This window comes from Nelumbo lutea, chromosome 6 (genome assembly GCF_056320005.1).
Source record: "Nelumbo lutea isolate HS-2025 chromosome 6, American lotus-T2T, whole genome shotgun sequence".
In the NCBI taxonomy this organism is placed as follows: Eukaryota; Viridiplantae; Streptophyta; class Magnoliopsida; order Proteales; family Nelumbonaceae; genus Nelumbo; species Nelumbo lutea.
Window position 1 is genome coordinate 47,043,472 of NC_142689.1, and position 72,089 is coordinate 47,115,560.

At 40.9% G+C, this 72,089-nt stretch overlaps 1 long non-coding RNA gene across 1 annotated transcript; it reads left to right on the forward strand.

Annotated features, from left to right (window-relative positions):
- Window positions 1–55,278: 55,278 nt before the first annotated feature.
- Window positions 55,279–59,740, forward strand: LOC148848827 (uncharacterized). Its single transcript, XR_016101440.1, has 2 exons — window positions 55,279–55,856; window positions 59,535–59,740. It is a non-coding gene; the product is annotated as an uncharacterized LOC148848827 (long non-coding RNA).
- Window positions 59,741–72,089: the final 12,349 nt, after the last annotated feature.

Below are 72,089 nucleotides of genomic sequence, written 5' to 3' on the forward strand. Positions count from 1 at the left end.
TTTAGGGTCTTACACAGAAGTATACCACACAACATGAATCAAACATGTACTTTATTTATTTACATTAAATATCAAAAGTATATCAAAACTGATTGGAACTAAGGGCATACAAAACTGTCTAACAAATTCATGAAAATTTTCTATGAAAATCATTCATTGTAGTCAACATTCCTACATCATTCCCAATGTGTAGAATGGCAGCTATATTCTGAGTCATAAAAGTAACATTTTCTCTCACTGTCTTTTTGTAAACATAGGGTTCATTTGAATTCTACTCCAAATCAAATTGTTTGACTGTTGAGTCAAATGGGATGCTCAAGCTTCTAGAAGCATGGTCTCATGTGAGAATGTCTCAATTTTTCCATCAGGCCCTTCTTCCTCTTGTAGATCCTCTTGTAACCGATTACTTTCACCCCAAGGGTGGGTCTATGAGAGTCCAGACTCCATTGGTTTTCATCAAGTCCATCTCAACTATCATGGCATATACCCATTTTAAGGAGTCTATGTCCAACATATTTTCCATATAAGTTACGGGATCTTCCTCACTACTTGTGGCTTCCATCAAGTAACATTTTTGATCATAGCCATAGCGAACTATAGGTCTAGAAACCCGGGTAAATCTTCCAAGCTAGGTATTATTATCTGGAATATGTAGGTCATCCCCTACAACTCCTAAGCTCTCTTCATCAAGAACAACTTCCTGATGGTGATTGTTTAGAATTTAGTCCTCCTACAAGAAGTAGGAATTTCTAATAACAAACAATTTTTGTTCTCGTAGGTTATAGAAAAGATACCCTACGGAGCATTTGGGGTAGCCTAATACTAGGCAACAACTAGTTTTGGGTTCCAATTTGCCTGCACTTGTCCTTTTGATGTGTGCTGGACAACTTCATATCTTTAAGTGTCTTAACACTTCTTTTCTTTCTGGTCCAAAGCTCATAATGAGTTTTAGGAACCGATTTGGTTGGAACCCGGTTCAACACGTATATTATTGATGTAGCACGATCTGGGCACTCCTAGCTAACCGCTGATTGGCTCCTTGCTGTTAATGAGCGGGACCTGAGGAGATGAAAGGAAGGATTCCTAGGGATTTACCTGGTGGGAATACTCCGATGCTTAAGTTAGTACTGTGTATGGGAAGTAAAGGGAAAAACGAAGGCTAAGAGTAGAGGTCGTGCAGTTTTCCTGTACTCAAGAGATTTTTTTTTGGTTTTCCAACCAAAGTTTCTCCTCTGCCCTAAGGGCTTTTATAGGGGCGCTCCTTGGGGGATCGGACATAACTGCCACTGGACCCCTTACCATAGCCATTACCTGCGCAGGTGGCCGTTGTGACGTACTCCTTACCTGGGTGAGTGACACGTCTCCAAAGTGACAGGCACGCCTCCGCCTACTGAGAGACGTGGGCGCAGACTATCAAAAGGACAGGGACTGCACCATCAGTGAGGGATATGGTGCAGTTTGATTGGCACGACCTGTCAGATAGAAGCTTCCTGTGGAATGCTCGTGCGACCCACTCCCGAGCTACTTTGAGTGAGCTCGGAATACTTTGGGAGTACCCTTAGTAGAATTAGTCCTCGGGATGATTTGTATGCTTGGGAGTTCGGGCGACCTCATTTTCTTAGCTTGCGAGCTGAAATTGCCTCGGAATATCCCTTTGGGGGTAGCTCAGGGAACCCGAAGCTTGCGTCGTGGCGAGCTGCTTTATGGGCCTGTTACTTAGCTATACTGGGCCACAATGCTGAGTTGTCGCATGCATCAGGTCAGTGTCCACGTGTCGCCGTTTCATAGATCGGGTCAAATCACCCTTCATCAATTGCCCCCCACTCCTCGGGCTAAGGGTGTTGCCTTAGAACGGGGAGTTTATGAAGCGCAATGGGCTGATTTGAACGAAATTCAAACTTGATTGACTACCCTCAATAAATGCATTCGCGGGAACCAAGAGATCTTCTGTCTTCCCTGACTTTTTGGATTCCGAAAATGTGCTGAGGTTGCCTTTAATTCCGAACGTCGTGCGGCTATGACTACCTCAATCGTGGAAGATGTGCCACCATTTGCCATCGGTTTTCAGAAGGTGTGCGGTCAGGAAATCTGCAGACCGTTGGATCTGCTTTGATCCGGGCCTTCAGTTTGAAAGGGTGGGGGCTATAAATAGGGGCCCCCGTCGGTCCCTACCTTCCTCCATGCCATCCTTTGGATTCTGAGGTCACATACTTCGCCTAGCTTACTCGAGTTCCTCAGTCTGCTTCATTCCATCCTACTCTGGTGAGTCCCAATCACCATCAGCCATGTCTGGGTACCCACGTCATGCCTATCACAAGGGCGATAGCCAGGATGATGAGGCTCCCTCGAGCTTGGGGGGAGCCTGGGAGCGTACCCCGGAGGCTCGGGAAGCCTTTGGCTACCTTTGGACCTTTCTTAATGATAGCAGAGAGACTCAGGTCTCTGATCCACTACTTTTGTCTCCCTGGGGACCTGGTTTACAGCCTCCCTTCTAGCAATTTCCCTTGGGAGCATGGTCCCAATGACATAGTAATCTTCCAGGAGCAGCTCGAGGCTGGCTTGCGTCTCCCTCTGCACCCCTTGATAGTGGAGGTGCTAAATCAATTTAAAGTCACCATTGACCAACTTCATCCCAACGTAATTTGAAACATGGTTGGGACTATATCTTTGTGTTACGAGTATTGTCTTCCTTTAAATCTTGATATTTTTGCTTCTATCCTTTGTATAAAGAATGCTACTCCTGGGGTTCCTCCAGAGAGGCGCTTTTATTACCTCTCCCCCCGTCGTGGCTATAAACTCTTATACGAGCTGCCGAATAAGATTTCCACCTGGAAGCGGGACTACTTTGTGGTCTGTAACCCCGAGGGGTGACCCTTTCCCACTGCTTAGAGGGAGGGGAGCTATCCAGGACCCCGGGGTTGAGCTGGACCCTGAGACTCAAAAAATGATGCTGTCCTGGGTGACGGTAGGCTTCCATTGCTCGGACTACTTAGCCGAGGAGAAGCTCGTGCAGGCAGGCTTGAGCCTGGGTAGGTCGGTCTTTTAGGTCGTGTAGTGCCTTGTGACTTGTGTACACATGCATTTTGTTTATTGTTGGACTAATACCTTGTGGTCTTGTGGCAGCTATCATGTCTAGTGCTGACTTGTGCCGCCTTCTCTCGGGCAGCTAGAGATGCCAAGTGAAGAGGGCGCGCCCCAACTGACCAGGCGGAGTATGGTTCAGGTTCATATCGCTTAGGGTTTAAGCTCTGCTGGTGGCTGGTTCAGATGAAATTCTCTGGGCTCAACCTGGATGACATTACTATGAACGGTCTGTCTCCTGAGACAGCGGACCAGGCGGATGAAGAGGAGCCCGATTCTCTGGAGGATAAGGAGGCGGATTTTTGAGGTGGCGTTTCTCTAGGCTTTTGTGGCTTCCGGGTGCCGTAAACCCGATCTTTCACAAGTTTTCAGTTGGGCGGTTGTGCCTATGATGATGGAACCTTTCCTGAGCTGTTTAGCTCGGTTATTGCACTTGTCATTTTCATTTTTTTTTAATTTTTTTTCAATGAAAGTTTCTTCCTTCTTCTAAGTGTGATGGGCTCCCTTTATTTTTACTAAAGCAATCTCATCACTTGAGTTGTTAAAGTTACATACTTGAAGTAGGGCTCTTTGGTAGGCGTTATCTCGATTTGTCACGTTTAAGGCCTCTGCGTTATATCATGGAGTGATTACAATGTATGCCCGAGCTAAGCATTGGTTGGCTATTTCTCAGTTTGACCAACGTATCAGGATGAACTATGCTTTGTGGGGTTTAAACCCGAGCTACTTACGCTTTTAATGTTTCATACCTTGCCTTTGCCACTAAAGTGTCTTTTCTTCATGCCAAAGTCTTTGTTAGCTCAGCGTTTTGGCCCTTAGGCTTTGGGAGGGACCCATAGTCTGCTCCTAGATTTCTCCCAGGCCGAAGTAGCAACTAGGATCTTCTTGTACCCGAGGTCATGTTAGCTCGGTATTCTGGCCCTTAGGCTTTGGGAGGGACCCGTAGTCCGCTCCTGGATTTTTCCCAGGTCGACGTGGCAACTGGGGTCTTCTTGTGCCGAGGTCATGTTAGCTTGGTATTTTGGCCCTTAGGCTTTGGAAGGGACACGTGGTCCACTTGATTTTTATAGGTAATATTGCCTCAGGTTGACAATATTCCATGCTCGAGGTACTTGTTTCCCTTCAAGGGTCTCGAGCTCATATGTTCCTTCCCCGAGCACTCGTTTCACTCGGTAAGGACCTTCCCAATTGGACCCGAGCTTGCCAGCATCGGGCTCAGGCACCATAACTTTACGAAGGGCCAGGTCGCCAACATGGAGGTTTCTCCTCTTGACCCTGGCGTTATAGTACTAGGCAACCCTCTACTGGTAAGCTGCAGTCCTAATGTACATGAGGTCCCTCACTTCGTCGAATAGGTCGAGGTTGGTACGTAGCTCATTTTCGTTTGTTTGATCGCTGTAAGCTTCCAGGCGCAATGTAGGTACTTCGATCTCTATGGGAATCACTGCTTCAGTGTCGTAGGTGAGATTGAAGGGTGTTTCTCCCATGGTGGTCTTCTCTATGGTTTGGTAGGCCCATAAGACACTAGGTAGTTCATCTGCCCACAATCCTTTAGCTCGGTCCAGCAGTGCCTTTAGTCCATGGAGGATGGCTCTGTTCGTGACTTCTGCCTGACCGTTTGCTTGAGGGTGCACGACTGAAGTAAAGTTCTATTGGATCCTCATGTCTCGGCACCAATCTTGAAATTTGATGTCCTCGAACTATTTGCCATTGTCGGAAATCAATACCCGAGGTAGTCCGAAGTGGCATACGATGCTCTTCCAAAAGAAGTTTTGGATATTTCAGGCTGTGATCGTCATGACGGGCTCGACTTCTACCCACTTGGTAAAATAGTCCACCGCCACTACTAAGAACTTTCTTCCACCCGTTGCTGGCGGGAATGGCCCGAGTAGATCGATGCCCCACTGCGCAAAGGGCCACGGGCTCGTAAGATACTTGAGGTCGGTAGCATGTTGGTTGTGAATATTGGCATGTCTCTGACATTTATCACATTTTCTGACGAGTTCAATGGCGTTTGCCTTCATTGTTGGCCAATAATACCCTTGCCGAAGTGCTTTCTGAGCAAGGGCCCTGCCCCCCAAGTGTCCGCTGCACAGACCCTCATGAATGTCGCAGAGTACGAGCTCGGCTTCGGTAGGTTGCAAGCAATGCAGGTAGGGGAGTGTATAGGATCTCCTGTATAGCCGCTCATCTATCATAACATATTTAGCTACCTGGCGTTGCACCCTTCTGGCTGCATTGCGATCTGTAGGGAGGGTCCCATGTAACAAGAAGCTCATGAGTGGGTCAATCCAGCTTGGCTCTACTCGAACGATAGGAGTGACCTCCTCTGCCCCCCCGAGAATGCTAGGCCGAGACAGGTCCTCTATATACACTGTTCTCATGGTGATGTCACTAGTGCTGGCTAACTTGGAGAGGGCATTGGCCTCGGCGTTCTTTGACCTAGGGGTCCGTTTGATGAAGTGTGATTGGAAGTCGAGCAAAGCCTCTCTGACTTTGGCTTAGTAGGCGACCATGGTTGGCTCACGAGCTTCATATTCGTCCGTGACCTGGTTGACTACGAGCTGGGAGTCACTGCAGATAACGATGTGCTTGGCTTTTACTTCTCTGGCTAAGGTTAGTTCGGCTATCAGCGCCTTGTATTCTGCTTCATTGTTGGATGCCTCGAACTCGAAGCGTAGCGCGTACTCCAGTTTCATGCCGCTTGGGCCGTGCAGAACTATTCTGGCACCGCTGCCCTGTTGGTTCGAGGAGCCATCTACATGAAGGATCCAGGGCTCCTCATCCTAGCTCGCGGTTGGCTGAGCTAGGAGAGGTGCCACACTAGCTACTACTTCACGGGGTTCAGGCTCGACCGATCCGGGATCTTCGGGCTCACCTGAGGTAGGAGCCTCGCGCTCAACCGGACTGGGAGCTTTGGAGCTGAATGTGTATTCGGCTATGAAATCTGCTAAGGCTTGTGGCCTTAATGGCAGTTTGTGGCGTGTACTGGAGGTCATACTCGCTGAGCTCGATGGCCCACTTCATTAACTAGTCGGAGACCTCGGGCTTAAGCAATACTTGCCTCAGAGGCTTGTCGGTAAGGACAATAATAGTATGAGCTTGGAAGTACAGACGGATCTTCTGAGCTGCAATTATTAGTGCGTATGCTAGCTTTTCCGTCTCCATCTCCGGGTATCTCGTTTCTGCTCCCTGCAATACTTTACTAACATAATAGATGGGTCGTTGGACCTGATCTACTTCCTTTATTAGTACCGAACTAACCACCTCGTCGCTCGCCGAGAGGTAGAGTTCTAAAACATCGCCCTCATCGGGCCGGGTTAAGGTTGGCACACTAGTGAGGTATTCTTTGAGTTCGTCGAATGCGAGCTGGCAATCTTGGGTCCATTCAAACCCTTTGCTTTTTATTACCTTAAAGAGTGGCAGACAGTGGTCCCCTGATTTAGACATGAAGCGACTTAGGGCGGCTATGCGGCCATTCAACCTCTGAACTTCTTTCAGCTTTCGAGGTGGTTTCCTGTCCAAGATGGCCTTAACCTTATCTGAGTTGGCTTCAATGCCATGCCAGTTAATGATGTATCCTAGGAACTTACCCGAGGTTACACCGAACACACACTTGTTTAGATTCAATCTCATATTAAACTTACACAAAATTTCAAAAACGGAATGCAAGTCTTGTATTAATTCATGTGAGAGTTGAGCTTTGATGACCATGTCATCTACATAGCACTCTACTTTTCTGTCGATTAATGGCGTAAACAATTTATTTACAAGTCTCTGAAAGGTCGGCCCTGCAATTTTCAACCCGAAGGGCATAAACTTGTAACAGTAGAGGCCGGACTGTGATGAAGGCAATCTTTTCTTCATCTGCCAGGTCCATCTTGATCTGGTTATAGCCCAAATAGGCATCCAAGAAACTGAGCAACTCATGCCCTGAGGTTGCATCCACCAGACGGTCGATTCAGGGGAGTGGGAAGTAGTCTCTCGGGCAAGCCCGGTTCAAGTCAGTGTAGTCGATGCACATGTGCCACTTAACATTGGCCTTCTTTACCAGGACGAGGTTGGCTACCTAGCACGGGTATTGGACTTCTCTTATGAAGTCCACTGTGAGGAGCTTCTCGACTTCCTCATCGATCGCTTTCCACCATTCCGGGGCTAGGTTGCGTTTCTTCTGTCTAACGGCTCTAACTATAGGATCAGTGTCCATCTTGTGAGTTATGAGTCTGGGGTCTATACAGGGCATTTCTGTTGTGGACCATGCAAATATATCTAAATTTTGAAGTAGAAAACTTACCAGTTCGGATCGTAGGGGCTCTTGGATGGAAGCACCAATATGGAGCATCTGAGCTGGGTCTGCTATCGAGGTCGGGACCGCGACCATTTCTTCCGTGGGCGTGGCTCGCTCTTCGCCTTGCTCCATGGGTCGCTCCAGTTCAAGGTCATCGGTTACCTTGGTTTTCCTCTTTAGGGCGGCAAGGTAGCACTTAAGGGACTCAAGTTGATCGCCCCATGCTACTCCCACCCCGAAGTGGGTTGGGAACTTCATAGCTAAATGGTAAGTAGAGACCACCGCCCGCAGGATATGGGTGATCGGTCAACCTACTATGGCATTGTGGGACGAGGGGGTCGCTACCACCAGGAAGTTGTGCTCGAACTTGGCCACACAAGGCCACGTGCCGACCTCTACTAGGACTGTTATTTTCCCAAGGGGTCGGACTTCTTCTCCGCTGAAGCCTACCAAAGGAGTGTGTGGGTTTTAAGTTGCTTCTTTGCAACTAGGGCTGGTCAAACACAGCTTTGAAAAGTATGTCGGCCGAGCTGCTCGAGTCGACAAGTATGCGCCTGACCTCGAAGTCATCGATTCTCAGCTTTATCATGAGTGCATCATCGTGGAGATAATGGACCCCTCGCGCATCGTCTTCTATGAAGAAAATTGGCTCTTCTGTTCTTGGCCGCTTTGGGGGGTTCTGCTCCTCCCGGGTGACCTCACGAACTGACGTCTGAGCTGCCACTGAAGTGCAACTCGCAACGATTGAGCCTCCCACTATCATGTGGATAGTCCCCCCAAACTGGCCTCTCCTCCGGAGGCTGTCTCTGTGATTGTTCGGCCGGCCTGCTGCTGGACTCAGGAACGTTTCTACTGTGCTCCCCTTGCCAACCTATTCTATTACTATTATTATTATTACTATTATTATTTTGTACAAAGTTCCTCAAATATCTGTGATAGATGAGCTCCTCTATCTCGTCGCGGAGGTTTTTACAACTCTCGGTACTGTGACCGTGGTCTTTATGAAAGTTGCAATACAAATTCTTATTTCTATCACTGGGATTCCCCCTTAGACGGGGTGGCCACTTCACATATGGGGCATCCTTGATCGCCATCAGAATTTTGGCCTGCTTCGCATTCAGTGGAGTGTAATCAGCTCAGTCCAGAGCAGGAACTCGGAATAGCTAACCCGGCTTTGCACCCTGGGTTGTTTCCTTTTTTCTTTGGTTTTCCTCTTGACTGGGAGGTTCTTCTCTCTTTCTTTTTTCGGGTGTGCCCTCACCCTTCTGGTTGATCTCCTCTTCGGTGGCTATGAACTTATCCACAAGTTTCAGAAACTCGGTTATGGTCGCGGGTTGGTTGACGACCATGTGCCACTTGAACTCTTTGTGCTTCATTCCCTTCTTGGCCGCTGCAAGGTGTACGGCAGGATCCAGGCGCGGTATCTGCATACAAGCGACATTGAACCGCTTGATATAACTCCTGATGGACTCTCCCTCCCTTTCTGCTATGTTGAAGATGCTTTCTTCAGTTCGCGGACACCGCTTGCTTGTGACAAAGTGGGACGTGAAGGCTTGTGTGAACTGTACCTCAACTTCTTACTGACTCGGGTGCCAAGTTCCGGTACCATGTGCAGGCTGCTCCCCTAAACGTAGTGGAGAAGGCCATGCACATGCACAACTCACTGGCTCACGCCAGGTGCATCTGTGACTAAAAGGCATCTACATGATCACTCGGGTCAAACGACCCGTCATACTTGTCAAGAGGGGGGGAGTTTGAAATCCTTGGGCATCGGGACTGCCAGGAGTTCAGAAGATGGGGGGACGGAACTGAGAGAAGGGGAGCTTTGGCATCAGCCGAGCCTACCTCTTCTTTGCCCATGAGCTTGGGAAAATTGCGGGTGACAGATCGGCGAGCTCGGCATCGGTGCCTCTACTTCCTGATGGGCTCGAAATTCGTGCTGCTCACTTCATGCTATCCAGAACAGTTTGCACCGGGGGTAGCCCGGTCTGCTGGTGATGGCTATCGACAGAAGGGGCCTGCTTGGAGTCTGCTGCTAGGATTTCAAACCGATTCTCAAGGATCAGGGTTCCAAACTTTGACTGTCAGTGTGACGTTGACCGGCCGGGCCGGGGTTCTCCCGACCTGTCTGCCCGCCTTGAGATCGGGGTAGCCGGTCTCTCCCTTCTGTCGTGGGGGGAGGCTTGGTTTTTTGGGAGACTTTGGGGGGCCTCTCCTCGGCCAGAGTGTTCACTCTGGCGGCAAGACTTGGCTTGCTGCGGGACCCGATGCTGAGGCTGGAGCTGAGACTGTTGAAGCTGAGGTTGGGGCAGCTGGGGGAACTGCTGCTGATACTGGTACTGGGAGACCTGGTGCAGCACGTGTTGTTGATAGAGCTGAAGTTGTTGGAACAGTTGCATTTGGGCCTGCATGGCCCTCATGCACTGCACTAGGTCCTCCAGTTGGTTCGGGCTGGCTGCCGGGGGCACGACCGAAGGTTCGGTGAATGTCGTTCTGACTGTAGCAGGAAGTGGGGCGATGACAGGTGCCATTGTGAGAGACATGCTTAAGCTGGGGATTCCGTCCATCGAGAGGGGGAAGGTGAATTGTCCGATACAGACAGTAGGAAGCTGAGGTTGTTCCTTGGAGTTATCCATTTCCATGCTTCGTCCGACATTGCTAAGGGAAGCCATGAATGTTTGATTGTTTCAAGGAAGAAGAAGGAACTGAAAGAGTTTAGAGGGAAAGGCCTTTTGAAGCGACTCCCACAGATTGCGCCAAATGATGTAGCGCGATCCGGGCAATCCTAGTTGACCGATGACTGGCTCCTTGCTGGTAACGAGCGGGACCTGAGGTGATGAAAGGAAGGATTCCCAGGGATTTACCTGGTGGGAATACTCCGATGCTTAAGTTAGTACTGTGTATGGGAAGTAAAGGGAAAAACAAAGGCTAAGAGTGGAGGTCACGCAGTTTTCCTGTACTCAAGAGATTTTTTTTTTGGTTTTCCAACCAAAGTTTCTCCTCTGCCCTGAGGGCTTTTATAGGGGTCCTCCTTGGGGGATCAGACATAACTGCCACTGGACCCCCTGCCACAACCGTTACCTGCCAGGGCTGCATAAGTGGCCGTTGTGATGTACTCCTTACCTGGGCGAGTGACACGTCTCCAAAGTGACAGACACGCCTCTACCTACTGAGAGACATGGACGCAGACTATCAAAAGCACAGGGACTGCGCCATCAGTGAGGAATATGGTGCAGTCTAATTGGTACGGCCTATCAGATAGAAGCTTCCTGTGAAATGCTCGTGCGACCCACTCCCGAGCTACTTTGCAGCGAGCTCGGAATACTTCGGGAGTACCCTTAGTAGAATTAGTCCTCGGGATGACTTGTCTACTTGGGAGTTCGGGCGAGCTGGTTTTCTTAGCTTGCGAGCTGAAGTTGCCTCGGAATATCCCTTTGGGGGTAGCTCATGGAACCCGGAGCTTGCGTCATGGCGAGCTGCTTTATGGGCCCATTACTTACAGTACCGGGCCATTTCATAGATCAGGTCAAATCACCCTTCATCAATTACAGTATCCAATGCATGACCCCAAAAGGATATGTGTAACTTTGAATGGACAAGGAATGATCGAACCATATCTAATAGTGTCTGACTTCTTCTCTTTGACACACTATTTAATTATGGTGTAGGAGAGGAGACAACTATGATATAATCCCATTGTCCTTTAACTAGTCCCTGAATTCATTAGAGAGATATTCACCTCCTCGATCTGATCGAAGGGTTTTGATGTGTCTCCGCAACAGTTTCTTGACTTCCTTGATGTCCCTAAATTCATTAAACTTTTCAAATGATTCAAACTTATGTCTCATTAGGTACACGTAAACATACCGAGAATAACCTACAGTGAAAGTTATGAAATAACAGTGTTGGTTCATGTCCTAACATTCATGTGACAACATAAATCTATATGTATCAAGTCAAGTGTGCCTGTAGATCTTTCAAGCTTACTAGTAAATGGCCTTTTTGCAATCTTGCCTTGGAGGCAAGGCTCACAAGTTGGTAAATGCCATAGTGAGAATCTAGAGGACCATTATTTACCAATCTTGTGATACGTTCTATATTTATATGGCCAAGTGGTAATTTCATAAGCATATGGAATTAACTGTATCACGTATTCTTTTCTTGAGGATGTGCTTCAACGTAGTTTCGGTTATATTTGTTTCTAGGGAAGGATAGAGGACATAAAGTCCATTCTCAAGTACTCAATGAATAAGGAATTTTTTATTCAATTTAAGTGTAATCTTATTACTAAATAAAACAGAATAACCATCCTTACATAGCTTAGAAACTGAAATCAAATTTCTTCCAAGTAGTGGTACATAACGACAATCTCTCAACGTAACAATTCCTTCTCTAAAAATCAAATCTATTGTTCCTATAGTAGTAGCCACAATAGTTGTAGTTGTCCCCAAGTAAAGCACAACCTCATCATCATTCAACCTTCTGCTTTACTAAACCTCATCATCATGCATGAGCGACAGCCCCAGAGTCAATACACCAGGATGCCAAAGTGACCAACATATTGGTCTTTATGACAAGAGATTCGAAATTACTTTCTTTGTTCTTGCGGGATTCTAGATACTGAGGATAATTCTTCCTCTAGTGCCTAACCTGTTGCAAAATTGACATTCATCTAATGACTTGGCTATCTTTTGCTCTTTCAGTTTGCCTCCCTTTTTCTAAGGCCCTTCTTACCCTTTCACTTTTTCTTTCTATATTTTCCACTTTCAATAAGCATGGCTACCAGCTTGTCCTTCATTATCAATTCCTCAGCTATTTGCAACATATTATTGAGCTCGTACAAGCTAACTTTTAGCTTGTCTGTGTTGTAATTCATGACAAATTATTTAAAGGACACAGGCAAAGAGTTCAGGATGACATCAGTCTTGGTGCCATCGTCAAGTTGAGAGCTAAGAGCCTCCAATTCATTTATATAACTATCATACACAAGACATGGCCATGAACTGGTTGGCTTTCAGTCATTCTCATGGTCATCAACAATTTGAGGACCTTTTGTCTTGCAGAATGATTGTGCTCCTCATACATCATCTTCAGACTATCCAGGATATCTTTGTAGATATCAATTTTGTCAAATTATCTCTGGATAGAATTATGCAAAGAGGCTATGACATAACACCGAGCAAGAGAATTTTTCTCTTTCCATTCCTGATATTCCCTCCTTCGTGCTTCAAAATCCTTGTCACCTGGACGTTTTGATGCTGGTTCTTGGCAACCTTGTCCAATTTCTCAGACAATAACACTAGATTCAAGTTATGATACCAATCTGCATAATTAAGTCCTTTCAATTTTTTGTCGTCTAACAATTTAGTGAAATGACCATGTACCATTTCTGATAAAAGGCACGATTAATTAGTCCATTACCTTAATATTGTTTCATATTATCTTTCATAGAATGGACTTTTATATATGTGCCATCTCCATTTGTTCATCTTTGAGATTTCCCTCCTATCTCAGTGATGATAACATAGTTCATGTCCCTGGAAATGTGAGAAATCACATAGGTGCATGGGGCCAATTGTTTCAGTTGTATAATCCTACCACTTTCTTTGAAGGATCACGTATCCACTTATCTAATGAGCTTTCCCTTTGGCCTCTATCAGACAAGGTTTATTGTCATTTTAGGTTAAATCTTTCTATCTGGTAAGTACAAACCCGTCATAGCGTGAGCCCCAAGGTATCGTGGAAGAGTCTTCCATTTTAGGATAGGCCCCTTCCACTAGTCTATGACGCCCCTATCATGTCCTGAAGCAATCCCACTAACTGTCTCAATGAAATGGATAGGCCAATTTTATGGTGCATCTCCACCCATCAATTCAGCCAGTTTTCCTGCTAATGACAAAAGGCCTTTAGAGAAATCATCCTATAATATTCCCTATCTCATTGCACTTATATTAATCATGAGGGAATGTGTATAATAATCCCTAGGTCTGATTTAGGTCATACCATAGTGGCTCGCCCTGACTTTCATAAAGTCATATTCAAATGGGCCCTTAATGGGCTAGGATTCTCGTGGGGTTCCTCTTGGGGAGGAAGCAACTTAGGGGGTCCACTAAAAAATGAAATCATGCAATGATTCATGGACATCATGGCAATGATGTGCATTCAACCATTATGCCCGTAGAGAGTTACATAAGTCAATACATGGGCCAAGCACTTATGTTTCATGAATGAATCACATCCATTTAGCACATCACATACACACACAGAATTGATCCAAATCAATTTAAAACTTGTAAAACCCATATCCATTTGGATTAGCACATGATCAACCCATTAATGGACCAAATTATCTAATAATTTTATCTTGGTATATGGGATAAAATGCAAAAAAGTAGTTCGGCTCATGTAGAAGTTCATGCTGAAATGAGCTAGTCTTGCTTTAATCTAACATAAAATGGGTTTTCAAGTGAGTGCCGAATTGGTCCATGCAATGGGCCATCAAACCCCTGGCCTAAAACCAATTTTGTGTCACTTAAACTATGATCCAAGGGACTGTGTAATCAGACCCCAAAGAACCATATGTTCAGCCCAACAAGATTGGACCAAAACTAGGTCAAATTGGCCTAGGGATTGGTGTCCAAAACATGCATCAATTCACATATGTAATGATGTAAAATTCTCAGTTATGATTCATAATCAAAACAGTAAATAAACAGAAAATAAATAGCTAGGGATAATAATGTGTTGGTCCAAATCCAATCCGGACAAAACTGTAACCCTACAAAAACTACAATTTACAAATCAATCTCCATCTGCAATATTTATCTTCTCCACACACTCCAATGATTTTTTCAATGTAAAAAATAGAAAAACCCTAATTTATATTGATTACATCAGAAGAAACCTAATACATTCTTTCTAGAAAAGAAAATAATTAATTACCAACCACACAATCAAATCAATAAATTCGGTGTGCACAAATCTTGCTGTCAACAAGATTTCGATCTCCATCACACTTTCAGCCCAAGATTTCAAGAATCCATAATAGAACAATTATATAATATATTGGAATATATTTACCAAAATTTTAGATCATTTGCCCATTCTGAGAGCCAATTTCTCAAAATTTTCTACTAACTGCTCAAATCGGCTAGACTAGTTCTTGTCGAATTGGGTTTTGGTTCAAATCTGATTTGGTTCAATCCAAGGCTGAACCTAGTGCTCTGATACCATTGAAGGAAGGGTTAGAATCCATCTGATATATGGTTGAACCATGCTAGATAGCTAGGAAAATTTTCAAAAATTTCCTAATCCTTCCGGGAATCGAATTCTCTATGTTTCAAAAAACTACATTTTTCTAGGATCGGTCATGCACTGAACCAAGCAATATTTGAAACCAAACAAAGAGGTAGAAGTATACCTGATATAGATACTACAAATATAGATCCCAAAGTGGAAGTTCACACCCAAACCAGTCTTAAAACCAGCCTCCACTAAAGATGGTGCAGTGTACTCTTGAAGTCGGTTCAGTAGCGCAGTTTTCAGCAAAACTGCAATCCAACTGCTTGGGTTGAACTAGGGAGGTGAGCACGAAATTTCTCTGAATTTTTCTTGCAAAAATCAAAGAGAAAGAACTAATCTTTATCAGCCCCAAAGCTAAAGTTGAACCAAGGTTTCTTGGAAGACAAAAGAAAAAGAGAGAACAGAATTGAGAGTTGATCTAGTCTAGTTCGCCCTCTTCTTTTTTCTCTTTATGGAGCACTTCTCCTAATCAAATTAGGAGATTATCAAAATCTAATTTGGATCTATACTCTATTAAAAGATAAGCCTTATTCTCTTAAGAGGATAGGTGCTCCATACCCATTTCAAAACCCAGATTCACCCCATGTCACATGTGACATCTTAATTAATCACATTAATTATGGGCTTTAAGCCCATCAGCTATAAGGCTTATGACCCAAGGTTGTTACTTGGCCAAGTTAGGCCTGATTTGTATGGCGTGGGACCCCACAATGACCTCACATAATCCAACATGGGTTCGGCCCAACCTTTGTAAAAAGGCTTGACCGAATTCACTGTGTTTAGCAATGAACCCCTGAGCACATCACTATGGGCTCAAAATGGGCCCAATATTTACACTTAAATGATCCTTGAATTTAGCCATCCTATGAACACCCAAGGATAATGGACTTAAGTAAGATAAAGCCCATCAGATATTCAACCCTTATTGGTCTCTTACACTTAACATCCCAGCCCATAATGATCAAACACTACCCAACAGGGAAGAACCTCTCCCCTAGCTACAAGGTGCAATGTCACACTCTCTGCTCTGAAGGATCCCAGGAATTAAAACCATTTGCAAACATTTTTCATAAAACATAATATATATATATATATATCATATAAATATATTATGCAAAACCAAATCTCAAACACAGTTGAAATCCACTACTGTCATTTTAGGTTTACATCAGAGAGTGTAAACCCTATCATTCACTTTGTCCGACAAATGGGTTAATTCTATCACTATGATCACCCACTTAAGTGAATTCTCAGACTACCTCAACATACCCAGGTTTTGACCCTCAATGGATCTCACTGATTGGCATATCAAAGATAGCGCAATCCAACACCTAGTGCAGTATCATAATCAAATCTACGGGTTATGTGTAACTTTCAAATTGCCCATCAATCTCCAAGGTCCAAGGCATAATTAGAAAATGGTATGGGTTTAGTGTTTCAACTAAACATACATTGCATGTGCTTTGGGTCTAACCCAATGGTTGAGACAAGTTGCTGTAATTTCTTTGGCAGCACATCAGTGTCAGCCTTGGCAAGATAAACTCTCCAAATCTATCTAACGGCTGAGAATATTCTAAACTAACACAAGTCTCATAAGTGTCCAGTTTATGGGGTAAATTCACAAAAACATACCAATATCAACATTGTCTCTGCACATCAATTTGATGTTGTCTTACTACGACAAAGTCTATTTGCCACCCAAACAATTGCAAGACTTTAACAATGTGGTGGAAGAATCACTAGAGGAAATTGACCTATTTGCATAACAAAAGACAAGCATCCCCTATTCATTTTCAACAAGTTATAGGGTGACGATAGGATAGAGCTGATCAAACTATTAAAAGGTACTTTAGGCGGTGTACCCATTCTTTTCTTCAAACAAAACAAAATTCCAAGAAGTTTTTGCCTGGTCGTACGATCAAATGATGGGATTAGATCTAGCCTTGGTTCAGCACTCGTTGTACATTGACCCCAAGCACAAGCCAATCAAACAGCCTCAACGGGTCTTCAATCAAGAGGTAGCGTTAAAAATTGAGGAAGAAATAGAGAGGCTCATAAAAGTGGGCTTCATGAAGGCCATCACATCTCCTAAGTGGTTAGCAAACATCATGCCAATCAAAAAGAAGAACGACCAAGTAAGGTTAGCATATGTCACACATCCTTTGTCACCTTACCACCCTACATACAGGTTGTCCTGTGATTATGTACTTTGTGCTGAAGCCTTAGCAACCTGACTAGCTTGTGAGGAGATTAACAAGCGTAAATGCTCAAGGGTGATTATAGAATCAAACTCCTTACAGGCTATTTCCTTTATTAATGATTTGGAGATAGATGGCAAGATTTTCCCTATTGGCTATTATATGAAATGATATTAATCTTTTAACTTCAAATATGTTTTTTCGTTTTGTCCATGTAAATCTTTTTTTTTTTTTTAAGCCATAAGGCAAAAGCATTCTTCAACTTTCAACTTGAAACATTAGAGTAAAATGGGTTTTGTACTAGAGTAAAATGGGCCAGCCCATGGGCTACTCTCTTACAGGACCGAGGGGTATGATGCCAATAGAAGGATGAGAAAATTCTTGATAAAGATTTGCAATCTAGGGCAATTAACAAAGTTCTCCGAAGAGGTTCCAGATCTGAAGAGAGAACCTGAATAGCAACCCTTGCATCACTACTCTCTATGATAATCGGATCCATGGAGAAGGATTTTGCTAGACGATTACCCTTTAAAATTGCTCTGCATTTAGTTTCATCAGAAGATGAATATAACACTATTAAAGCTTCATCTCGAGCAATAACACCAATTGTAGCTTTTGAGTGAGTCGATGCTCCATCGTATTGATTTTGATGTAAAGGGGAGGAGGCTTAGACAAACTATCAAGGTAGTCCTAAGAGATGGATGAGACAAAGAGCCCATGTTTCTTGATTGGGTTAAGGTCCAACTACCTTTAAAAAGATTTACAATGTTTGCAAGGTGGGCATTATAGGGAATGAGTACAAAAAAATGAGTGAATGGCTTCCATTAAAATATGTTTGACAGGTAACCTTCCAAATATACCACATCAGAATAGTATATTTGGCCCACGACACTGTTATCGATTTGTCCATGTAAATCGTGAGACAAACTCTTTGGCACACGACATTGCTACCTCCCTGAGCCGAGGTATGGGCACTTTGAATCCACACCTCCTCTAATGGATTGATGAGGGTGACTAAGTGAACTACTTGATCATTAGCGATTTATAACTCTTACCTATGAAGAATTGTTTTGCACTAGTGGAATGGGTTTTCCTACAGGCCATTTGCCACGTGCCCAATTGTGGGCCCACCTATCTAGGTATTAGAGAGAGTCCATATTTAAGTCAAGAAATTGAGTTATGTTAAGTAGTTACGTAGAGTTGTTGCATTTAGCAGGCTACATGGGTCATGGGGAAGACCAAGTCTTTTAGAAGTTGGTTATTGTTCAAGAGCCTATTTAAGTTGTAATTCTTTTCTTAATTAAATTATTATGAGAATTATCTTTTACAATTGAGATTTCATTTCTTAGAGGTATTTGTCTCACTCGAAGCAGATGAATCAAAGTTATGCCTTTGACAGGGACTGATTCAAGCCTAAAAAGTCGAACCATGCTACGTTTTCAGGAATAAAAATTAAATCTTTAATCAGCCCAAGAATAGGAAATTTGAAATTCTCATGCAAAAACAATTTTCTCCTAGGGTTAGATAATCAATTTTGATATCCAGATCATCGTTCAACCTTACCTCATGCAAATACCACAATTCCAACTCCTAAAGTGGAGGTTTACACCCAAATTTTTTGTCTAAATTGAGTCCAAGAACTGAAAATAGTGCAGCCGAAAACAAAAATTCGATCTGTTAAGCTTATGAATCAATGTGCACTCCAATGACTTTCTTTGAATGCAACTATTAATGACTTGAGCAAACTATGTAATTTTCTGGAAAAGCTCAAACAGAAAAATAAAAAAATAGCTACCTTTGAGCCATGATTGAACTAGGATTTAAAGGAAGGAGAGTAGATGATGATCTCTTATAAAACTCTCTCCTACTCTAACTGTTAGACAATTTTGTATGCCCTTAGCTTCAATTCAGTTTGATGTACTTTTGACATTTAGTGTAAATAAATCAAGTGCATGTTTGATTCATGTTGTTTGGTATATTTCTGTGTAAGACCCTAAAACTGGACACTTATAGAGACTCGTGTTAGTTTTAAATGTTCACAGCCATTGGATAAGTCTGGGGAGATTTATCCTGCCAAGGCTGATACTAGTGTGCCATCAAGTGTTGGGATGGCTTGTCTCGGCCACCAAGGTAAAACCCAAGGCACATGTAATATGGGATTACTTGAATCCTTGAACCGGACCAAATCTCTAGTATTGCCCTATACCTTGGAGACAGATGGGCAAAACTGGAAAGTTACACCTGACCCCTAGACTCGATTATGACACTTCACTAGGTGTCGGATCGGGCTGTCTTTGATATGTCAATCAGTGAAATCCTTAGCGGGGGTCAAAACATTAGCATGTTGGGGCAGTCTGAGAATTCATCTAAGTGAGTGATTATAGTGATAGGATCAGCCCCTTTGTCGGACAATGGTAATGATCGGGAATGCACTCTCTTTGACGGAAACCAAACTGGCGACAGTTGATTTCAATCATTGGAATTTTTGTTTTCCAAAATTAATAAATATATAAATGTATATGTACGATTTCAAAAGGTTTGCAAATGGTTTTAATTCCCAGGATCCATGTGAGTAGAGAGTGTGGCACTATTCCTTGCAGCCGAGGAAGAGGTCCTCTCTTGTCGGGCAGTGCTTGATGATTAAGGGCTGAGAAGTTAAGTGTAAAACCATTTAGGATAATACCTGATGCGCTAATCTTGCACCTGCCCACAGTCCCTGGGCTTTTATAAGATGGCTTGGCCCAAGGACCACTTAATGTAAATGTTGGGCCCATAGGGTTCATGTGATGGGCTCAAGGGGTCACTGAGCTTTTTAGTGAATTTAGCTGGGCCTTGTAATAAAGGTTGGGCCGAACCCATGTGGCTGGTGTGTAGATCAATGCTTGGGTCCCATGCCATACAAAGAAGCCCAACTGGGCAACAGATCGAAAACTAGTTAAACACTGAATACTTAATGGGCCAAAAGCCCATTACGAGCTGGGCTGATATAATCACCCATCTATGGGGTGAACCTGAGATTAATGTTAGTAAAAGGATTGGGCTTTTGACCTTATTCCCTCTGGGAGACCAAATTCAAATCATATTTGAATCTGGTAGCCTCCTGATAAAATCAGGAGTAAACTAACTTAATCTACAGATAAGATTAAGATAATCCCCTATCCAAATTTGATTTGGATTGGGATAACTCCTAATTAGGAGGTTTTCTTAATCAATAAGAAAGGAGGACAAAACCAATTTGAAAAATCAGATTTCGAACCAAGGGTTTTGCTGTAAGGAAGAAAGCTTTCTGCGTACAGAGATTAGATCTCACAAAACTCCAGAGAGAAGAAAAGCTATTTAGCCATCTTCATCCCAGGAGTTCTCCTACAGCCACCGCCATCCCCTCTTGCAAGATTTGATCTTTGCAGAAGAAAGAAGTCAAGAAATAAGTTCTTGACATCAGTCTTACAGAAAAAGACTGAAAAGAATTCAGTGTTCAGAGTTTCCAGTGGATTCTTGGGAAGGATCCAGTGTGTAGGACGCACCCTGCTGGTTCCGTTCCATCCAGAGCTGTGTCATCTTCAGCAGGAGCGGATCTTGGTGTCTTCTTTGGGTGTAAACACCAACTTTGGGAGATATTGTTTCTCCGGATCAGGTATAATCCTCCCTATTTCTTTTGGTTCAAATCTGGTTCGATTATGGTTCAAGTAGAATCCTTGAATATTGTATTCTAAATTTAGGGAATATGATTCCCAGTTGGGAGAAGGTAGGAAAATTTTTGAAATTCGCCCACCCATTCCGCACTCTTCTTGGCATCCATTAGATGGATCCTACCATTCTTTCTGTGGTATCAGAGCCACAGGTTCGAATCTTGAACCAAAAAGAAAATCAGATCTGAACCTACGCAGACAGACAGAAGATGTTCTGCCAAGATTTGCGCAGATTGTTTTCTTTATTTCAAGAAATTGTTTCTTGTTAATTTTTGTTCAATCCAAATTTTATTTAGAATTGTTCTTTATTTATTTTTTTTTATTTAATGGACTGTTTGAACCTGGAGATCATAGTGCAGATTTGGCGCAGATGATCTACGCACCCTTTTTCCTTTCTATTTTTTTTCAATTCGATCTGTAAATATTTTTTTTCTAGACTGAATGTATTGGATTTGATCAATAATGTAATTAATTAATAGAAATAGGATTTTGGTTTTTTTTTTCTTGATTAAAGAAGAAGGAAGAAGAAGGCGGCATGGAGATTTGCAGATGGAGAAATCGTTCTTTGCGATTTACAGTTTGTGAAACTGCAACCCTAGTGATTAACCTCTGTTTTGCAGGTGGTGTGAACAGTCCATAGTTGATTTGTGTTTGTCTAAAATCAAAATTATTAATTTCAGATATTGGATTGAAAATTAGTTTCGGACCATTTCGAACTAGATTGGACCAAAACTGTTTGGACAGAATCTGGGGTTCGAAAGGGACTGTTTTTCAGTCCATTTTTCCTCATACTTTTGTTCCAAATCTGATGTTAAATTATAGGGATTAATTTAGCCCACCTGTAAAGCCGAGTTTTAAAAGGATTAAAACTGCAAAAGCCCACACTTGTGAGAAAAGCTGTATGGGCTGAACTGCTAACTACGATTCAGCCCATACACCTAGTAGACATTAATTGTTAATTTCTAATGGGTCGTTTAATGAGCTTTACAGCAGTTGGTTGATTGGATCAATTCCTCCCTTTTCATGTGGTGATTGAATGTTTGATGTGCTGCGACCATGGGCCATAAGCACTTGTGCACACCATGGCTGAATGCACATCATTGCCATGGTGTCCCTTAAGGTCATTGGATGACCCTTCCTTTCTTGGTGGGCCCCAGAACCCTGAAAAGGGATGCGTACAGAACCCCTAGCCGATTCAGGCACACCAAAAATATGACTTTAAGAAAGTCAATGGGAGCCACTTTGGTTTGACCTAAATTAGAACTAGGGCGTAATTTTGTTCCCTCTAGCAAATATGAATGCATGTGATAGGGAGATCCATATGATGGACTCTCTAAAGGCCTTCCGTCATTAGCACAATGATGGGTCCATCAATAATGAGGAAACTGTTAGACAGTTTTGTCTGCCCTTAGCTTCAATCAAAATGATGTACTTTATGAGTTTATTGTAAATGAATAAAAGTGCATATTTGATTCATGTTCCCTTGGTATGTTTCTGTGTAATACCTTAAACTGGACACTTAATGAGACTCATGTTAGTTTAGAACGTTCATAGCCAGTGGGTCTGTCTGGGGAGACCTATTCTGACAAGGCTGACACTGTGGTGCCACCAAGTTGGTTGGGGTGGCATGTCTCAGCTGCTAACACTCTTTTGCTGCCTCCTTCCTGTAGCCACCACCTCCAATAGTTCGATCTTCAGTTCTTGGGAGAAATCGAGATTTAATCTAAAGATTGGTTGGAGTTGTATTCACAAGCCACCCAGTTGATTCTTGCGAAGGGTCAAGTTCTTCAATGGAAGCAGATTTTGGATCCTTCCTTGGACGTGAACACCTCCATTGGGAGATACTGCTTCTCTGTATCAGGTATAATCCCTCCCTACTCCTTTTGGTTCAGATCTAGTTCAGTTTATGGTTCAAGAATGATCATTGAAAATATGATTTTCTAAATAGGGAATTTGATTCACAGTTGAAGGGAGAGAAAAATTTTTTTAATTCGCCCCCTTATTCCACAATCTTTGGGCAACCATGTGATGGATATCCTATCCCTTCAGTGGTATCAGAGCCATGGTTTAAATCTTGAACCATTCTGTTTCATATCTGAACCTGCACAAATGGGCAGAAGGCGTTCTACCCAATTTGCGCAGATATGGGTTTTGGGAAATTTGTTCCCAAAATTTATGGGCAAATAATCTGAAATTAATTTTATATAAATCTGATTATTATTTAGAATATTTCTTTATGATTCTCTTTATTTATGGGTTGTTCGTACAAAAGGAGATCGAATTCTTGGTTTGTGCAGGGAGAACTGTAAGATTTGCAGTTTCTTGATTTATTTATTACATTTGGTCTGTAAATAATTTTTTTTTTTTTAAACTCAATGTATAGGCATTCGATTTGATGTAATCATTAATAGAAATAGGATTTCTATTTATTTTTATTTTTGGATCGAAGATGGCGGCGCAGAAAGGGAGATTTCGCAGAGCAGTTTTCGTAGATGGGACATTCGCTATCTGCGATTTGTAGTTTATAAAACTACAAAATTGTGATCTAACCTCTGTTTTGTAGGATAAATCATACGAACAACCTTGATTAACTGATTCTTGATTTTCCTTTATCAGTTATTTAATTTCAGTTTATTTTCTTGAATTAAAGATTTAATTAAAGATCAAACCCTAGACCCATTCGAACCAAGATTGGTTCAAACTGTTTGGACCAAATCTAGGCTTTAATCAAGGCTGAAAGTCATCCCTAATTTTCCCACTAATGGGCCTGAGGATTGATATTTAATTAAATGGTTAATTTGGCCCAACCTGTAAAGGCCCAGTTTTAAATAGTTAAAACTATTAAAAGCCCACTTCAAAGGATAAATCTATATGGGCCGAACTGGGTAACCCTAATTCAGCCCATATACCTAGATAATATTAATGGATAATATTATAGATTTATAACGGGCTTCCAATGGGCCTTGCAGATAATTAATTGATTGGATCAATTTATCCCTGCATAAGATGTATGAATGTGTGAGGTGCTACGTACATGGGCCATAAGTGCTTGGCCCATGCTCATTCGATAGTGGCTCTTGCGCACACCATGGCTGAATGCACATCATTGCCACGGTGTCCCTTTTGTTCATTGGATGACCTCCCTCAGTGGTGGGCCCCACACCTCATCAAGAGGTTACGTGCGGAACCCTATCCAATTTAAGGCCCACCGAAATCTGACTTTATGAAAGTTAGTGGGAGCCACTTTGGTTTGACCTAAATCAAATTAGGGCATAATAAGTGTTCCCTCCGGCTAATATGAGTGCATGTGATAGGGAGATTCATATGATGAACTCTCTAAAGGCCTTCCATCATTAGCATGAGGATGGGTCCTTCAGTAATGAGAAAATGCACCAGAAAATGGGCTATCCATTTGTTGTTGGGCTTGTCTAAGTGTTTCATAAGATGATAGGGGCATCATAGACCGTGTGTGAGGGGCTTGGAACTCTCTCACGGTACCTTAGCGTTCACGAATATGATGGGTAAGCACTCACTAGACAGAAAGGTTTACCTAAAAAGGGCTCTGAACCTTGTCTGACAGAGGCCAAAAGGAAAACTCATAAGATGAGTGGATATGATCCTTCACAGAAAGGTGGCGGGGTTATGCAGCTGAAACAGTTGGCTCCATGCACCCTATGTGATTTCCCACATTTCCAGAGACAACCCGTAGTCTCCGTCACTGAGAAAGTAGGGAAATCTCAGAGATTAATAAATGGAAATGGATCGTAGATTAAAATCCATATCTATGAAATGAACATGAATCAAATAAGGTTGTGGACTGATGTTTGCTCTTTTATCAAAAAATGGCAAACGGATCATTTGCAAAGCTTCTTGACGACAACAAGCTTAAGGGCCCAAACTATGCCGACTGGCACAGGAACCTTATGCTAGTCCTAGCTTCTGAAAAGCTGGACAAAATGACAAAAAATCCTGCCCCGAAGCGTCAGGGCGACAGGGCTTCTGAGGCCCAAAGGAGAGACTATCAGGAATGGGAGGAGAAAAACTCCCTTGCCTGGTGTTACATCATTGCCTCTTTGTACAACCCAATACAGAGGCAGTTCGATCAGATCGAACTTGCCAAGGACAAATTGGACAGACTCAGGATGATGCATGAAGAGCAAAATCGTTCTACTTGACAAAAGGTCATGAAACAGTTCATGACCACACAAATGTCCAAGGGCCAACAAGTTCACGACCATTGTCTTTGGATGATGGGTTACATCAACGAACTGGAGGCTCTTGGATCCGGGCTGGACCTTGTGACCCAGATAGATGTTATCCTTAATTCTTTGCCTCCTTCCTTTAATCCGCTCATCATGAACTATAATATGAACAAGCTGAATGTCAGCTTGCAAGAGCTCAGCAATATGTTGCAAAGAGCCGAAGAACTGATTAGAAAGGATGAGCCTGTAGCTATGCTTGTTGAAGCTAGCAAGACAGGCAAGAGAAAGAGGAAGGCAAAGAAGCCTCAGAAGAAAGCCACTAAGGGAAAGAAGCAGAAGATAGACAAAGCATTGGATGCCTGTCATTTCTGCAAGAAGACCGGCCACTGGAAAAGGAATTGTCCTACCTATTTGGAATCTAAGAAAAGTAATTTCGAAACTTGTGTTATATAAACCAATTTATTGGTAGCTTCTGCATCCTAGTGTATTGACTCTGGGGCTTCAACTCATGCGTGTAACTCACTGCAAGGGTTCAAGATAAACAGAAGACTGAGTGAAGGATAAGTCACTCTCTACTTGGGGACTACTGCAACTGTTGTAGCCGCGGCCATAGGAACCATGGAGTTAATTTTTAGAGAATGAATAATTGTACTGAAAGATTGTCTTTATGTACAAAATTTAAGGAGAATTTTGATTTATGTCTCAAAACAGTGTGCAGGTGGTTATTCTGTCTTCCTTAGTAATACGATTACTATTAAAAGAAATAACAGATTCATCGCATACGGGGAACTGGAGAACAGTCTCTATGTTCTACATCCTTCTCTAGAAAATAACCAAAACTATGTCGACTGAAATCCCCAAGAAGAGAGCCCGTGATACTATTAATCCCACATATCTGTGGCACTACCGACTTGGCCACATCGGTGTTGACCGAATCACAAGGTTGGTAAAGGATGGTCCTTTGGATTTTCTAATTGTAGAAGATCTTCCCACCTATGAGCCTTGCCTACAAGGCAAGATGACGAAACAGCCATTTAATGGTAAGCCTTGAAAGATGTACAGACACACTTGACCTAATACATACTGATGTATGTGGTTCCCTGAGTGTTAGGACACGAAATCAACACGTGTATTTCATCACTTTAATGGATGATTTCTCGCGATATGGTTACGTGTACCTAATGAGACACAAGCTGAATCCTTTGAAAAGTTCAAAGAGTCTAGACAAGAGGTCGAGAAACAGTTTGGGAGAGAAATTAAGGCCCTTCGATCAGATCGAGGTGGCGAATATCTCTCTAACGAATTCAGGGACTACTTAAAGAACAAAGGGATAGTATCACAATTAGCTCCTCCTGCTACACTACAACTTAACGATGTTATCAGAGATGAGAATAGGACCTTATTAGATATGGTCCGGTCACTTCTCATACACTCAGAGTTACCCACATCCTTTTGGGGTTACGCATTAGAGACTGCGATTTACGTGCTGAATCAGGTTCTAACCAAATCAGTTCTGAACACTCCATATGAACTTTGGACCGGAAAGAAACCAAGTATCAGATACTTGAAGATTTTGGGTTGTCCAACACACGTTAAAAGAATGAGTGCAGACAAGCTGGAATCCAAGACCAGCCATTGCCTATTTGTAGGCTACCCAAAAGGCTCTGTAGGTTACCTACTCTATGACCCAAGTGAGCAGAAAGTGTTCTGCAGTCAAAATGCCCAATTCTTGGAGACCGATTACATCTTGGACACCCATCGTCATGAAATTGTTTTTGATGAGGAGAGCTCAGGAGCAGTGGGAGATGTCCCACAAGTTCCAGGTAGTGACCAACCTAGAAGATCCACTCGGGTATCCAGGCCACCAGTCCGTTATGGTTATAACCAAGATAGTTACCTAGTGGAAACCTTGACTAGTGAGGAGGTTCCCATGACTTATGCGGAAACTATGTTGGACATAGATTCCCAAAAGTGGGTGGAGGCCATGAGAGCAGAGATGGACTCAATGGAGACTAATGGAGTCTGGACTCTAGTAGATCCACCCTCTTGAGTAAAAGCAATTGGTTGCAAATGGATTTACAAGAGGAAGAAGGGCCCTGATTGTAGGGTTGAGACCTTCAAAGCTCGTCTGGTGGTGAAAGGGTACACTCAGAAAGAGGCCATCAATTATGAGGAAACCTTTTCACTTGTGGCCATGCTTAATCCATTAGGATCCTGCTAGCTGTAGCAGCATACCATGATTATGAGATTTGGCAAATGGATGTCAAAACTGCATTCCTGAATGGAGATCTTATTGAAGATATCTATATGCAGCAGCTGCAAGGCTTCATTGTTGCAGGTCATGAAAACATGGTATGTAAACTTAATAGATCCATTTATGGACTTAAGCAAACTTCTAGAAATTGGAACATCCGTTTTGACTCTACTATCAAATCGTTTGACTTCGAGCAGAATCTAGATGAACCCTGTGTCTATAGGAAGTATAGTGGAGATAATGTTACCTTCTTGGTTCTGTATGTAGATGACATTCTGCTCATTGGGAATGATGTAGGAATGTTAACTACGGTCAAAGTACGGCTTTCACAGCAATTTTCCATGAAAGATCTTGGAGAAGGATCCTATATATTGGGTCTTCGACTCTATAGAGATAGATCGAAGCGGATAATAGGATTATCCCAATTTGCCTACATTGACAAAATAGTCAAAAGATACAGCATGGAAAACTCCAAGAAAGGAAATGTTCCTTTCAAGCAAGAAGTCACTCTCTCCAAGAGGATGTCTCCCAAGACTTCTTAGGAGATTGATGGCATCAAAGACGTTCCCTATGCCTCTGCCATTGGGAGCATCATGTATGCCATGCTGTGCACTCGTCCTGACATTGCTCAGGCAGTGAGTATAGTAAGCAGATTTCAGGCCGACCCAGGGCAGGAGCATGGACTGCTATGAAAAACATACTTAAGTACCTTTGAAAGACAAAAGAGTTTGTCTAGTATTCGATGGTAACTCACTACAGATCCAAGGATATACAGATGCCGATTTCCAGTTGGATCCAGATGATAGAAAGTCTACATCTGGATATTTTTCACGATAGGATCGTGTGCTGTTTGCTAGAAAAGCAGCAAACTGGGGTCCACTACACACTCCACGACCGAGGCCGAGTACATTGCCGCAAGTGAGGCTGCCAAGGAAGCCGTGTGGATGAAGAAGTTCATTCACGAGTTGGGAGTAGTTCCGTCCAGCACATCACCCATCCCAGTGTTGTGTGACAACAATGGAGCTATTGCTCAAGCTAAGGAGCCACGAGCCCACTCAAAGTCAAAGCACATCGAGAGGAAGTACCAAGTACTGTGAGAGATTGTTGGTAGAGGGGACGTCCTGATTCAGAAAGTAGTGTCAACGGAAAATGTAGCAGACCCATTGACAAAACCACTATCACAGAAAATGTTTGAGAAACACATGGAAAGCATGGGACTCCGACTAATACCTGATTGGAACTAAGTGCAAGTGGGAGCTGTTAGACAATTTTGTATGCCCTTAGCTTCAATCAAAATGATGTACTTTATGAGTTTATTGTAAATGAATAAAAGTGCATATTTGATTCATGTTCCCTTGGTATGTTTCTGTGTAATACCCTTAAACTAGACACTTAATGAGACTCGTGTTAGTTTAGAATGTTCACAGCCAGTGGGTCGGTCTGGGGAGACCTATCCTGACAAGGCTGACACTGTGGTGCCACCAAGTCGGTTGGGGTGGCCTGTCTCAATTGCCAGGGTGAGACCCTAGGCACATACAATGTAGGAATAATTGAATCTTTGAACTTGACCAGATTTCCAGTATTGCCCTAGGCCTTGGAGATTGATGGGCAAAACAGAAAATTTACACTCGACCCCTAGACTCGATTATGATACTGCACTAGGTGTCGGGTTGGGCTGTCTTTGATGTACCAATCAGTGAGATCCATAGCGGGGGGGTCAAAACCTGGGTTGGGACAGTCTGAGAATTCATCTGAGTGGGTGATCATAGTGACAGGATCAGCCCCTTTGTCGGACAAAGGTAATGATCAGGGATGCATTCTCACTGATGGAAACCAAGACTGCTGACAGCTGATTTCAATTGTTGAGATTTGTTTTGAAAAATATTTTATATGAGATATAAAAGTATATATATTATGGTTTCAAAATGATTTACGAAAGGTTTTAATTCCCGGGATCCATATAAGAAGAGAGTGCAACACTGTTCCTTGTAGCCGAGGGAGAGGTCCTCTCTTGTCGGGCAGTGTACGATCATTATGGGCTGAGAGATTAAGTGTAAGACCATTCAAGATAATACCTGATGGGCTAATCTTGCATCTGCCCACAGTCCCTGGGTGTTACAAGGTGGCTTGGCCCAGGGACCACTTAGGGTAAGTGTTGAGCCAATAGAGACCATAAGATGGTTTTCAGGGGGTGCACTATTCATAACAGTGTATTCAGCCAAGCCTTATAACAAAGGCTGGGCTGAACCCATGTGGCTGATGTGTAGATCAATGTTTCGGTCCAACGCCATACAAGGAAGCCCAACTGGGCAGCAGTTTGGAAGGCTAAATGAATACATAACCTTAAATGGGCCTTAAGCCCATTTTGAACTGGGCTAATTTGATTAGTCACTTAAGGGGCGAATTCTGAGGATCAGCTGATAGGATTGGGCCCAGACCCTATCCACTTAAAGAGTCCAAGATCTAAATAAGATTTAAATCTGGAAGCCTCCTAATTTGATTAGGAGATGGCTGATCTAATCTGCAGATAAGATAAGGGTTATCCCTTATCACTTAGAGGGACTTCTAATCCAAATATGATATGGGTTAGAAACTCCTAATGGGATTTGGAGCTGATCCCTTTGAGATTATAAAAGGAGGGGGCAGCAGCCTTTAGACATGCAACCAACACACTCTTGTCTTCAGAGCTGAGATTACAAGAAGAGAGAATTTTGCACCCTGCAAAACTCTCTTGCCGCCTCCTTCCTGTAGCCGCCGCCTCCAGCAGTTCGATCTCCAGTTCTTGGGAGAAATCGAGATTTGATCTTGATACCAATCTTATGGAGAAAAGATTGGTTGGAGCTGTATTCACAAGCCACTCAGATGATTCTTGTGAAGGGTCAAGTTCTTTCGGAAGAACACTGCTGATTCTGCTCCACCCTGCACTACGCCATCTTCAGTGGGAGCAGATTTTGGATCTTTCCTTGGGAGTGAACACCCCCATTGAGAGATACTGCTTCTCTGTATCAGGTATAATCCCTCCCAACTCCTTTTGGTTCAGATCTAGTTCAGTTTATGGTTCAAGAATGATCATTGAAAATAAGATTTTCTAAATAGGGAATTCGATTCTCAGTTGAAGGGAAAGAAAAATTTTTGAAATTCGCCCCTTATTCCACAATCTTTGGGTGTCCATGTGATGGATATCCTCTCCCTTCAGAAACGCACCATAAAATTGGGCTATCCATTTGCTGTTGAATCTGTTAGAGTATTTCATAAGATGATAGGGGCGTCATAGACCGATGTGGGAGGGGCTTCACCAGAAAATGGGAACTCTCTCACAGTACCTTGGCGTAACCTGAATATGATGGGTGTGCACTCACTGGACTGAAAGGTTTACCTGAAAATGGCTCTGAACCTTGTCTGACAGAGGCCAAAGGGAAACTCATATGATGAGTGGATATGGTCCATCACACAAAGGTGGTGGGGTTATGTAGCTGAAACAATTGGCTTCACACACCCCATGTGATTTCCCACATTTCTAAAGACATTTTGTCGTCTCCGTTACTAAGAAAGGAGGGAAATCTCAAAGATGAACAAATGGGAATGGAACATAGATTAAAAGCCATATCTATGTAGGTAACTTGAATCAAACTAAGGTTGTGGACTAATGATTTTGTTGTTTTATCAAAAAATGGCAAACGGTCAATTCGCAAAGCTTCTAGATGATAACAAGCTTAAGGACCCAAACTATGCCAGCTGGAACAGAAATCTTATGCTGGTCCTAACTTCTGAAAAGTTAGATAAGGTGCTGAAAAATCCTGCCCCAGAGCATCCAAGTGAAAGGGCTTCTGAGCCCCGTAGGAGGGACTACAAGGATTGGGAGGATAAGAACTCCCTAATCCGCTGCATTGTCATTGCCTCACTAGACAACTCAATACAGAGGCAGTTTGATGAGACCAAAATGAACCCTAATTTTATCCCCTAATATTCACTCTTTTACATTTATTTAGCACTTAAATGGACTCATTACTCTTGTATTTCGATTCAGGGCAATAAAGAAGGCAATTGGAAGAAAACAGGGCAAATCGGATGATTTTGCACAGTTTCGAAGATAGTCAGTAATCTGGGCCTAACTCTCAATTCCGGAAACCGAATTGGACAATTCAAGAAGTATTAGAAAGATGAAAGGAAGGCCCACAACTTTTATGTTTTGGATTTTGACAGATTCGGCCCGCATCGAGTACGAAAACGAGCCCAAAGTCGGAGCAAGTTCGCAGCCAATCCCATTTCACAACTTAAGCCCAACTCGCAGAAATACCTTGAAGCAGCCCAACTCGAATTCAAGAGTTAAGAGTCCGAATTTCGAATGTAATCTCCAAGGAAAGAGTTTTATCAGATCTAAAGTCTTGAATGTAATCCTAGAGAGATAACAAGATTGAGATTAGAGCATTAGATAAGAGATAGGATAGGATTAGTTCAAGATAAGATCAAAACACCCTAAAGATAAGATGATCTCCTAGAAGGAGTTGGAAAACAGCCCTCTCCTTTGGCTATATAAAGAGGGGGGTGAACCAACTCTAGCAATCACTCACTCCAAGATCCAAGAGATCATCAAGAAGACCAAGCAACTCAAAAAGATCAGTTCGGCCATGGAGAAGCAAAGCATGGAGATTGCGCAGATCATGAGCAGCTAAGCTTCTTTTTCTGGTTCAAGGGGGGAGGTTCGATTGTGTCATTGTGAGGTTCTGTAGTTACTTTATTTTCTTTCTTTTTAATTCAAGTATTCATTGGTTCTTGTGCACATTTTTATTGGATGTTAATGTTAATTAGTCTGACAAGCTGAATTAATGTTGATTTTCCTACTGCTATCCATGATTTCGATGATCCGTAATTGTCACGAATAATGGTACAAGTAGCAATTAGGTTGTTATCTTTTTGGGTCAATTGTCTGTGACAGCCTTTGACCAATGTTTTAACATGGTTCAACCTAAAAGAATCGATGGAACAAAATTCAGTAATTGCAGCTATCTCAATTATTGTTATTTTGGTTTAACTGTTTTCACAAATCTTAATGCTATCATTGTTTAACATGGAACGCTATCGTACCCAGTTGAGTGGTGATAAGTGTTGATCGAATGCTGGGTTTGGTCAACTGAATTAGGAAAACACAAGGTTTATTATGGCTATCCTAATAAATCTAAGGTTAAATGCTTGAATTGCAAGAATGCTGAATTGTACCTAGGATCGATGGCCAATCGATTCAACCCGAACCCTTGAACCAGAATTCGGTAAGACTGATTTTCTCTTGTTTGCTTAGTTTGTTATTCTTTTAATTTTAGTTATTTAATTTTCCCACACAATTACTTTATCCATTCGGCTAAGAAATTACTAATTTGCTCCCTGTGGGATTCGACCTAGAACCACTTTTACTGCAAATATTTTATTGTGGGACTAGTAATAATTTTGAGGGCTTCGACAAACCCATCACAGTTCGATCAGATCGAACTAGCTAAGGAAATATTGGATAGTCTAAAGACAATGTATGAAGAGTAGAACCGTTCTACTCGACAGAAGGTCCTGAAACTGTTCATGACCGTGCAGATGTCCAAAGGGCAAAAAGTTCATGACCATTGTCTTCAGATGATGAGCTACATTAACGAACTCGAAGCCCTTGGATCCGGGCTAGATCTTGGCACGCAAGTGGATGCCATCCTGAATTCTTTGCCCTCTTCCTTCAATGTGTTCACAATGAACTACAACATGAATAAGCTGAATGTCAATGTCCAAGAACTCAGCAATATGTTGCAGAGGGCCAAGGATCTACTCAAGAAGGATGAACCTGTGGTTATGCTTGTTGAAACTAACAAATTGGGCAAAAGAAAGAGAAAGGCAAAGAAGCCCCAAAAGAAAGCTACCAAACCCAAGAAGTAGAAGAAGAACAAAGCATATGATGTATGTGACTTCTGCAAGCAGATCGGCCACTGGAAGAGGAACTGTCCTGCCTACCTGGAATCTAAGTAAGGTAACGTCGAAACTTGTGTCATAGAAACTAATATGTTAGTTATTTCTGTATCCTGGTGTGTTGACTCTAGGGCTTCAACTCATGCGTATAACTTAGTGCAGGGGTTCAAAGTTAGCAGAAGATTGAGTGAAGGTGAAGTGACACTATTTTTGGGAACAACTGCAACTATTGCAGCTACGGCAATAGGAACCGTAGAATTAGTTTTTAGAGGAGTGCTTGTACTTAAAAATTATCTTTATGTACAGAACTTGAGAAGAAATTTAATTTCTATTTCTAAACTGTGTGCTGATGAATATACTGTTTGGTTTAGTAATGTGATTACTGTTAAACGGAATAACAAATTCATCGCATGCGGGGAACTGGAGAACGGTCTCTATGTTCTACATCCTTCTCTGAAAACTAACTTAACCGAAACTACGTCGGTCAAAAATCCCAAGAAAAGAAATCGTGATACAGTAAATCCCACGTGCCTCTGGCATTACCGACTCGGCCATATCGGTGTTGACCGAATCACAAGGTTGGTAAAGGATGGTCTTTTGGATTTTCTAACTGTAGAAAATCTTCCCACTTGTGAGCCTTGCCTTCAAGGTAAGATGACTAAGCGGCCATTTGACGGTAAGCCTGAAAGATCTGCAGGCACACTTGACCTAATACATACTGATGTATGTGGTCCCCTAAGTGTTAGGACACGAAATCAACACGTGTATTTCATCACCTTTACAAATGATTTTTCACGATATGGTTACGTGTACCTGATGAGACACAAGTCTGAGTCCTTTGAAAAGTTCAAAGAGTTGAGACAGGAAGTTGAGAAACAGTTAGGGAGAAAAATTTAGGCCATTCAATCAGATCGAGGTGGTGAGTATCTCTCTAACCAATTCAGGGACTACTTAAAGGTCAACAGGATAGTGTCACAATTAATTCCTCCTTCCACACCTCAACTCAACGGTGTTTCAGAGAGGAGGAATAGGACCTTGTTGGACATGGTCCGGTCACTTCTCGTCCACTCAGAATTACCCACATCCTTTTGGGGATATGCATTAGAGACTGCTATCTATGTACTGAATCGGGTTCCAACCAAACTGGTTCCAAAGACTCCATATGAACTATGGACCAGAAGGAAGCCAAGTGTGAGACACTTGAAGATTTGGGGTCGTCCTGCACACGTTAAAAGAACAAGTGCGGACAAGTTGGAATCCAAAACCGGTCGTTGCCTATTTATAGGCTACCCAAAAGATTCAGTGGGTTATCTATTCTATGACCCAAGTGAGCAAAAAGTGTTTTGTAGTCGAAACACCCAATTTTTAGAAACTGAATACATCCTAGACATTCATCATCAGGAAATAGTTCTTGATGAGGAGAGCTTAGGTGCAGTGGGAGATGTCTCACAGGCTCCAGGTAGTGACCAACCTAGAAGATCCACTCGGGTATCCAAACCACTGGTCCGATATGGTTATGACCAGGATAGTTACCTGGTGGAAGCCTTGACTAGTGAAGAGGATCCCATGACTTATGCAGAAACTATGTTAGACATAGATTCCCAGAAGCGGGTGGAGGCCATGAGAGCTGATATGGACTAAATGGAGACCAATGGAGTTTGGACTCTAGTAAATCCACCCTCTGAGGTAAAAGAAATTGGTTGCAAATGGATCTACAAGAGGAAGAAGGGCCCCGATGGCAGGATTGAGACCTACAAAGCTGGTTTGGTGGCGAAAGGGTACACTCAAAAAGAAGGTATCGATTATGAGGAAACCTTTTCGCCCGTGACCATGCTCAAATCCATTAAGATCCTGCTAGCTGTAGCAGCATACCATGACTACGAGATTTGGCAGATGGATGTCAAAACCGCGTTCCTGAATGGAGATCTTAATGAAGATATCTACGTGTAGTGGCCGCAAGGCTTCATTGCTGCTGGTCAGGAACACATGGTATATAAACTTAATAGATCCATACATGGACTTAAGCAGGCTTCTAGGAGTTGGAACATCCGTTTTGATTCTGCTGTGAAAACGTTTGACTTTGTGTAGAATTCGGATGAGCCCTGTGTTTACAAAAAATCCAATGGGGATAAGATCACCCTTTTGGTGTTGTACATGGACGACATCCTACTCATTGGAAATGATGTAGGAATGTTGACTTCGGTCAAGGTATGGCTATCACAGCAGTTCTCCATGAAAGATCTTGGAGAAGGTTCATATATACTTGGACTTCGACTCTATAGAGATAGATCAAAGCGGATAATTGGATTATCCCAGGCTGGTTACACTGACAAAATTGTCAAAAGATACAGCATGGAGAACTCTAAGAAAGAAAATGTTTCTTTCAGGCATGGAGTCACTCTCTCCAAGAAGATGTCTCCCAAGACTTCTGAGGAGAATGAGGGCATGAGAGACGTTCCCTATGCCTCAGCCGTAGAGATCATCATGTATGCCATGTTGTGCACTCGCCCGGACATAGCTCTGGCGGTGAGTGTGTTAAGCAGATTTCAGGCTAACCCAGGGCAGGAGCATTGGACTGCTGTGAAGAACATACTTAAATACTTTTGAAGGACAAAAGAGTTTTGTCTGGTATTCGATGGTAGTTCACTACAAGTTCTAGGGTATACCGATGTCAATTTCCAGTCGGATCCAGATGATAGAAAGTCTACATCTGGGTATGTTTTCATGATAGGATCGTGTGCTGTTTGCTGGAAAAGCAGCAAACAGGGGTCCACTGCAGTCTCCACAACCGAGGCCGAGTACATTGCCGCAAGTGAAGCTGCCAAGGAAGCCGTGAGGATGAAGAAATTCATACATGAATTGGGAGTGATTCCGTCCAGCACATCACCCATCCCATTGTTGTGTGACAACAATGGAGCGATCACCCAGGCTAAAGAGCCTCGGGCCCACTCGAAGTCAAAGCACATCGAGAGGAAGTACCATGTACTGCGGGAGATCATTGGTAGAGGGGACGTCCTAATTCAGAAGGTAGCATCAGCGGATAATGTGGCAGACCCATTGACTAAGCCACTAACACAGAAGGTGTTTGAGAAACACATGGAAAGTATGGGACTTCGGCTTATACCACATTGGACCTAAGTGCAAGTGGGAGCTGTTAGACAGTCTTGTATGCCCTTAGTTTCAATCGGATTTGGTGTACTTTTGTTATTTAGTGGAAATAAATTAAAGTGCATGTTTGATTCATGTTGTTTGGTATAATTCTGTGTAAGACCCTAAAACTGGACACTTATAGAAACTTGTGTTAGTTTTAAATGTTCACAGCCATTGGATAAGTCTGGGGAGATTTATCCTGCCAAGGTTGATACTGGTGTGCCAGCAAGTGTTGGGATGACTTGTTTCAGCCATCAAGGTAAGACCCAAGGCACATGCAGTATGGAATTGCTTGAACCCTTGAACCGGACCAGATTTCCAGTATTGCCCTAGACCTTGCAGATAGATGGGCAAAACTGGAAAGTTATACATGACCCCTAGACTCGATTATGACACATCACTAGGTGTCGGATCAGGCTGTCTTTGATATCTAAAATTTCGTGCCTAATATGTTATTGTTTATATATTTGTATACATTTCCTTGGAATCTAGAATTCCCTCTTCCTCTTATGTTCTTTTTATTTTTGGGGAGGGGGGTTTTTCACATTATCAGCTACTCTGATTCTTATGTTCTTTTTCTATCACTAGTTATTGTTTGTCATGCCTATATTTAGATGCTTTCATGTGGATCTTTTGTTTGAAGCAAAGTTGCCTTTACCCAATCTGCAACAACAGCCTCAACAACATTCATTTGTCCTAGCTGCCATACAGGAGTGCATTGATGCTATAGCTGAACACCAAAAGCTTTGTGCTTTAATGAAAGGAGAATGGGTTAAAGGTTTGTTACCATAGAGCAGTGTCCGAGCTGATTACACAGTGCAAAGGTTTGTTACCACATAGCCGTGTTCGAGCTTCCAACAGATTCTCACTTGCTAGTATATCTTTTTTTTATTTTGGTAGGATGAGGTGGGGGATCTCTGTTAATAACACTTAACCTCTTTCATTAAAGGAAGTAGCAGAGAAACTTATGTTGCAAGTGCAAATACAAATACAAATATGTACAGTACAAATACATATAAAATAATACAAAACACTAGGTTTTGCACTCTACATATTTGTATTTGTATTCCTTCCAAACTGAGCCTGTAGAATTCTCATGTTTCATTGTTCCAGTTATTTGAAGGGATGAGAGATCCATCATATGGATAGCCGAACCCTACAGGAAGGTAGGGTGAAATTTCAAAAATTTCTCTCTCTCCCATGTGGGAATCACATTCCCTGTTTTAGAAAATCTGCATTTTCAATGATCAATATTGAACCAAGAACCGAACCAGATCTGAAACCAAAATATAGGAGAGGGAGGTACCTGATACGAAGAAACAATATTTCCCAATGAAGGTGTTCACACCCAAGGAAAACTTCAAAGATTGCTCCCACTGAAGATGACACAGTGTAGGGTGGAGCAGAATCAGCAGGTTCTTCATGAGAACTGAATCCTTCAGTAAGAATTAGATGGAGGGTATGTGAGCATGACTTCAAATCAGTTTTTCTCCAAAAACTGATATCAATAACACTTCTTGATCTCTCATATAGTGGAGAACAAACTGGCAATGGTGGCAGCAGGAGGAGGGCGCAAGAGCAGAAGATGGCGCAGTCTTACTATAGTTGTCTTCTCTCTTTCTGTGATCTAAGATTAGTTGTGATTAGATGAATGGAGGTTCGCCCTCCTCATCCTTTTATAGTCTTAAAGAGAGCTCCTAATCTCATTAGGAGTTTCCTAATTCAAATCTATATTTGGATCAGGACTTCTCTTTAAGAGATAAGGATAAGCCCTTATCTTATTTGTAGATTAGATCAGCCCTCCTAACCTTATTAGGAGTTTCCAAATCCAAATCTGTATTTGGATCTGGACTCTCTAAGTGGATAGGGATGACTCCCTATCCTATCTGCTAATCCAAATCCCAGATCCGCCCCCTTCTTTAACTAATCAAATTAGACCAGTTCGAATTAGGCTTTAGGCCCATTAAGTTTATGTGCTCACTAACCTTCCAGACTGCTGCCCATTTGGGTTTCCTTGTATGGTGTGGGACCCAAACATTGATCTACACATCAGCCACATGGGTTCAGCCTAGTTTCTGTTACAAGGCTTGGCTAGATTCACTGTTATGGACAGTGAACCCCTGACCCCATCACCATGGGCTCTTATTGGGCCCAACACTTATACTAAGAGGTCCCTGGGCCAAGCCACCTTATAAAAACCCAGGGACTATGGGTAAATGCAAGATTATCCCATCAGGTATTACCCTCAATGGTCTTACACTTAACCTCAGCCCATAATGTTCAAACACTGCCTGATAAGAGAGGACCTCTCCCTCGGCTACAAGGAACAGTGTTGCACTCTCTACTCACATGGATCCTAGGAATTAAAACCTTTTGCAAACATTTTGAAACCGTAATATATATAAATACATTTTGCTAAAACAAATTTCAACGATTGAAATCGGCTACCGATAGCTTTGGTTTCCATCAAAGAGAGTGCACCCCCGACCATTACCTTTGTCTGACAAAGGGGCTGATCCTGTCACTATGATCACCCACTCAGATGAATTCTCAGACTGTCCCAACATACCCAGGTCTTGACCCCCTCTAAGGATCTCACTGATTGGCATATCAAAGATAGTTCAATCCTACACCTCGAGTCTCACCCTGGCAACTGAGGCAGGCTACCCCAACCAACTTGGCAGCACATCAGTGCCAGCCTTATCAGGATAGATCTCCCCAAATCGATCCATTGGCTGTGAATATTCTAAACTAACACCATAATAACATGAATCAAATATGTACTTTATTCATTTACAATAAATGTCATAAGGTACATTATTCTGATTGGAGCTAAGGGCATACTGTTAGACAGTTTTGTGTGCCCTTAGCTTCAATCTGATTTGATGTACTTTTGTTATTTAGTGGAAATAAATAAAGTGCATGTTTGATTCATGTTGTTTGGTTTAATTCTGTGTAAAACCCTAAAACTGGACATTTATAGAGACTCATGTTAGTTTTAAATGTTCACAGCCGTTGGATAAGTCTGGGGAGATTTATCCTGCCAAGGCTGATGCTGACGTGCCACCAAGTGTTGGGATGGCCTGTCTCAGCCACCACGGTAAGACCCGAGGCACATGCAGTATGGGATTACTTGAATCCTTGAACCGGACCAGATTTCCAGTATTGCCCTGGACCTTGGAGATAGATGGGCAAAACTGAAAAGTTACACCTGACCCCTAGACTCGATTATGACATTTCACTAGGTGTTGGATCAGGCTGCCTTTGATATGTCATTCAGTGAGATCCTTAGCGGGGATCAAAACCTGGGTATGTTGGGGCAGTTTGAGAATTCATCTGAGTGGGTGATCATAGTGACAGAATCAGCCACTTTGTCGGACAAAGGGTAATGATCGGGAATGCACTCTCTCTGATGGAAACCAAACTGCCGGCAGTTGATTTCAATCATTGGAATTTTGTTTTGCAAAATTAATATATTTATATATATATGTACGGTTTCGAATTGTTTGCAAATGGTTTTAATTCCCGGGATCCATGTGAGAGGAGAGTGCGGCACTGTTCCTTGCAGCCGAGGGAGAGGTCCTCTCTTGTCGGGTAGTGCTTGATCATTAAGGGCTGAGAGGTTAAGTGTAAGACCATTGAGGATAATACCTGATGGGCTAATCTTGCACCTGCCCACAGTTCCTGGGTTTTTATAAGATGGCTTGGCCCAGGGGCCACTTAATGTAAGTGTTGGGCCCATAGGGTCCATATGATGGACTCAAGGGGTTCATTGAGTTTTTCAGTGAATTCGGCTGGGCCTTGTTTTAGAGGCTAGGCCGAACCCATGTGGCTGGTGTGTAGATCAATGCTTGGGTCCCATGCCATACAAAGAAGCCCAACTGGGCAGCAGATTGGAAAGTAATTAGACACTGAACACTTAATGGGCTAAAAGTCCATTTCGAGGTGGGCTGATATGATCACCCATCCATGGGGCGAATTTGAGATTAAAGTTAGTAAAAGGATTGGGCCTTTAGCCTTATCCACTCTTAGAGACCAAATTCAAATTAGATTTGAATCTGGTAACCTCCTGATAAGATCAGGAGTAAGCTAACTCTATCTGCAGAAAGGATTAAGATTATCCCCTATCCAAATACTGATTTGGATTGGGATAACTCCTAAAAGGGAGGTTTCTTAATCAAGAAGAAAGGAGGAGATTTTGAACCACCTTGAAGAGATATAGGATATCTCCTGCGAATTGAGAGAGGATCTCATTCATACTCTCCAGAAAAACAGGAAAAGCAGTTCAGCCTTTTTCATTTTGGAGATCTCCTCCTGCCGCCGCCATCTGCCATTGCAAGATTAGATCTTTGCAGAAAAGAAAGTCAAGAAATCTGTTCTTGACATCAGTCTTGCAAGAAAGACTGAAAAAGATTCAGTGTTTAATACTTCCAGAGGATTCTTGTGAAGGATCCAGTGTGTAGGACGCACCCTGCTGGTTCTGTTCCATTCACAGCTGTGTCATCTTCAGCAGGAACGGATCTTGGAGCATTCTTTGGGCGTGAACACCAACTTTGGGAGATACTGCTTCTCCGGATCAGGTATATTCCTCCCATTTATCTTTTGGTACAGATCTGGTTTGATTATGGTTCAAGTAGGATCCTTGAATATTGTATTCTAAATTTAAGGAATATGATTCCCAGTTGAGAGAAGGTAGGAAATTTTTGAAATTCGCCCACCCATTCCGCAACCTTTATGGCGTCCATTAGATGGATCCTACCATTCTTTCACATACACTGTCTAACAGCATTTGTGTAGAAAACATGGTATTTTCCTTGATTGTATATGTTGTATTTTGTTCCATGGCTTGAGCCCTAATGGCTAAAATTCATGGCAGGCTGGAGAGTTCTCTTCTCGCATTCAACAGCTAGCTAGTCGTGGTTCTACTGCCATCCAGGACTTGGTCGGTTCAAGATATTGGATGTGTTGATCATTGACTTGTTGCTGAAGAAGGCATCTCAATATATGAATCAGCTATGCCAAGTGAATCCAGGCAATATGCTGAGGTTTTCCATATGTGCCTTCACTATGGTCCATGGAGAATTTTTATTCCTTCTTCCCAAATGACATCCAACTAATCTTCCCCTGTTTTGTTTTTTCCCATTCTTTGTTATTCTTCTTTGATAGAGATCTATATATCTGGTTGTACTTGAAAGCCCCAACCATGTAATTTTGGTGTATGTAGCTTATTGGAAGTAATTTAGACTCACATTTTGTAACTATGATTTTGAAGGTCAAAGGATTGACATGATCTTATAAGCATTGACATTTTAAAATCTCCTATGCTATTTGTTATTTGTAAAAATTCAATGGTTCATTAAATAACCAAAACTAGCTTGATTTTCAGAAAGAAAACCAGAAATTGTGACAGCAGTCTTAAATGCCCAAAATTTGAGCCCAAAATAATGGCGGGTGGTGTTTTCTTCTATCGTTCTAGAGGAAAAACATGAATTAGGCACAAATTTGGTTTAAAAGAAGAGGCAACATGGTTTATTTCCATAAATTTTAGGGGCATTTAAGACTTTGTGACATGGTTTTCAAATCCATATCCAAAGGGTAAAATTGGAAAGAGATGAAAAAAATAACAATTTACCTAGGAAAGTGGGTGTTGCAAAATAACATGGGAAAATAAGAAACATCATTTACCTGGGTAAATCAAACAAAAAAAGAACATGGGTAAATGCACTTACCCAGGAAACACTTACCAGGGTAAGTTCATTTACTCAGGTAAATGTGATTCTGAAAAAAGAACATGGCCATAGAGTTGGAAAGATATAGTCCTACTAGGAACTACATGGGCCGAATTCACTACATACACTACATGGGCCGAATTCACTACATACACCTAGTGAACCTCTTACTCAATCCAATTGGTCTTGCAAGTGATGCAACACTTAAACAAAAGTTTGCTTTGGGTTTCAATCACTTTATAAAGCCCAAAACTAAGCCCATCAAGTTGCAACCCAAAGACTTTTGTTCTCAACCTCTCAGTCCATAATATTTATACATTAACCACAAGGAAGGGCCTCATCTTTGACTATGAAATTAGTGTAACACTCTTTATTTAGATGGATCCTAAAATTTTAACCTTTTTGAAAACCCTTTTATAAAATAAATTATTTATAAGTATAAATACATTTTGTAAATAGATTTCTAAACAAGTTGAAATCTATTGCTGCTAATTTAGGTTTTCATCAGAAAGAGTATTCACCAAGATATTTTCTTTGTTTAACAAAGTGGTTGATCATATCACAATGATTACCCATTTAAGTGATATCCCAAACTACTCCAACATACCTAGATATTTGACCCTCATATGTTATACATTGTGTTTTCTATGAATTACTCATTAAACTAGACACTTATGAGACTCATGTTAGGTTAGAATGTTCTCATCCATTAGATAGACTTAGTGAGTTTATCTTGACATGGTTGACACTAGTATGCTACCGAACTAGTGGAGTGATTTGTCTTGGCTGCTAGGGATAGACTCCAAGTACATTCAATGGATGTTTAGAAGAAACATTGAACCTGGACTAGTTTCTATTTATGCCCTGAATCTCAGAGATAGATGGATAAAATTGAAAGATTGGTAGGATCCATCGTATGGACGCCAAAAGGGTTGCAGAATGGGTGGGCGCATTTTAAAAATTTTCCTACCTTCTTCCAACAAGGAATCATATTCCCTAAATTTAGAATACAATTTTCAAAGATCATACTTGAACCATAATTGAATCAGATCTGAACTAAAGACAAGGAAGGGATTATACCTGATCCAAATAACTAATATCTCCCAAAGTTGGTGTTCATGCCCAAAGAGGACACCAAGAACCACTCCTATTGAAGATGACACAACAATGAAAGGAACAGAACCAGCAGAGTACATCCCACACACTGAATCCTTCGCAAGAATCCACTGGAAACACTGAGCACCAAATCTTTTCAATCTTTTCTGCAAAGCTGATCTCAAGAACCAATTTATTGATCTCTTTCTATTTCAAAGATTGAATCTTGAAAGAAAGAATGGCGGCTGGAGGAGAACTCCTGAACTGAAGATGGCTGAATTGCTTCTCTTCTCTCTGGAGTGTGTATGAGATCCAATCTCAATTCGTATGATGTTTTTCTTGCACCCAACCCCAGGTTCGAAATCTGATTATTTTCTCATAGGGTTTCTCCTCTTTTCTTCTTGATTAAGAAACCTCCTAATTAGGAGTTATCCCAATCCAAATCAGTATATGGATAGAGGATGATCTTAATCATATCTGCAAATTAAGTTAGCTTACTCCTGATCTTATCAGGAGGTTACCAGATTCAAATCTAACTTGAATTTGGTTTCCCATAGTGGATAAGGTTAAAGGCCCAATCCTTTTGCTAACATTAATCTCAGATCTGCCCCATGAAAGGGTGATCATATCAGCCCAATTCGAAATGGGCTTTTGGTCCATTAAGTGTTCAATGCTTAACTAGTTTCCAATCTGCTGCCCAGTTGGGCTTCTTTGTATGGCATGGGACCCAAGCATTGATCTACACACCAGCCACATGGGTTCAGCCCAGTCTTTATTACAAGGCCTAGCCCAATTCACTGAAAAACTCAGTGAACCCCTAAGCCCATCACATGGACCCTATGGGCCCAACACTTACATTAAGTGGTCCCTGGGCCAAACCATCTTATAAAAATTCAGGGACTATGGGCAGGTGCAAGATTAGCCCATCAGGTATTATCCTAAATGGCCTTACACTTAACCTCTCAGCCCTTAATAATCAAGCACTGCCCGACAAGAGAGGACCTCACCCTTGGTTGCAAAGAACAGTGATGCACTCTCCACCCACATGGATCCCGGGAATTAAAACAATTTGCAAACATTTTGAAACTATATATATACATATATATAAATTTTGCAAAAACAAAATTTCAACGATTGAAATCAATTGCCGGCAGTTTGGTTTCCATCAGAGAGAGTGCATTCCCGATCATTACCTTTGTCAGACAAAAGGGTTGATCTTGTCACTAGGATCACCCACTCAGATGAATTCTCAGACTGCCCAAACATGCCTAGGTTTTGACCCCCGCTAAGGATCTCAATGATTGGCATATCAAAGACAGCCCGATCCGACACCTAGTGAAGTGTCATAGTCGAGTCTAGGGGTCAGGTGTAACTTTCCAGTTTTGCCCATCTGTCTCCAAGGTCCAGGGCAATACTAAAAATCTAGTCCGGTTCAAAGATTCGAGTAATCCCATACTGCATGTGCCTTGGGTCTTACCTTGGTGGCCGAGACAAGCCATCCGAACACTTGGCGGCACACCAGTATCAGCCTTGGCATGATTAATCTCCCCAGACTTATCCAATGGATATGAACATTTAAAACTAACACATGTCTCGAAAAGAGTCTAGTTTTAGGGTCTTACACAGAATTATACCAAACAACATGAATCAAACATGCACTTTATTTATTTACACTAAATATCAAAAGTATATCAAATTGAATTGAAGTTAAGGGCATACAAAACTGTCTATTAGCTCCCACTTGCACTTAAGTCCAATCTGGTACAAGTCGGAGTCCCATACTTTCCACGTGTTTCTCAAACACCTTCTATGTCAGTGGCTTAGTCAATGGGTCTGCCACATTATCCGTTGATGCTACCTTTTGAATTAGGATGTCCTCTCTACCAACGATCTCCCGCAGTACGTGGTACTTCCTCTCAATGTGCTTTGACTTCGAGTGGGCCCGAGGCTCTTTAGCCTGTGCGATCGCTCTATTGTTCTCACACAACAACGGGATGGGTGATGTGCTGGACGGAATCACTCCCAATTTGTGTATGAATTTTTTCATCCACATGGCTTCCTTGGTAGCTTCACTTGCGGCAATGTACTCAGCCTCGGTTGTGGAATCTGCAGTGGACCCTGGTTTGCTGCTTTTCCAGCAAACAGCACACGATCCTATCATGAAAACATACCCAAACGTAGACTTTCTATCATCTGGATCCGACTGGAAATCGACATCAGTATACCCTAGAACTTGTAGTGAACTACCATCGAATACTAGACAAAACTCTTTTATCCTTCGAAGGTATTTAAGTATGTTCTTCACAGCAATCCAGTGCACTTGCCCTGAGTTGGCCTAGAATCTACTTACGACACTAATCGCCTGAGCAATGTCCGGGTGAGTGCACAGCATGGCATACATGATGCTTCCTACGGCTGAGGCATAGGGAACGCCTCTTATGCCCTCAATCTCCTCAAAAGTCTTTGGAGACATCTTCTTGGAGAGAGTGACTCCGTGCCTGAAAAGAACGTTTCCTTTCTTGGAGTTCTCCATGCTGTATCTTTTGACAATTTTGTCAATGTAAGCAGCCTGGGATAATCCAATTATCCACTTCGATCTATCTCTATAGAGTCGAAGACCTAGTATATATAAAGCTTCTCCAAGATCTTTTATGGAGAACTGCTATGATAGCCATACCTTGATCGAAGTCAACATTCCTACATCATTCCCAATGAGTAGGATATCGTCCACATACAACACCAAAAAGGTGATCTTATCCCCACTAGGCTTCCTGTAAACACAGGGCTCATCCGAATTCTACACAAAGTCAAACATTTTCATAGCAGAATCAAAACGGATGTTCCTGACTAGCAGCAATGAAGCCTGCTTAAGTCCATGTATGGATCTATTAAGTTTACATACCATGTGTTCCTGACTAGCAGCAATGAAGCCTTGCGGCCACTACACGTAGATATCTTCATTAAGATCTCCATTCAGGAACGCGGTTTTGACATCCATCTGCCAAATCTCGTAGTCATGGTATGCTGCTACAGCTAGCAGGATCCTAATGGATTTGAGCATGGTCACGGGCGAAAAGGTTTCCTCATAATCGATACCTTCTTTTTGAGTGTACCCTTTCGCCACCAAACCAGCTTTGTAGGTCTCAATCCTGCCATCGGGGCCCTTCTTCCTCTTGTAGATCCATTTGCAACCAATTGCTTTTACCGTAGAGGGTGGATCTACTAGAGTCCAGACTCCATTGGTCTCCATCGAGTCCATTTCAGCTCTCATGGCCTCCACCCACTTCTGGGAATCTATGTCTAACATAGCTTCTGCATAAGTTACGAGATCCTCCTCACTAGTCAAGACTTCCACCAGGTAACTATCCTGGTCATAACCATATCGGATTGGTGGCCTGGATACCCGAGTGAATCTACTAGGTTGGTCACTACCTGGAACTTGTGGGACATCTTCCACTGCTCCTGAGCTCTCCTCATCAAGAACTATTTCCTGACGATGGGTGTCCAGGATATACTCGGTTTCTAAGAATTGGGCGTTTCGACTACAGAACGCTTTCTACTCACTTGGGTCATACAATAGATAACCCACTGAATCTTTTGGGTAGCCTATAAATAGGCAACGACTGGTTTTGGATTCCAACTTGTCCGCACTTGTTCTTTTAACGTGTGCAAGACAATCCCAAATCTTCAAGTATCTTACACTTGGCTTCCTTCTAGTCCATAGTTCATATGGAGTTTTCGAAACTGATTTGGTTGGAACCCGATTCAGCACGTAGATAGCAGTCTCTAGTGCATATCCCCAAAAGGATGTGACCAGACCATGTCCAACAAGGTCCTATTCCTCCTCTCTGAAACACCATTGAGTTGAGGTGTAGCAGGAGGAGCTAATTGTGACATTATCCCATTGACCTTCAAGTAGTCCCTAAATTCGTCAGAGAGATACTCACCACCTCGATCCAATCGAAAGGCCTTAATTTCTCTCCCTAACTGCTTCTCGACTTCCTGTCTGAACTCTTTGAACTTTTTAAATGATTCTAACTTGTGTCTCATTAGGTACACGTAACCATATCGTGAAAAATCATCTGTAAAGGTGATAAAATACACGTGTTGGTTCCGTGTCCTAACACTCAGGAGACCACATACATAGTATGTATTAGGTCAAGTGTGCCTGCACATCTTTCAGGCTTACCGTAAAATGGCCGCTTAGTCATCTTACCTTGGAGGCAAGGCTCACAAGTAGGAAGACTTTCTAGGTTAGAAAATCCAAATGATCATCCTTTACCAGCCTTGTGATTCAGTCAACATCGATATGGCCAAATCGGTAATGCCAGAGGCACGTGGGATTCATTGTATCACGAGTCCTTTTCTTGGGTTTTTCGACCGATGTAGTTTTGGTTAAGTTAGTTTCCAGAGAATGATGTAGAACATAGAGACCATTCTCCAGTTCCCCGCATGCGATGAATTTGTTATTCCGTTTAACAGTAATCACTTACTAAAATAAACAGTATATCCATCAGCACACAGTTTAGAAACAAAAATCAAATTTCTTCTTAAGTTTTGTACATAAAGACAATCTTTAAGTACAAGCACTCCTTCTCTAAAGACTCATTCTACGGTTCCTTTTGCCGCAGCTGCAAAACTTGCAGTCGTTCCCAAGAATAGTGTCACTTTGCCTTCATTCAATCTTTTGCTAACTTTGAACCCCTGCAGTGATTTACACGCATGAGTTGAAGCCCCGGAGTCAACACACCAGGACACAGAAGTAACTAACAAATTAGTTTCTATGACACACTTTCGACATTACCTTTCTTAGATTCCAAGTAGGTAAGACAGTTCCTCTTCCAGTGGCCGATCTGTTTACAGAAGTGACAGACATCAGATGCCTTGTTCTTCTTCTGCTTCTTGGGCTTGGCTGCTTTCTTCTAGGGTTTCTTTGCCTTTCTCTTTTTCTTGCTCGATTTGTTAGCTTCAGCAAGCATAACCACAGGCTCATCCTTCTTGAGTAGATCCTCGGCCCTCTGCAACATATTACTGAGTTCCTGGACGCTGACATTTAGCTTATTCATATTGTAGTTCATAATGAACGCATTGAAGGAAGAGGGCAAAGAATTTAGGATGGCATCCACTTGCATACCAAGGTCTAGCCCGGATCCAAGGGCTTCAAGTTCGGTAATGTGGCCCCTCATCCGAAGACAATGGTCATGAACTTTCTACCCTTTGGACATCTGCGCGGTCATGAACAGTTTCAAGACCTTCTGTCGAGTAGAACAGTTATGCTCTTCATACATTGTCTTTAGACTATCCAATATGTCCTTGGCTAGTTCAATCTGATCGAACTGCCTCTGTATTGAGTTGTCCAATAAGGCAATGACAAAGCAGCGAGATAGGGAGTTCTTATCCTCCCAATCTTGGTAGTCCTTCCTACGGGCCTCAGAAGCCCTATCACCCAGACGCTCCAGGGCAGGATTTTTCACCACCTTATCTAACTTTTCGGAAGTTAGGACCAGCATAAGATTTCTGTACCAGTCGGCATAGTTTGGGCCCTTAAGCTTGTTATCATCTAGAAGCTTTGCGAATTGATCGTTTGCCATTTTCTGATAAAACAGCAAAGACGTTAGTCCACAACCTTAGTTTGATTCATGTTACCTACATAGATATGGTTTTTAATCTATGTTCCATTCCCATTTGTTCATCTCTGAGATTTCCCTCATTTCTCAATGACGGAGAAGACGAAATGTCTTTGGAAATGTGGGAAATCACATGGGGTGCGTGAAGCCAACTGTTTCAGCTGCATAACCCCACCACCTTTCTGTGATGGATCATATCCCACTCATCGAATGAGTTTACCTTTTGGCCTCTGTTAGACAAGGTTCAGAGCCGTTTTCAGGTAAACCTTTCTGTCCAATGAGTGCTCACCCATCATATTCAGGTTACGCTAAGGTACTGTGAGAAAGTTCCCATTTTCTGGTGAAGCCCCACCCACATCATTCTATGACGCCCCTATCATCTTATGAAACACTCTAACAAATCCAACAGCAAATGGATAGCCCAATTTTATGCTGTGTTTCCTCATTACTGAAGGACCCATCATTGTGCTAATGACGAAAGGCCTTTAGAGAGTCCATCATATGGATCTCCCTATCACATGCACTCATATTTGCTGGAGGGAACAAAATTATGCCCTAGTTCTAATTTTAGGTCAAACCAAAGTGGCTCCCACTGACTTTCATAAAGTCAGATTTCTGGTGAGCCTTAATCGGCTAGGGGTTTCGTACGCATCCCTTTTCAGGGTTGTGGGACCCACCAAGTTAGGAGGGGTCATCCAAGGACCTTTTGGGACACCATGGCAATGATGAGCATTTAGCCATAGTGTGTGTAAGAGCCACTAACGAGTCATCATGGGCCAAGTGCTTATGGCCCATGGTCGCAGCACATCCAACATCCAAACATCACATGTAAAGGAAGAATTGATCCAATCAATTAACTACTGTAAAGCCCATTGAACAACCCATTTAAAATCCATAACATTGACAATTAATGTCGACTAGGTATATGAGCTGAATTGTAGCCAGTAGTTCGGCCCATACAACTTTTCTCACAAGAGTGGGCTTTTGCAGTTTTAATCATTTAAAGTTGGGCTTTATAGGTGGGCTGAATTAATCCCTGTAATTGAGCATCAGATTTGGAACAGCATGTGTGAGAAAAATGGACTGAAAACAGTCCCCTTCTATCCCTAGATTCGGTCCAAACAGTTTTGGTCCAATCTAGTCCGAAAATGTCTAAAACTGATTTTCAATTCAAGAATTAATCCATGAAAGATCTAAAATTAATGATTTTGATTTTAAACAATCACAAATCAAACATGGATTGTTCGCACCACCTGCAAAACAGAGGTTAATCACTAGGGTTGCAGTTTCATAAACTGCAAATCACAGAAAGCGATCTCTCCATCTACAAATCTCCAGTGCCGCCTTCTTCCTTCTTCTTCGATCAAGAAAATAATAAAAAACAGAAATCCTATTTCTATTAATTAATTACATTCTTGATCAAATCCTATACATTCAGACTAGAAAATAATAATAATTATTATTTACAGACCGAATTGAATGAATAAAATTAAAAGGGTACGCAGACCATCTGTGCCAAATCTGCACTGCGATCTCTAGGTTCGAACAATCCATTAAATGAAAATAAATAAAGAATGGTTCTAAATAAATTTTGGATTTAATAGAAATTAATTTCAGATTAATCACCCTTAACAAGAAACAGATTCTTGAAATAAAGAAAGTAATCTGCGAAAATCTTTGGTAGAACATCTTCTGTCCATCTGCGCAGGTTCAGATCTGATTTTCTTTTGGTTCAAGATTCGAACCTGTGGCTCTGATACCACTGAAAGAATGGTAGGATCCATCGTATGGATGCCAAAAGGGTTGTAGAATGGGTGGGCGCATTTCAAAAATTTTCCTACCTTCTTCCAACAGGGAATCATATTCCCTAAATTTAAAATACACTATTCAAGGATCCTACTTGAACCATAATTGAACCAGATCTGAACCAAAGACAAGGAAGGGATTATACCTGATCCATAGAACCAATATCTCCCAAAGTTGGTGTTCACGCCCAAAGAGGACACCAAGAACCGCTCCTGCTGAAGATGACACAGCAATGAAAGGAATGGAACTAGTAGAGTACGTCCCACACACTGAATCCTTCGCAAGAATCCATTGAAAACTCTGAGCACCAAATCTTTTCAGTCCTTTCTGCAAAGCTGATGTCAAGAACCAATTTCTTGATCTCTTTCTATTTCAAATATCAAATCCTGAAAGAAAGAATGGCGGCAGTTGGAGAAGAACTCCTGAAGTGAAGATGGCTGAATTGCTTCTCTTCTCTCTGGAGTGTGTATGAGATCCAATCCCAATTCGCAAGATGTTTTTCTTGCACCCAACCCTAGTTTGAAATCTGATTATTTTCTCATAGGGTTTCTCCTCTTTTCTTCTTGATTAAGAAACCTCCTAATTAGGAGTTATCCCAATCCAAATCAATATCTGGATAGGGAATGATCTTAATCCTATCTGCAAATTAAGTTAGCTTACTCCTGATCTTATCAGGAGGTTACCATATTCAAATCTAATTTGAATTTGGTCTCCCAGAGTGGATAAGGTTAAAGGCCAAATCCTTTTGCTAACATTAATCTCAGATCCGCCCCATAAAAGGGTGATCATATCAGCCCAGTTCGAAATGGACTTTTGGCCCATTAAGTGTTCAGTGCTTAACTAGTTTTCAATCTGCTGCCCAGTTGGGCTTCTTTGTATGGCGTGGGACCCAAGCATTGATCTACACACCAGCCACATGGGTTTGGCCCAGTCTTTATTACAAGGCCTAGACCAATTCACTGAAAAACTCAGTGAACCCCTAAGCCCATCACATGGACCCTATGGACCCAACACTTACATTAAGTGTCCCTGGGCCAAGCCATCTTATAAAAACTCAGGGACTGTGGGCAGGTGCAAGATTAGTCCATTAGGTATTATTCTAAATGGTCTTACACCTAACCTCTTAGCCCTTAATGATCAAGCACTGCCCGATAAGAGAGGACCTCTCCCTCGGCTGCAAGGAAAAGTTCTGCACTCTCCACTCGCATGGATCCTGGGAATTAAAACCATTTGCAAACATTTTGAAACCGTATATATACATATATATAAATTTTGCAAAAACAAAATTATAACAATTGAAATCAACTGCCGGTAGTTTGGTTTCCATCAGAGAGAGTGCATTCCCGATCATTACCTTTGTCGAACAAAGGGGGTGATCCTGTCACTATGATCACCCACTCAGATGAATTCTCAGACTGCCCCAACATGCCCAGGTTTTGACCCCTGCTAAGGATCTCACTGATTGGTATATCAAAGACAGCCCGATCCAACACCTAGTGAAGTATCATAATCGAGTCTAGGGGTCAGGTGTAACTTTCCAGTTTTGCCCATCTGTCTCCAAGGTCCAGGGCAATATTGGAAATCTAGTCCGGTTCAAGGATTCGAGTAATTCCATACTACATGTGCCTTGGGTCTTACCCTAGTGCCCAAGACAAACCATCCCAACACTTGGCGGCACACCAGTTTCAACCTTGGCAGGATAAATCTCCCCAAACTTATCCAATGGCTGTGAACATTTAGAACTAACACATGTCTCGAAAAGTGTCCAATTTTAGGGTCTTACATAGAATTATACCAAACAACATGAATCAAACATGCACTTTATTTATTTACACTAAATATCAAAAGTACATCAAATTGGATTGAAGCTAAGGGCATACAAAACTGTCTAACAAAAATTAGAAAGTTACACTTAACCCCAGACTTAATTATGCTACTACACTTGGTATTGGAGTGAGCTATCTTTTATGTGCTAACCACTGAGATGCATCAAGGGTCAAATACCTGGGCATGTTAGGGCAGTTTGGGAAATTATTTGAATGAGTGATCACAATGATAGGATCGAAACATAAACTTCTAGCAGTGGATTTTAACTGTATTTGAAATCTGATTTGCAAAATATATTTATATGTTATATTACTATTTTATGAAAAAAATTTACAAAAGGTTTTAATCCCAAGATCCATCTAAGCAAAGAGTATGGCATTGCATTTGCAGTTAGGAAAGACGTTCTTCCCTATGGGCAGTGTTCTAATGATTATGGGCTGAGAGGTTAGGTGTAAGAGATCATTACAAGGCTGATACCTGATGAGCTTCATCTTACATAAGTTCATTATCCTTGGGTATTGATTGGGTCAGGGGTTCACTACCTTGAGTAGTGAATTTGGCTTAACCTCTTCTAGAGGTAGGGCCAAACCCTCATGGACTTTTGTGACACCTTTGTGGGTCCCTTGCCATACAATATTTAGGTCCACAGTGGCAATGCAACACATTGAGAGTGAACCATTTGAGAAAATGAGCCCAAAGCCCATTACTATATGATTAGTTAAGTAATCATATGAAAACTCAAGTTGTCCTGAGACTTGGTTTGAAAATGAGCATGGATCTAGGTATGGAGCACTTATCTTCTTAAGAAAATAATGCTTATCAATTAAAAATAAAGTCCTGATCCAAATTTAATTTGGATCAACTCCAAATTACATTAAGAGAGTGCTCTATATAGGGGACTAAGAGGGGAGGGGCAAACCAACCATTCTCTCCACTCTCTTGCTTTCTTCTCCTCTCTCTTGTCCCCTAGAAACCTTAGTTCAACCTAGCATTTGATAAGGGCTGATTTCTATTAGTCATCCACTTTGTTTTAGGAAGAAAAACATCAAGGAATATCAGGTCCACAAACCCAATTCAATCCAATCAAGTTAGAGACCAGTTTTGTTCACTACAAGAAAATGGGTCTATAGCTACTGTAATGTAGCTACGGACATAAAAAACTGTAGCTAAAGCATAAGTAATTGCTACAAATATGAAATGCCCGTGGTTAAAACCTATTTATAGCCACGGATTTTAATATCTGTTGTTATATGTTGTAGAAGATTGAAGTTGACCTATAGCAACGGATATGTTGTCCGTGGTTAAAGGCTATTTATAGCTATAGCTACGGATAACCAAAAATCCGTAGCTACAGGTTATAGAAGAATGAGAAAGGCTATTTATAACTTTTCTGTGGTTAAAGGTTATAATATTAAGGCTGTATTTGGCATTCCTTATTTTAAGGATTTATCTCCTTTTTGCCATTAAAATGCTCATACGAACAATGAATTTTTAACTACAAAAAGGAGATAAGTCCTTAAAATAAGGAATGTTAAATGCAACCTAAAAGTTGTGATTTTGTGCTTTTTCTAACATTCAAACGTGGAGAATATTGTTTTGAAATTTCAATGTGGCATTTTGTGAAATGACACGTAATAATTTTACCCTGAGGAAAATGCTTTGCAATTATTTAATAAATTGATTAGCATATAATGGAAAATGGTTAAGAAATAAGAAATATATTAAAATGTTAACAAAAATAAATATTAATAAATTGATAAAAAATATAAACTAGTAAGTAATTAGTAAAATTAGAAAAAACAATATAATAAATGAAAACTTAATTATTTTTAAAAACAATATAATAATTTATTTTTAATAATTAACTAATTACTAATCACCAAAAAATATTAATAATGAATAAATATTATTCTTAGACAATTATTAATGAATAAAAATAATAATTCATGATTACTATTTAATAATATTTAAGTTAGACATAAACAATAAGATAATAATTTCTAAAATGTAAATACGTATTTTAATTATTATGTAATTACTTAATTAATTAAAAATTAATCATAAAAATTATTTTAATTATTTTAGATAAATATTTATTAATAGAAAATAATAACTAATAGTTAACTATTAAGAAATTAAATATGATTGGTCATTGATAATTAATTAATCAATTAATATTAGTTAATGATTATTGGAAACATAGTCATTAGCTATTATTAGCTAATGACAATTAAACTAAATTATTAGTAATTTCACAAATAAATTATTAATAAATCTTGTTATAAAATATAATAAATAAATATTAATTAATATTTATGTACTTAAAAATTAAGCATTTATTTAATAAATTAATAGTAATGAAGTAATAATTATTGGGGGGATTTTTATTATTTTTTATTTTATTTTGGGTAACATTTTCTATCTACACGTTTCAAAGTGCTGAAGTCACCTTACCTTTCTATTTTTGTTTAAAGTGCATTTTTATCCTCAAATCCTAATTTTTTATATTAAAAATTAATAAAAAGATATATGTTATAGTATAATATTATTATGCCACTCCGATTGAATAGTTTGACCATCCAATTGAATAGATCAGATTGTGACAATTTAAAAAGTAACAATAAAATAAAATAAATAATTATAATAAAAGGCCTAAAACCATTGTTTGGGTTGAACAAGGCAACAATTTGACTAGTCGGGCCAATAATTCAACGATTTTGGAAAAATATCTAGATTTGGGTTAAAATGGAGCCGACACCCTGACCAATTCCTAAGTTAAATGGTCTAACTATTCGAATCAAAGATGGTTCGAAAAACATGATGTCATCTATTTTATATATAAATATTATAATATGATATTTATAATCTGCATATGATATTTTATATCTTATGCCATTTAATATAAAATATAAAATATAAATAAAATATGTAGGCCTGAAATCAGGTCCATCTAGTCCCGACCCTTGTAGGCCTAGGCCCAGGTTTATGTGCCCTCTATTTGAAACTTCCTATCTTCCCTCATCTTCCCTCCTATCTTCCCACGTTTCTCTCTCTCTCTTCTTTATTCTCACCGTTTTCCCCTCTTTTCCTCACCCCAACTAATCAAATTGCTGAAATCACCTGGAGGATAGATCATCTTCTTCCCATCAACACACCAAACAGGGGTGGTGGTGCGCTCCCCTCTGATCGACCACCCTTCTCCCTCTCCTCTAATCCCTTCCTCTCTTATTTTGTTTTTCCCTCTTTCCCCCTTTCCCTTCATCTCACTGGCGACCGTTTCGAGCCTATTCTCACACCCTGTTCTCTGGTCGTGAAGGAGGCCTCACAATGGAAAGATCCCCCATTTTCGATCGGATTTCCGGTGATTATTCACCGTTTCCATAGCTTCATCTTATTCCCACAAAATTTACATCAATTTCCTTCAGCTTTTGGGTTTTCTAGCCATTTGCCAACCCCCTTGTCTGAGTCTCCTACGCCAATTGCGTAGAATCGTTGAATATCAATGTTGTAGTCATCGGTAACCACTGTTGTTAAAGAAAACAATCTGGGAGGAAGATTACTAGAGCCCCTGTTGCAGCATCTGCATTAAGGCCTACAAGCCACCACCGGTTGAAAAGGATCGAGGCTCCCTGTTCTCTTGATCCAACCAGGCCGAAACCCCACCTCAGGTAAGTTCTAATTTACTCTGCAACTCTTTTCCATTCTATTGTCTATATATCCCATTTTCGATTTCTCCTCTCCAATGTTGCATTCGATTGTTGACTGACAGAGGTGGCAATGAGGTTCTGTAGAGCCACCCTCTGTAATTTTTTTGCCCACATCGTTACTAATAATGAGACCCCTGTGATCCTTTTTCTAGAACCATTTTTTTATCTTTCTTTGTCTTCTGTCTTTAAATCCTATTTGAATGAAGATGCTAGTGAAGTCGCAGATTCCTTAGCTTTTTTTTTTTTTTTTGTTTAGTTATTTCTTACTCTAGTTCTGATGTTGTTTAGTGCCAGATTTCTTGTCTTTTTTTTGGAAGATGCTCACCTTGAAATTCCAACCTATCAAATGTTCAGGTCATACTAAAAAATTGTTTGCCGTCACTAGATATGAGAGAGATGGTCATTACTTGTGAGTTCAGGACTAGGAAGATTTCTTACCCTAGTTCTCCTACCCTGGTTCACCTTCAATGGTAAAAACCAGAAAAGGGCAAAACGGATCAAATATCATAAATACAACTTCATAAAAATGTAATCAGATATATTTCAACAAGTGCATTCCTTTTTTTATTTATTCTCATTTCATCTGGTTGGATAGTTGCCTTTGCTATGGTTCATGGCTTTCATATTTCTAATTAGAGATGTGTAGGTTATATCTCCAACCTTAAGCAGCTCATTCTTGCGGTTCTCTAATCAGCTAACACTTTCCCTTAACTGGCTCGGGGCCATTTGATAACAACTAAGTGGCTGAACTGAATGACGTTAATTTGTCTAAACAATGGGTTTTTAACAAATAGGATTTCAAATGAATGAAGATTCTGACCCTATGATTTAGAAGTTCTAAGATGTGGTTAATTTAACATGCTTTGTATATGTATATGTTTCTTGAATTTCATGTAAAGGGTGGTGTATCAATTTTTATATCTATATTTATTTGGAAATTTCTTATATTTTAGTGGGTCACTGCTTATGTTAACAATCAATCATAAAATGAGTGGATTTTATGTTAACAAATAGGACTTCAATCTAATACCTTTAATGTTCTTTTGTTCAGCCTTGGAAAAAGGGCAGCACAAAGTATTTGAAGTAGTGGGTTTTATGCTGCATTTTTGGTCGATATGGATAAAAGAATGAATTGGAACTTGGTATCATTACATTATTCATAGAATCATGGAATCCATTCTGCTTTTTGGCTCCTGCACATCAGTCCAAACATAACCTAGTTGTGATTCTTGAAAACCCATATATGAGTGTCATGCCATGCCAAGTACTTTGGTTGAAGTTTGAAGGTTAGGATTTAAAGTTGACGACAATTGTCCATGGTTGGATAAACCTTCATCAATAGGAGGCCTAGGATGCCTTGAAGTTGATGATGGAGAAATATGTGAATAGGAGTTTAAAGTGTGAACTCAACTAATTTGAAGGAAGAAAATAAATCATATGGGGTAGGAGTTTAAAGTGTAAACTCAACTAATTTGAAGCAACAACCCAGGATCTTTACCTAGTACAACCCAGCCCCAGGCAACCCCATTCTAGTACCTCTTTCCCCACCCCTGCTCTTGCTAAACCATCTACCACCATATTTGCACTCTAGGAACCCAATTGAATGAGGAATCACAGTTTGATAGTCCCCTTCTCCTACAACATCTTTCCACCCCCTACTATTGTATCAATTCTAAACCTTGAATCAGTGCTAACAACTTTGCCCTCAGAGAGATACCCTGTCCTGCTGGGCCTGTAAAATTGAGAATAACAGTGCTTTGTCAATCTCTTACTAAACCCCCTAACCCAGATGGCCCTAGGTTCCCCAGACAACACCCATCAAAAATGAACTGAATTACACCCGCTTCAGGAGGATTCCAATCCAGCACTCTTTGTTGTTTTCTAACCTGAAAAGCAGCTAAAGGTTGCCATCCCCTCAGCAAATCATTCATGGAAACTCCCTTGAATTCCTTTGTCCCTAGTGTCCAATGTGTCACCCTAATTATTGTTAACTCTAACATCTCTTCAACAGACTTGCAGTTTTCCTCAAACAGTCTTGCATTTATTTCAGCCCACAACCCCCACAAAATTGCCCCTCTCAACACTTCCAAAGGACCTTTTGTCTCTGAGTAGTAAAACTAATGAAATCTGTCTTGAATAGGTCCACAACCTCCCTTGGTGCAACCCAACTCTTTCTCAATAAAGACAAAAAATGCTTCCATGATTGATCGACAAAGGGACAGAGCAAAACCAAGTGGTTGGTGGACTCCCCACTCTTCAAGCACAACACACACACATGAGACAAGTGCCAGTTCTTCCATCATCAGGTTAATTCAACCTGATATGCAAAATGTGACTCAATTTAAAGAATTTTGGAGGGAATATCTTAGGAGGAGAGAGAAAGAGAGAAGAGATGATGAGGAGAGAGAGGAATGAAAAAAGTGGGAATAGAGAAGAAAGAATGGGGGAAAAAGGAGAGAAGATATCACCAACAAAACCTTTTAATGAAAGAGCCAAAATCCTGAGTTTCCAGCCTTCTATTCAAGTCTATCTCACTTTACTTATTATAACTTACAGTTATTAAATCTGAAAATTGTTGAAAAATAAGTACAAACACTTTTGTTGGTAAACAAGCATTAAAGCTTGGTTAGGTTTCACAATACGGAAGGCAAGTTTATATTTCAACTATAAATAAGCTAGAGTAGCAGTTGTCTGCCAATTTGATATTCGTCAATCAAAAACATTTCATGACAAAATAGCAATGGTACCAAACCACCTCTAAATTGATCAAAATATCATTCTACCCTTGTCTTTGACTAATTCAAGTGTGTTTAAAATAAAAGAATAGAAAATCCATAATCTGAGGTAAGGATTCCATTATTAATTCTCATTTAATCAGCTGGTCTTAAACATGGATAATATCTTAGCTCCGGGTCATCCGTTTATTGGATGTGCATCTTGAGCATATGAGATCGAATAATTTGTGGAGGGCCTATTCAACCAATCTGAATCCAATATAGACCACCATTACCTTGTACTTATTGCTGTCTTTCATGGCAAGATATTCCCTGTGTGCAGTTACATTTGTGTTGTGCATAGGGTGTGCTAGTGTTTTGTAGTCACCAAATCCAAACTCTATATATATCTAGAACCTATATTACAAAGAGAGAATTTCGATCCCAACTTTAGTCGATGTTCAAATTTATATATACCCACAATGACCCTTTACCTATAAAAGTTCCATTTCCATTCTCTCTCCCTCTCTAAAAGATAAGTCTTTGTTTAAAGCCACCTTGAGCTCATAGGCCAATGTACTACATCTTTAGTTCTAGCTCATTGTTATAGGAAAGCTAATAGATGTAATGATAGATTAGTTAATATAGCCTTTTATCAAAACTGTCGTAGTCATTACTTTGATCATCCTCCTTTTGATATTGTATATATAGTGTGAGGATATGATTGGTATTTTGCAGTGGTATGCTTGTTATATTCACTTGTTCAGTTTAGTACTTTGGAGAGAGATAGAAAGGGTCATTTGTTTTTGATAAGTAAAGATGTATTTATTTACACATAGAAAAGATTCAATACAATTAGGGGAGTATTTTCTATTTTATCTCCAAAAATGTGATTTCTAACTTATTTTCTATTATTTTCTTATAGGTTGAACATGGTAAAGGAGGACACTTCACATGTGTGGATGGAGACATTTAACCAAACTTTACACGCCATTTTTTTTTTTGGGATTGAGTTTCATGTATTCAAGAACCTTGAATTTGTAGCAAACACATGGATGTTAAAGCACCTTGAGATATAATTCATTTTTTATTATATAATCTTTTAATGGAATTTTAAATTTAAGTTCATCTTATATTATGAATTAGTTGTGCTTGTATTCAATACAGGAAAGAAGGCTTCAAAAAATAATGAAAAACACTTAGGATCTAGTTGTAATAGGTTTATGTTTTTAGCTACAGCCAATGACAACCGTTGCTAAACATTCACATCCGTAGCTATGGATTGTTGTTCTTCTACCACTGACAACGTGAACCATAGCTATAGGTTTTTTTAGCTATGGTCAGTTAATATCTGTATCTATAGAGTGATGTATTTTGCTACCGACTATTTAAGTCGTAGCTATACGTTTTTCATTTTTTGTTACGGGCAACTTGGTCCATAGCTATAAATCCAAATTTTGTAGCTACGGACATCACAAAACTGTAGTTAGAAAGCCAACTTTGTAGCTACGAATGACTTAAAAATAGTAGCTACAAATGCATATATACTTATTTAGATTAGGCTTTAGCTACGGACACAAACTATAGCTATAGGTTAGTTCTAGCTACGGATTTGTTCAGCCGTAGCTATTGCTTATAGCCACTGCGACTGTAACTACTGTTTCTTGACTGTAGTCCGTAGCTACAAACCTATAGCTATGGATTTTTGCATTTATAGCTACGGATTTGGTTGTAGCTATAGGCCTAATTTCTTGTAGTGGTTGAAATTGTGTTGCTGAATTGGCTTCACATATGCATTTTGCCATCTTCAGTTGGAAGCCGATTTTGGGACTGATATTGGGCGTGAACCACCAATCTAGGAACTGTGCATTGTGGTCTTCGTATCAGGTATGATTAGTGTGAGCTCTTAGAAGCTCATTGTCGGCTTAAAGTAATGGAGTCGCCACCCTTTTTTCAGAGGAAATGGGCCCTTGTTTTCTAATTCGAAAATCCTTTTATTTGCTTTGATAGTGACTTCATTATTTGCTAAGAAAGGCACCTAACTAAGAGATTCTGGATCCCAATTATTGGAAGAGGGAAGGTGTTAGGTACCCCTCTTTCCAAGCTGTTATAGCAGCCCAATACGGGTGTTGTCTTGGCTCTATTTGTTAGAAAAACACAAAAATGGTTGTTAGAATTTCTGAACTCTAGAGAAACATGTTCTCAACTTCTCCTAAGACTGATTTTGAGGTGATGCTATCGAGTCTTAGGTATTGATTTCCCTAAGGCCCTCACCTCCTTTGCCTCTATTCTCAATCTAGAATAAATTGAGAACAATGGTTCTCCAAGGTCTCAAAACTTCAAGTAACCCAGAAATATATGAAAAACAGAAATTACTATTTCAAGATTAAATGTTAAAATGAGAGACTTACCTCTCATGTGCAACCTTGATGGGAGTTTTCTAGTAGTGGAAACAAGTTCAAAGAAGCTTAAATGAGATACTGGGATGGATGGTGTGCCTTTGGTTTCAAATCTTGCAGTTGAAGACAGAGGGGCAGATTTGAAGTTTGAGCTTTGAATGCTTTGGGATTTCAGGTGACAAAGGGATTCATAGAGATTAGGAAATAATGCTCTTTTGGGTCTCCTCTTCCCTTTGAGATCTCTCCTACCAGAGGGCTTGGTTTTCAAGAAAGCTTTTACAAGAGATAGGCAAGGATTTTTCAAAGAAAATAATGCTCAATCAAACTCTCCTCTTTGGTGAAAGATTTTCTTCAATTTTTGGGTGGTTTTAATGGGTCTTGTGCCTCCAATGAGAGCTTGGGAGCATGCTAGTGAAGGGATGAGAGACCCATCGTATGGATGCTCAAATCTTGCGAAATAAATGGGCGATTTTCAAAAAAAATTTATCTCCCTTCAACTGGGAATCGCATTCCCTATTTAGAAAATCATATTTTTAATGATCAATCTTGAACCATAAACTGAACCGGATCTGAACCAAAAGGAGTAGGAGAGAGGTATACCTGATACAGAGAAGTATTATCTCTCAATGAAAGTGTTCATGCCCAAGGAAGGATCCAAACACTGCTCCCACTAAAGATGGCGCAGTGTAGGATGGAGTAGAATCAGCAGTGTTCTTCTTTAAGGACTCTGTCCTTTGCAAGAAATAGCAGGATGGCACGTGAGCACAGCTTCCGATCAATCATTTCACAAAGAATTGATGTCAAGATTGAATCTTGACTTCTCCCACAACTGGAGATCGAACTGGCAAAGTGGGCGGCAAGAACAAGAAGGCGGCAAGAAAGAATTCTGTAGGGTTGCTTAATTCTTCCTTCTGTGATTTCAGCTCTGAAGAGGATGTGAGTATGTATCTCCTAAAGGCTACCGCCCCCTCCTTTTGTAATCCTAAAAGATCAGCTCCTAATCCAATTAAGAGTTGCTGATCCAAATCATATTTGGATTAGACATCATTTTAGGTGATAAGGATAAACCCTTATCTTATCTGCAGATTAGATCAGCCTTCTCCTAATCTCATTAGGAGGTTTCTAGATCTGAATTTAGATCTGGACTCTCTGAGTGGATGGGGTTAAGACCTTATCCTATCTGCTGATCCATCTCAAAATTCGCCCATATTTAACTTATTAAGTCAGTCCAGTTCGAAATGGGCTTTAGGCCCATTAAGCTTATGCGCTCACTTAGCCTTCCTAACTACTGTCCAGTTGGGCTTCCTTGTATGGCATGGGACCCAAGCATTGATCTACACATCAGCCACATAGGTTCAGCCCAGCCTTTGTTATAAGGCCTGGTCGAATACACTGCTATGAACAGTGCACCCCCTGAAACCCATCAAATGGGCTCTATGGGCCCAACACTTACCCTAAGTGGTCCATGGGCCAAGGCACCTTGTAACACCCAGGGACTATGGGCAGATGCAAGACTAGCCCATCAGGTATTACCCTCAATGCTCTTACACTTAACCTCTCAGCCCATAATGATCTAACATTGCCCAACAAGAGAGGACCTCTCCCTCGGCTGCAAGGAACGGTGTTGCACTCTCTGCTTATATGGATCCCAGGATTTGAAACATTTTGCAAACATTTTAGAAACCATAGTATATATACTTTTATATCTCATATATAAAATATATTTTACAAAACAAATCTCAACGATTGAAATCGGCTACCAGTAGTCTTGGTTTCCATCACTGAGAGTACATCCCCAATCATTACCTTTGTCCGGCAAAGGGGTTGATCCCGTCACTATGATCACCCACTCAAATGAATTCTCAGACTGTCCCAACATACCCAGGTTTTGACCCCTGCTAAGGATCTCACTAATTGGTACATCAAAGACTGCCCAATCCGACACCTAGTGCAGTATCATAATCGAGTCTCGGGGTTGGGTGTAACTTTCCAGTTTTGCCCATTAATCTCCAAGGTCCAGGGCAATACTGGAAATCTGGTTCAATTCAAATATTCAATTAATCCTACACTGTATGTGCCTAGGGTCTCACCCTGGCAGTTGAGACAGGCCACCCCAACCGACTTGGCGGCAAAACAGTGTTAGCCTTATCAGGATAGGTCTCCCCAGACCAACCCACTGGCTGTGAACATTCTAAATTAATACGTGTCTCATTAAGTGTCCAGTTTAAGGGTATTACACAGAAACATACCAAGGGAACATGAATCAAATATGTATTTTTATTCATTTACAATAAACTCATAATGTACATCATTCTGATTGAAGCTAAGGGCATACAAAACTGTCTAACGGCTAGATGTTGTAGTCCCATATTTAGGGTTGTTATTGGCATAAAATGTAAATTTGATGAACTTTTAAAAGTGGTTTTTTCTTTTCTTAGTTTTAAGTGGGGGTACCTTTGGGTTTTTGGACGTTTTGGGTTTATTAGGTTCAATTTCATTTTTCAAAGTGTTTGAACAATTCAAGAATGGGTCTGACATTAGTCATCACCCTTTTGAAGTTTCAGGTTGGGACAAATGAGGTGGCAATTTGATTTAAAACGTCAAAAGGGCATCTCCCTAGTTTAACAGTCAAACTAGCAAATTAGGTTGTGAAATTTGTCGTGTTCGGGTTTATTGGGTCTCTAAACATAGTGGTGAGGTCTGATTAGTCAAATAGGGTTGGGATGATGAGGGAAAGGGAGATCCATCATATGGATGGCTGAACTATGCAGGGTGGCAGGGGAAATTTCAAAAATTTCTTTTCTCCCTTCTGAAAATTGTATTCCCAGTTTTAGAAAAAAACTGTATTTTTAAATGACCATTCTTACTCCAAACCAAACCAGATCTGAAACCAAAAGAAAGGGAGAGCAATACCTTATACGGAACCCACATGTGTAGCTCCCAACATAGGTGTTCACGCTCAAAGAGGGTACCAAAACCCACTTCCACTGAAAATGGCACAGCTTGAGATGAAGCAGGTTCAGCAATGCAATCGTTTAGCAAGAACTGCAATCCAAAGACTTGGGTCAAGCAAGGGAGGTGAGCGCAAGTTTGATATGATATTTTCTTCAAAATATCAGAACTAGAATTGATCTCTATTAGCTCAAGAATGGAGGTCGAATTAGGGTTAGGGCGGCAAGAGCAAGAAGGAGAGAGAGTTGAGAGCTGAGTAATCTGGAGGAGTTCGCCCTCCCCTATTTATAACCCTTAAATATCTGATCTCCTAATCTGATTAGGAGCTTCCTAATCCAAATCTTTATTTGGATTTGGACTCTTTAAGGGGATAAGAGTTATCCTCTGTCATGTGACACCCTTGATTAATCTAATTAACCTTGGGCCCTAGGCCCATTAAGTAAGTAGCTCACGTCCCTTATTGATTGTTGGCTAATTTGGCTCTTTTGTATGGCATGGGACCCTAACATTGACCTTACAAAAGTCCACATGGGTTCAACCCAACTTTTGTAACAAAGCCTGGCCAAATTCACTATTGACACAGTGAACCCCTATGTCCATCATTATGGGCTCTTAATGAACACAACATTTACACTAAATGGTCATTAAGTCTAGCCATCCTATGAAGGCCCAAGGACAATGGATTTAAGTGAGATATAGCCCATCAGGTATAAAAGTCTAAATGGTCTTACACTTAACCTTTCAGCACATAACGATCAAACACTGACCGATAAGAGAGGACCTCTCCCTCAGCAGCAAGGTATAGTGTTGCACTCTCTGCTCAGATGGATCCCGGGAATTAAAACCTTTTTGCAAACCTTTTTCATAAAACATAATATATATATATATAACAAAACTCAAACACGGTTGAAATTGACTGCTAGCAGTTTTGGTTTCCACCAAAGAAAGTGCAGTCCCCGATCATTCACTTTGTCCAACAAAGGGGTTAATCATGTCACTATAATCACCCACTCAAGTGAATTCTCAAATTGCCCCAACATACCCAGGTTTTGACCCCCAAAGGATCTCATTGATTGACATATCAAAGACAACCTAACCCGACACTAAGTATAGTACCATAATCGAGTCTAGGGGTTAGGTGTAACTTTCCAGTTTTGCCCACCAGTCTCCAAGGTCTAGGGCATAACTGGAAAATGGTCTGGTTTCAGTGTTTCAAACAAACACACACTACATGTGCTTCAGGTTTAACCCTGACAACTGAGACAAGCTACCCCAACCGACTTGGCAGCACATTAATGTCAACCTTGGTAGGATAAAGCTCCCCAAGTCTATCCAACGGCTAAGAACATTCTAAACTAACATGAGTCTCATAAGTGCCCAATTTAAGGGTAATTGCATAGAAACATACCAATATAACATGAACCAATTATGTACTTTTATTCATTTACAGTAAATGTTCAATGTACATCAATCTGATTAGAGTTAAGGGCATACAAACAACTTCCACTTCCACAAACAGTTTCTCAAACACTTTCTATATCAGTGGGTTTGTCAATGGGTCTAACTGGAAATCGGCATCGGTATACCCTAGGATCTGTAGTGAACTACCATCGAATACCAGACAAAACTCTTTTGTCCTTCGAAGGTATTTCAATATCTTCTTCACAGTTGTCCAGTGCTCCTGTCCTGGGTTAGACTGGTATCTACTTACCACACTTATGGCCTGACCAATGTCTGGTCGAGTGCGCAGCATGACATACATGATGCTCCCTACGGCTAAGGCATAGGGAACCTCTCTCATGCCCTCAATCTCCTCAAGAGTCTTAGGAGACATACCCTTGGAGAGAGTGACTCCGTGCCTGAAAGGAACATTTTCTTTCTTGGAGCTCTCCATGCTATATCTATTGATAATCTTGTCAATGTAAACAGATTGAGATAATCCTATTATCCTTTTCGATCTATCACTACAAAGTCAAAGTCTCAAGATATAGGAGGCTTCTCCAAGATCTTTCATGGAGAATTGCTGTGAAAGTCATACCTTCACCGTAGTCAACATCCCTACATCATTTCAAATGAGAAGAATGTCGTCTACATACAGAACCAAGAACATAACTTTATATCCCACTACTTTCCTATAAACACAGGGCTCATCCGGATTTTGCTCAAAGTCAAACTGTTTGATAGCAGAGTCAAATTGGATGTTCCAACTTCTTGAAGCTTGATTAAGTCCATATATGGATCAATTAAGTTTATACACCATGTGTTCATGACCTGCAGTAATAAAACCTTATGGCTACTACATATAGATATCTTCAGTAAAATCTCCATTCAAGAACACAATTTTGACATCCATTTTCCAAATTTCATAGTCATAGTGTGTCGCTACAGCTAGCAGGATCTGTATGGATTTAAGAATGGCCACTAGTGAAAAGGTTTCCTCATAACTGATTCCCTCTTTCTAAGTATACCCCTTTGCTACAAGATGAGCTTTATAGGTCTCAACCTTTCTATCATGGCCCTTCTTCCTCTTGTAGATCCATTTGCAACTAATAGCTTTCACCCCAAGGGGTGGGTCTATGAGAGTCCAGACCTTATTGGTTTCCATTGAGCCAATCTTGGCTTTTATGGCATCTATCCACTTCAAGCAATCTATGTCCAACATAACTTTCATATAAGTCATGGGATCTTCCTCACTAATCATGGCTTTCATCAAGTAACTTTCTTGATCATAGCCATAACAAACTTGAGGCCTAGAAACCCGGGGAGATCTTCAAAGTTGGGTTTTATCTAGAACTTATGAGACATCTCTCATTACTCCTGAGTTCTCCTCATAAAGAACAATTTCTTGATGACGATTGTCCAGGATGTAATCTTCTTCCAAGAAGTAGGCATTTTGACTGCAAAACACCTTTTGCTCTCTTCGGTCATAGAATAAGTACACTATAGAGCTTTTGGGGTAGCCTAGAAGTAGGCAACGACTGGTCTTGGATTCCAATTTGTCAACACTTGTTCTTTTAACATGTGCTAGACAACCCCAAATCTTCAAGTGTTTTACACTTGGTTTATTATCGATTCAAAGCTCTTAGGGAGTCTTAGGAATGGATTTGGTTGGAACTCGGTTCAACACGTATATCGCAATCTCCAATGTGTATCCCGAAAAGGATATAGGTAGTTCTGAATGGACGATAAGTGACCAGACCATATCTAATAAAGTCTGGTTTCTCCTCTCTGACACACCGTTTAATTATGGTGTAGCAGGAGGAGACAACTGTGATACAATCCCATAGTCTTTTAAATAGTCCCCGAATTCGTCGGAGATATATTTGCCTCCTCGATCTAATTGAAGGGCCTTGATTTATCTCCATAACTGTTTCTCGACCTCTTGTCTGAATTATTTGAACTTCTCAAAGGATTTAGACATGTCTCATTAGGTATACGTAACCATATCGAGAGTAATCATCGATAAAAGTTATGAAATAAATGTACCGGTTACGTGTCCTAACATTCATGGGACCACATACATCAGTATGTATCAGGTCAAGTGTGCCCATAGAACTTTCAGGCTTTCCCGCAAATAGTCATTTTGTCATCTTGCCCTGAAGGCAAGGTTCACAAGTTGGAAGATCTTCTATAGTTAAAAAATCCAAAGAACCATCATTTACCAATCTTGTGATACGATCTATATTAATGTGGCCAAGTCAGTAATGCCATAGGCACGTGAGATTAATTGTATCACGCGATCTTTTCTTAGGAATAATTTCCAATGAAGTTTCGGTTATATTTGTTTCCAGAGAAGAACGAAGGACATAGAGACCATTCTCAAGTTCTTTGTAAGTAAGGAACTTGTTATTTAGTTTAATAGTAATCGTACTACTAAACAAAATAAAATAACCATCCTTGTACAATTTTGAAACAGAAATTAAATTTCTTCTCAAAATAGGTATATAAAGACAATCTTTAAGTTTGACAATGCATTCTCTGAAAACTAATTCTACAGTTCCTATAGTTGTAACTGCAATAGTTGCAAAAGTCCCCAAGTATCACTCTGTCATCACTCAGCCTTTTGCTTCTTTGAACCCCTACAATGTGTTACATGCATGAATAGAAGCCTTGGATTCAATACAATAGGATGCTGAAGTGACCAACATATTGGTCTCTATGACAAAAGATTCAAAATTACATTCGTTGTTTTTGGTCTCCAGATACTGAGGACAGTTTCTCTTCTAGTGTCCAGTCTGCTTGTAGAAGTGGCATGCATCCAATACCTTGTCCATCTTATACTTTTTAGGCTTGCTTGCTTTCTTCTAAGGTTTCTTCTTAGCCTTCCTCTTTTTGTTGCCTAACTTGCCACCTCCAACAAGCATGACTATCGGCTTATCCTTTTTTATCATTTCTTCGGATCTCTACAACATATTGCTGAATTTCTGAAGGCTAACTTTTAGCTTGTTCATGTTGTAATTCATGACAAACTGATTGAAGGAGGGAGGCAGGGAGTTTAAGATAGCATCAATTTTAGTGTCCTCGTCTAGTTGAGAACCAAGAGCCTCCAATTCATTGATATAACCCATCATTTTTAAATAATGGTCATGGACGTATTGACTCTCAGTCATCTGTGTGGTCATCAATAGTTTGAGGACCTTCTGACGAGCAGAACGATTCTACTCCTCATACATTGTCTTTAGACTATCCATGATATCCTTGGATACTTCGATCTTATCGAATTGTCTCTGTATCTGATTATCTAAAGATGCTATGATGTAACACCGGGCAAGAGAGCTCTTCTCCTCTCATTCCTGATACTCTTTCTTACAGGCCTTGGAAGCCCTATCACCCGGACGTTCTGATGCAAGATTTTTGGCAACCTTATCTAATTTCTCGGACATCAGTTGCAGCATAAGTTACGAAACCAATCAGCATAATTTGGTCCCTTAAGCTTTTTATCATCCAATAACTTGGTGAATTGCCCATTTGCAATTTCTGATAAAAGGCAACACAAATTACTCCATGACCTAAAATTGATTCATGTTGACTACATAGAAAGGTCTTTTGTCTATGTTCCATTTCCATTTATTCATCTTTGAGATTCCCCTCCTATCTCAGTGACAGAGACGTGGTTATGTCTCTAGAAATGTAGAAAATCACATAGGGCATGGAGCCAACTATTTCAACTGCAAAACCCCACCACTTTCTGTAAAGGATCATTGTCATTTAATGAGTTTTTCCTTTGGCCTCTATCAGATAAGGTTCATTGTCATTTTAGGTTAAACCTTTCTGTCTAGTAAGTGTTGACCCATCATATCGTGGACACTAAGGTACCATGAGAGAGTCTTCCATTTTAGGATAGGCCTCTCCCACATCGGTCTATGATGCCCCTATCATCTCATGGAGCAATCAGCCAATTGGACCAGCAAATGGATAGCCCAATTTTGTGGTGCATCTCCTCATTGCCGATTCATCCCGCCTTCATGCTAATGACAGAAGACCTTTAGAGAATTCATCATGTGAATTTCCCTATCACTTGCACTTATATTAATTGGAGAGAACAAATCAAAACGTTCCTAGATCTGATTTAGGTCAAACCAAAGTGGCTCCCATTGAATTTCATAAAGTCATATTCAAATGGGCCCAAAACGGGCTAGGGTTCCTCTTAGAGAAGAAGCTGATCTGGGGCCCATTGAGAAGGGAGATCATCTAATGATCTTTAGGGCACCATGGCAATGATGTGCATTCAACCATGGTATTCGCAGAGAGCCACTAATGATTAAACATGGGCCAAGTACTTATGGACCATGTGCAATTCACATTCAGCACATCACATACATTTACATCCATAAATTGATCCAATTAATTAGATTACTTGTAAAACCCTTAATTATTTAAGTTAACACAAAATCAGCCCATTAAGGCCCATATATCATCCAATAATATCATTTCGTTATATGGGCTAAACGAAAGGCAGTTCAGCCCATACAGTAGTTGGATTGTTCTTGCTTTAACTTAACATAAATTAGGTCTTACAAGGGAGGGCCGAATTGTATCATGTATTGGGCCATTAAACCCTTAGTCCATAACCGAATTTAAGCCACTTAAAACATGACCCATGGGGCTGAGATCAGACCCCATCAAACCATGAGTTTGGTCCAACCAGTTTGAACCAAACTAGGTCAATTCAGCCTAGGGTTTGGTGTCCAAAACATGTTACAATTTTCAAGATTTTGATCTGAATTAATTATCAGCCAAAATTAGCATTCAATCACAACAATAAAACACAAAACATAGGGCTGCAAGTGTGATGGTCCGAATCTGATCCGGACAAACTACAAACCTGCAAGAAAAAGGGTTAATCGCAAATTGCAGATTTTGTTTCTACAAAAATCTTCTTCTCCTCCACACACTCCGCAAGTCTTCCAATGTAAAAAAAAAAAAAAAAAAGACAAACCTATTTTTTTATCAGATCGAATCTTATACATTTTGTCTAAAAATTAAAAAAAAATTATTTACAGACCAAAATTGAATAGAATGTATTTGCAAGGTGCGCAAATCTTGGCGCCATTAAAGAATTTGATTTCCATCACACAAATAGCCCAAGAATTCAAGAAGCAAAGATAGAACCATTCTAAAATTATTACAGAATAATAAAGATTTAAATTCATATCAAAACACTCAAAACTAAGAACCGAATTCTCAGGAAAACTACTAATTTGCATAAATCGGGTAGAACAGTTATGCCGATTTGCTTCTTGATTCAGCTCTGGTTTATTTTGGTTCAAGATCAAACCTGGCTCTCATACCACTAAAGGGAAGGGAGATCCATCATATGGATGGCTGAACCATGTAGGGTGGTTGGGCGAAATTTCAAAAATTTTTTTTCTCCCTTCCGAGAATCGTATTCCCAGTTTTAGAAAAACTACATTTTTCAATGATCATTCTTGCACCAAAATGGATCGGATCTAAAACCAAAAGAAAGGGAGAGCAATATCTGATATAGAATCCACACGTGTAGCTCCCAACATAGGTGTTCACGCCCAAAGAGGTTACCAAAACCCACTTCCACTGAAGATGGTGCAGCTTAAGATGAAGCAAGGTCAGCAATGCAGTCCTTCAGCAAGAACGGCAATCCAACGGCTTGGATAAAGCAAGAGAGGTGAGCACGAGTTTGATCTGATATTTTCTTGAAAATTATTAGAACTAGAACTGATCTCTATCAGTTCAAGAATGGAAGTTGAATTAGGGTTAGGGCAACAAGAGCAGAAGGAGGGAGAGAGAGCTTAGAGCAGAGTAATCTAGAGAAGTTCGCCCTCCCCTATTTATAACCCTTAAAGAGCTAATCTCCTAATCTGATTAGGAGCTTCTCTTATCTGTTGATCCAAACCCTGATCTATATCCATATTTGCCCCATGTCAAATGATTGTTTAAGTTATCATGTGACACCCTTGATTAATCTAATTAATCTTGGGCCCTAGTTCCCATTAAGTAAGTGGCTCACGTCCCTTATTGATTGTTGGCTAACTTGGCTCCCTTTGTATGGCATGGGACCCTAACATTGACCTCACAAAAGTCCACATGGGTTCAACCTAACTTCTATAACAAAGCCTAGCCGAATTCACTATTGACACAGTGAACCCCTGAATCCATCACTATGGACTCTTAATGAACCCAAACATTTACACTAAATGGTCACTGAGTCAAGTCATCCTATGAAGGCCCAAGGACAATGGACTTAGTGAGATATAGCCCATCAGGTATAAAAGCCCTAAATGGTCTTACACTTAACCTCTCATCCCATAATGATTAAACACTACCTAAGAAGAGAGGACATCTCCCTCAGCTGCAAGTGAATTATCAGATTACCCCAACATATCCATGTTTTGACCCCTAAAGGATATCATTGATTGGCATATCAAGGAAAGCCTAATCTGACACTTAGTGCAGTACCATAATCGACTGCTAGCAAGTTTCCATCAGATAGAGTGCAGTCCCCGATCATTCACTTTGTCCGACAAAAGGGCTGATCCTTTCACTATGATCACCCACTCAAGTGAATTCTCAGATTACCCCAACATATCCATGTTTTGACCCCTGAAGGATATCATTAATTGGCATATCAAGGAAAGCCTAATCCGACACTT